General features: G+C 31.5%; 3 protein-coding genes across 3 annotated transcripts in view; all 3 read left to right on the top strand.

Moving 5' to 3' along the window:
• The first annotated feature begins 17595 nt into the window (after positions 1 to 17595).
• On the top strand, positions 17596 to 22581 carry LOC134711510 (aspartate, glycine, lysine and serine-rich protein-like). The gene is made up of 3 exons (XM_063572138.1): positions 17596 to 17633; positions 19404 to 21067; positions 22369 to 22581. The coding sequence occupies exons 2-3, from the start codon at positions 19421 to 19423 to the stop codon at positions 22378 to 22380; spliced, it is 1659 nt and encodes a 552-aa protein (XP_063428208.1). The 5' UTR covers positions 17596 to 17633; positions 19404 to 19420; the 3' UTR covers positions 22381 to 22581.
• A 7703-nt stretch (positions 22582 to 30284) lies between these two features.
• On the top strand, positions 30285 to 33692 carry LOC134709442 (uncharacterized). Its single transcript, XM_063569601.1, has 3 exons — positions 30285 to 30441; positions 31193 to 32846; positions 33430 to 33692. Exons 1-3 carry the CDS (start codon positions 30428 to 30430, stop codon positions 33439 to 33441), a joined length of 1680 nt encoding a protein of 559 aa, XP_063425671.1. The 5' UTR covers positions 30285 to 30427; the 3' UTR covers positions 33442 to 33692.
• A 10692-nt stretch (positions 33693 to 44384) lies between these two features.
• LOC134711508 (acid phosphatase type 7-like) overlaps positions 44385 to 62886 on the top strand; it is a 20472-nt gene continuing 1970 nt past the window's right edge. Inside the window, exons 1-11 of the mRNA XM_063572137.1 lie at positions 44385 to 44595; positions 45314 to 45508; positions 46528 to 46710; positions 47988 to 48013; positions 49380 to 49477; positions 51139 to 51207; positions 51899 to 52013; positions 57209 to 57322; positions 57871 to 57999; positions 61946 to 62017; positions 62695 to 62835. Coding sequence (XP_063428207.1) covers positions 44457 to 44595; positions 45314 to 45508; positions 46528 to 46710; positions 47988 to 48013; positions 49380 to 49477; positions 51139 to 51207; positions 51899 to 52013; positions 57209 to 57322; positions 57871 to 57999; positions 61946 to 62017; positions 62695 to 62835 — 1281 coding nt within the window. The 5' untranslated portion in view covers positions 44385 to 44456. The remainder of the gene's footprint in view (positions 44596 to 45313; positions 45509 to 46527; positions 46711 to 47987; positions 48014 to 49379; positions 49478 to 51138; positions 51208 to 51898; positions 52014 to 57208; positions 57323 to 57870; positions 58000 to 61945; positions 62018 to 62694; positions 62836 to 62886) is intronic.

Below are 62886 nucleotides of genomic sequence, written 5' to 3'. Positions count from 1 at the left end.
AATGCTTTATGTAAGAAAGTTTCTGTCAGTCTTATTTTCTTGGTTAAAAAACTATTTATTAATAATTTGTCATGAGATTTTCTCACTTATTACTGTGGATTCATTTTTATTCGTGGTATACCAATTTTCGTGGGTTTTGCTGATCACAGCAAACCACGAATTTAAGAATTCAACGAAGAATAATCCCGATAAATGTGAATGGTGTCAGATGTTTATTTCCGGTTATGTTATGCAGTTCTAGTATAGTGATGACTAGCGTTAAACATTGTAACATAACACGTGGTTTTTTTATCGAAAGAATTTTAATTAAATCAATAATAAATATATCGAATATCCGTGATAATTTACTTTTTAAAATTGATTAAAACTGTTCATGGAAAATAACTGCAAGTTGTTAATTACCGTGTCATAGTTTGGTTTACTAGTGATTAAAAATCAAAAGGATTAAGTACGGGGATATTGCCCCGTAGCCGAAGGTAATATTGTTTATGACAGGAACATTTATTTTCACACCTTTTACTTATATGACTGTTTATTATATCGTGATTTGGGAAATGAGCTTTCAATCATAAAGTTTTGATTGTCTTTATAGAATTCCAACAAGCATTTATAAATAGTAAAACAAACAAATAATTAGTTGTCTTTGTCCATTATTGTAATAGAAGTTTTTAATGAACACTTTAACCTAAAATGACCAAGCGAGGATTTTGACAATTCAAAACTTTTTCAATGAATTCCTTCTTTTCTTGTTTGTTTTATTATTGATCAAACCAAGGTGGTTATTTAATCTCCTAAATCAAAAAAAAATCCACGAATTACGTATCTGAACTTTTTTTTGTAATCAGCGATCCACGAAATTATGTATACCACGAAACATCTTTTTTCTATATCCACGAAAATTGATATCCACGAAAATAAATGAATCCACAGTACATGTTATAGGATATATGTATATTTGGTATAAGGGTTGCTTGCAAGGTCTACACGTCCTTCAGACAGGGTTCATCTGACCTCTACTTCATTTCATTGACCATTGATTAATTATAGGATTTTGTGGTCAAGTTGTAAGATCAACCATATTTGATGTATGGAATGATTGTAAGGTTTACTGGTTATACAAACAGGTAACGCCAGGTATCATCTGACCTTGACCTCAATGGCATTTTTCATAAATCAATAGACAGGGTTCGCCAAAGAATGAGAATCAAGGGAATAGGAGGTATCAATGATTCCTAAAAGAGGGACAAAAGATAACAAGAGGGACAGTCAATTCATCAATCTAAAATAAACTGACAACGCCATGGCTAAAAATGAAAAAGACAATCAGACAAACAATAGTACGCATGACACAACATAGAATCCGGATTTTATGTGAATTGGGAACTAGAACAAGTGCAATCAAGAGGTTTAGATTTGAAGTCGTCAATATTGAGGCGCTGCAAAATATATTTGTAATTGGAAAATTTTACTTGCAATAGGTTTGGTATAGGTATAAGAAATGATTGTTAAAGACTGCTACCATAAGTGATACTGTGCCCTTTGAACAATAGGTCTACTGTATTTAGTGTTTGGAATGATTTTTCAGTGTACTTGTCTGTCTGTCAGATTTGATGTGATCTTGACCTTTTTTTTATGGCTCGTTGGTCAATAAACTCCTCATAGATTTACGAAGGACCAATTAGTGATGCTCGAATAAACAAGTTTTGAGAGCTCAACTAAAGAACGAAGTTGAAGAGCTTTGAGGATCCAAATTTCTGGAAGATTTGCCAAATACAGTGAATATTAAGTTTTTGTAAATTTGTCAATGTTAAGTTTTTTTTATTATACCCCACGCAACGAGTCCACGCAACGAGTTGCGGAGGGTATAATGTGTTTGACCCGTCCGTCCGTCTGTCAGTCCGTCCGTCCGTCAGTCCGTCCGTCCGTCCGTCAGTCCTGTTTCTTGTCATCGCAACTCCTCTCAAACCACACAACAGAATTTTGCGAAACCTTTTCAGATAGTAAGGACATACTGTGTAGTAGTGCATATCGACGGGAAATTGCGATTCAAATTTTTTTCTAGGAGTTACGCCCCTTTTAACTTATTTACTATAATGTACTACTGCAACAGTTTGTCATCGCAACTCCTCTCAAACCACACAACAGAATTTCACGAAACCTTTTCAAATAGTAAGGACATACTATGTAGTTGTGCATATCGACGGGAAATTGCGATTCAATTTTTTTTCTAGGAGTTACACCCCTTTAAACTTATTTGCTTCAATGTACTTCTGCAACAGTTTGTCATCTCAACTCCTCTGAAACCACACAACAGAGTTTCATGAAATTTTGTAGATAATAAGGACATACTATTTAGATGTGCATATTGGCAGGAAATTAATTTTTCTTATACAATTTTTTTTTCTTTCACTTATTTAATTTCTCCAATGACAATGTGGGGACGTGGGGTATGTGAGCGTGCTCACTTAGGTTCTTTAATTTGGTCTGTTATCAATTGGTATAATATTTTGTCAGTTTATCAGATTCTATGACTAATAGGTGAACTATGTTTGGTGTATGAATGATTGGAAGGTGTTCTCGTCTGTTTTGCATGGTTCAACTGACTATGACCTTATATACATGGATCATTGATAATGTTGAGTGTATGTGATATTTGTAGTAAATAAAAGCAACAATAGTATATTGGTGTTCAAATGTCATAAATGGATTGAGAAAAAAACAAATCCGGTTTACAAACAAAAACCGAAGGAAATACATCAAATATAAGAGGAAAGCAAAGGAACAACAGGAACACCGAAGTGCAACAAAATACAAACGCCAACACACATAGAAACGAACCATTTGATTATAACTGCAATATTTCTGACATGGTACAGGACATTTAAAGAAAAACACGAGTGGGTTGAAAATAGTTTAATGGCATGCCTAACTGCCCGCTTTATGACAATGTTAAAAAATATTGCTATAACCCTTCTTGACAGAAATACAACACAAACAAGAACATTTTTATAACAGAGAAACGCACAAACAAACAATATGATAGTAGTCGATACAACATGCATAACAACTTACATAATCCATCAAAGACCACAAGATATCAAAAACATTAATGTGCTTACGTAATTCACATTAATATTTTAGACATTCAATATGATTTCAATCATAAGTAAAGCTGGCAAGACATTTCAGCATGTGCACTTTTCTTTCAAATACTATAAGAAACGGTTCTATTAAATAACGTTAACGGATCAATTGTACCGGTATATGTCCGTCTGTTATATTTCATCTAACATTGACTTCTTTTTCATCATTCAGATCATTGGTTGAGTTTTCCAGTTAAAATCTGTTTCTCAGATACGAAAAGTAATAGGTGAACTATACAAGGTGTATGGAATGATTAAAATTTGTGATTGTCTGCCCATGCGCGTCTGGCGTATAACATTATAATTTTTTTTTTTTTTTTTTATCCGACCTCATTTTCATGTTCAAAGATCAATGTTACATTTTCGTGGTGAGGTCTGATTTTTTTAAAAACTATACGCACTTTGTTAATTATATTTAAGTTATGAAATGATTGTAAGGTGTACATGTATGTCTGTCAGGGCTCATCTGACCCTAACCTCATTTACACGGATTATTGATAATGGTAATTTTTATATTATATTTGTAGTGTAACATTTCCTTTTTAATTTCAACATCAATTTAATCTGATCACTAAAGCAGGCAAGATATTTCAGTATGTGCACTCCTGTTTTTCTTGTCTAATCTTTTTGTTTTTGACTTCTAATATATGCACAAAGACGACTAAATGAATTTGCATTTACATAATTTGCATTTACATAAAGACTGCACGCACCAATAACATAACTCAAAGTATGAATGAGACCACGATGACACATATCTTATCTCCATAAAGTATGTACATATGTACTCTTGAGTTTTGAGGCAAATTAAAATGATCCCGAAATATATTGCCTTTTTGTCAGGAGGGGAACACTTCTATCTTTTTGTGGTAGGAATGAACAGCCCAATCACCATTTACTAGTACTCCAGACTTTTCATATATTTTGAATAATAAAAATTTATCTACCCCATCATATATTATTTGCCAAAATAAACTTACAACTAACATGATTACGTTATATCATGGAAAGATAATAATCATGAAATACATATACAAAATGTAATATCTAAAAATTAGAAAAAAAGTATACAAATATGCATTAATATTTTTCTTTGAATATATAGAAAATCTATTATAATCATGTCTTTAATTTCACTGAAATTCAAACAAACAATATATGTCATATATTTATATTGTCATAGAAAGATGATGATAATGAAATCCTATAACTTCTAGAAAGTAGAAAAAAGTATACACATATGCATTATAATTAAATTTTCTATGTTATGTCTTTCTTTGAATATATAAGAAAATGTATACTAATGATGTCTTTAATTTCACTGAAATTTTAAACAAACAATTTATAATATAAATATTTAACTTATAAAAAAAATCCAAAGGGGATGTTTTCATAAAATAAGAATGTATCTGTGTTAACACCTGTTACAATTGTCAAATATAGTTCCGTGCTTTAAAAGACATCCCATTTAGGTCAATGTGAATCATTAATAATTAACCTAGCTGTCAAAATATGTTTGACAGGATACAACTGTACATAGTTGTATACATGTATTTGGAATATTTGAAGTTGGTTGCAATGGGTTCTACATTATTTACGTTTAGCAGGATTTAAATGAAATCTGTATATATTTTTTAGCCTCTTGCTTGCTAATATTGTTAGAACTAATGACTTTACGGAATGAAATTTAATTGCGAATAAAGAATATCATAATTGTTGACAAAAATATGTTGATTATTGAGTTAAATTGTGTTTTATAGAATACCATTTAGTATATTAAAACAGAGATCTATATACGAATGTTCCATTTTTAATTTGTTAGTGACCGTTAGTACGAAAAATAAAAATAAACATTGTCAATATTGATACTGAAGATTTTTTTACCCCAAAAATAGCTTAGATGAGTCGTAATTTGCAAAACCTTCGTACTTGATATCAGGGTCATGGGTCAAATAAAAACTGTTAAGAACTTTAGAAAAGTTGTATCGTGTAACATTTTTACTATCAGGCTATTTATCATTCTTCGCATGCTTATACGAGATTTTTGTCAAGTTTAGGCATCGAGTATAAAGACGAAAGATTTGCATTTTTCTTTTTTATGTTGATACCAAAGGAGAGAAGCGCAGATTTTGTGATATATCAAATTAAACTTTTTAATAATGTGATATGCACTGTTTGACAGGACAAACATTTATAAAGTTATATAATTGAAATGTTATGAAAGGTGTATGCGATGTAGTATATACTAGTAATTACTTTTGGGGCAGTGGTTTAAATTTCGACGATTGAAATGAACGTTACACCATTTTTTACTTTTTTTGCAAAATTTAGTAGAATTCATGAGAATTTTGTGCAATTTTGATATTGGGATAGTAAGTTCGAGAATCTTATCAATAACAAAAAACATTGCAGCTTTATAAAAAAAATGTGTTTTCGGTGCACTTACCTGGACGAGACTCATTTTGTCAAATTTGTTTGATTTTGATCAATTCTATTTTTTATCGTTTTTTGTAGGAATCCAATATTAAGCTGATGATCGACCAAGGACTTGACCATCTTTAATAGTATCCACAATAATCTTCACAGCATCAAGGCAATATGGGATTATAGGTTATAATGAGGTTTAAATTATTTTAACATTAACGCGAACAAGTACAAGGTTTATATGAAAACAACATTTTATAGATTTGATGTGTACGAAGCTCTTTTCTAGTTTGATAAGGAACGTTCAAACCTAAAGATTTCTTATCACTACACAACAAACTTGAGTAAAATTAGTCAAAATTGAGTATGGTGTTTACTTTCAAAGACGAGGTTCATTTCTCATTATCAATTTGTTCGTATAACTAAATCTGAAAATAATGGTGTTGCCAATGAATAGTTTATTTGGCTTTAAAACTATTTTGATCTTAGCGTCACTGATGAGTCTTATGTATACGAAACATGCGTCTGGCGTATAAAATTATAAACCTGGGACCTTTGATAACCAATTAAATAGACATTTTTCGTAGAACGATATTTGACTTCGGAGTTAATATTTTTTTCGACAGAAAAAACCTAGTTTTTGGAAGGACATCCTGGTCAAGTGAGAGTAAGAAGTAAATTCAAGCTTTCTATGGGTTCAATGTACAGGAAATGTAACTGTCTTATACACGACAACATAATCGAGAAACAGTAAATACGATTCGTCTCCGAGGGTATCATCAACCTAGAAGTCAACACTTCGGTGTTGACATGAATATCAATAATTTGGTCATCTTTATTTATCTTGTTTACAAAACTTTGAATTTTTCGAAAAAACTAAGGATTTTCTTATCCCAGGCATAGATAACCTTAGACGTATTTGGCACAACGTTTTGAAATTTTGAATCCTCAATGCTCTTCAATTTTGTACTTGTTTGGCTTTATGAATATTTTGATAAGTGCGTCACCGAGGAGTCTTATGTAGACGAATCGCGCGTCTGACGTACTAAATTATAATCCTGGTACCTTTGATAATTATTTACACCACTTGGTTGATGCCACTGCTGGTGGACCTTTCGTCCCCGAGGGTATCACCAGCCCAGAAGTCAAAACTTCGTCGTTGACATGAATATCAATAATGCGGTAATTTTTATAAATTTCCGGTTAACAAATTTTTGAATTTTTCGAAAAACTAAGGATTTTCTTATCCCAGGCATAGTTACCTTAGGCGTATTTGCCACAACAATTTGAAATTTTGGATCTTCAATGCTCTTTAACTTTGTACTTGTTTGGCTTTATAAATATTTTGATATGAGCGTCACTGATGGGTCTTATTTAGTCGAAACGCCAGACGTTCTAAATTATAATTCTGGTACCTTTAATAACTATTTACATGCACGCAAAATCCAGAATATTGGTGGCAATAATAAAATGATCAAATAATTAGATTCAATATGACTTAAATATTTATAAAATGCACACTTATAAAACAGTTTGAAAAAGTACAAAACTATTCGTCAGAATCTAAGTTTTTTTAATGTATTACAGAAGAAGTCTATGTTCTTATGACTTTGGTTTCACAGAATTGATCTAACAAGCAACCCCTTCTTGATGTGGTTTACTACGTTTGGTCTCAAGCAGACGTTTTTATAAATAGATATATCTTGTATCGGTAAAGTCTGTCTTAAAATTGTCAAATATAGTTCAGTGCAAATTAAACACACGTCAATAAGGTCACTGTGAATCATTCATTCATAACATAGCTATCATAATCTGTTAGACAGGATGACATCTTCAAAATTATAGAATTGGAATTTTTCAAGTTGATTACAATTTACAATAGTCTCTATTTCCTCTTTCGTCAGAGGTTTCCATTCAATTATTTAAAGGAATCTTCGATTGCCTTCTTCCCTGGGTCCAATTTAAAATATTGATAAAACAAATCACGGTATACTTAAAAAAAAAGACAGCTGTCAATAAAAAGAACATACTTGTGATAAATGAACTCGTCATAGATACAAAGATAAGTTTTGCACACAGTCAAACGTTTTGTCTACAAAGGGTCATGCCCATTAATTTGCTAATAAGTATTGCGTTGAGGTATTGAGTGTCTACAGTCACAGATAACTAAGGATTTCTTTAATTGATTCAAGTAATAAAATTAGTAACAAATTTCATTATAGTTATCAAAGGTACCAGGCTTATAATGTAATACACCAGAAGCGCGTTTCGTCTACATAAGACTCACTAGTGACTCTCAGATATGAAAAGTTATAAAGCCAAACAAGTATAAAATTGAAGAGCATTGATGACCCAAAATTCCAAAAAGTTATGTCAAATACGGCTAAGGTTATCTATGCCTGGGATAATAAATCCTTAGAATTTCGAATAAAACTAAAAATACAAGACTAGAAATTTTGTTACATGGAAGCACGCATTAGTTAAGGAATGATATACCAAAGAGAAATAAACAAACGTACCGACATACACAAAAACATACAAGGGATTAAGTTTGAAAACTCATGAGCTTCTTATACTTTGGCTTTATATATTCCGCTTTGTTTGGTCCCGGTGACGTCTAACTTTTACTTTTTAACTTATTGTTAGAGTTGAATGTACTTTACCAAATGAAGTTATTAACAATCTATCAATACCGGTTTCCATTTTGATGATATTTGTTTTGTGAGTCCGGTAAACAAGGGTTATATTAAAGTGCATCATTATAATTTCAAATTTTAACTAATTTTAATCCTTATGAATTCGAAAACGTCAAGTTTATTGAGGCTAACTAGTGAAACAATCTACTGATGAGAAAATGGATCATATACAGATTGTCAAGTGCATTGATGAATAAGGACATATCCTGTGGACGTAAGGAAAAAAACAAAGTTCAAAAAAATAATAGTAATATAATGCAAAATAACAAAAGCAACATAAACTGTTTTTACTTTTACTATTTAATTTTTTGAGAAATTTATTCGGCGCCATATCATTCGTCCACATCCCAGTGACAACAGATGCAGCTTGCAAAAGGTAGAGATACATTGATGTTAATAATATAGAAAAAAAAACACATCACAAAAACATAAAGCTTACAAACGATCCATCAGTATTTCTTTAATGTATAGTAATGCATTTTTTTAATCATTCGATTGCCAAGTTTCGAACGGTTTTACTAGTACAGATTGATTATTATATTAAAAATATGTTACCATATAATTAATACATTTCTAACATTGACATATAAACGAGAGGTTTGGCAAGCCGAAAACATGTCTCAACCCACCATTTTTTCATAAAATATCCTGTACCAAATCAGGGTTATGACAATTGTTATCAAATAGTGCGTTTCTATATATGTTGAAGTGGGTTTTTATGCAATTCAGTGATTCTGTTGTTTTCTTCTTATAGTTGATGTTTTTCCGTCGGTTTTAGTTTGTAACCCAGATTTTTTTTCTCTTATTCGATTCATGACTTTTGAACAGCGATATACTACTGTTGCCTCTTTTATTGACCCAAATGAAATGCTTATTGGTACAAATGCAAAACAGAGACAGGGTCACTATGCGCGGATGTACAGTTAAAACATCATCAATTTATTATTTTATTAATCAGATCACTATAAAGCCAAATTAGAGAAGTGATTCAGTGATACTACATTTTTCCGTCTCAAAATTTGTGCGTTCAAATTATCCGGAATCTACAAATTCGTAACATTGTCGAACAATATGGTACAATTTCTCTTGAAGCACACAATTTTAAAAATTTCCAACAAATCAGGTATCATAATTTTGTTAAGGCAAATGTGAAAACGTCGAAAATTTCAGTAAACTTTCTTTGTTGTTCTACATCATTCTATTCAAATTTGACATTGTTTATCATTTGCAATACGTGTCAAAGTGTCTATTTCGTCTATGTTTGTTTTTAACCTTTACTGTTTAGTCCATATTCAAAATATGTCCTTTTAGTGTGTCTCCATATTTAAACTTCTCGCTATTACTTATCGCACTATCGTCATTTTTCATATTTTTGTTTTTCATTTTTGCTTATGTGCTATGTCTTCATAGTGTCTGCTTGGAATTATGATATTCTTTGTAGGTAAAGTTGTTTGTTTTTATTGTGATTAAAATTTTAACAGAATTTTGACTGCTGACCCCAAGTTTTGATAGTTTAACTTATTATGTCTGCTTGTTTAGCTCATTCATTGTTGTTTATAAAGTAGACTTCATTTGACTTTTGTACAAGTGAAAAATTAAAGCTATAAACCCAGGTTTATTCCACCATTTTGAGCATACGGAAATGCCTGTTCAAAGCCGGGAATATGACATTTGTTTACATTTGTTTGATGTGTATGAGCTTTTGTTATTTCATTTTGGTAAGGAACGTTTTTTTTAGGGGAACCAAAGAATGCCTAATTTTCGTAAAAATCATATATATGTATATATATATATTCATGTTTATAGAATGGTAAAAGTCAATGTTCAGTCGTACGCAATGAATATATATACAAGTATATAAATTAATAATATTAATGTTATAAATCAATTGTCATGTTCCATATCTAATGTATTATCTTGTACTGTCAATCAAAATAACTGAAAAGGCAATAACTCTGAGTATTCATTTGTCAAAATCAAATGATTTCTCTGTGTGGTCACACTTTTTTGTGAACCTTATCATCTGTATATGTTTTTACATCATAAAAATCTTGTATATAATGTAAGACGTCATTTTATTGCATAATAATTAGTTTCGATACATAAATGTAAAAATGTGATAAGGTATTAATTGTTATTTTTTTATATATGAAAATCCTATGTTTTAATTGCTGCTTATTACATGAATGAAAAAAGTACACAAATTTAACGCACCTGCAAAATAATATTGGCCATCAGTCTAAAAGGTGGTTTAGAGAAGTAGAATCAAAAGTAGTATCCCCAGCTTAATTAACTATTAGAAACATACGTTACAGACCTTTTGTCTAATACTAGTACATTCCTGTGCAAGCTTTGTTTACTAGTCTCTTTAAGCATTTACTTAAAATACCAATTCAGGTATATGACAATTGTTATGTTTTGTCCGTTTCTATGTTTTTTGGCGTCACATTTTGTTGAAGTTCAGTGTTTCTGTTATTCCGTTGTTTTCTTCTTATAGTTGATGTGTTTCCCTTGGTTTAAGTTTGTTACCCGGATTTGTTTCTGATGACCATTGAATAGCTGAACACTACTGTTGACTTTATTAATGTTGTGAATAACGACGAATTGTCAGTGAGATAACAAACCAAAATGACACATGAATGGCTTCAACCTAAAACGTTTCAACAAGAGACATGTGCCTATACAACATGTAACAATTCAAATTTCACTCAAACAGATAAAAACCAAAGATCTGTAATTGATACCATTTTCTCCAAATAACAAATAAAAATGAGATATGCACAACATTCTATCTCTAAGTTTCCATTTTGACAGTTCTTATATCAAGCCTTGACATTTTGGACTTCCAACTTTACACAGCTTAGTTTCAAATTGAACAAACACTTTCATCATGTTGAATATTTCTCATTTCCAAGTTTACTTCTTTCAGTTCTAAATTGAAAATGAGAAACATTATTTAAAACTCGTGTTCCAAAATCTTGTCTGTATTATGTACTTTTATCGTGATTTTTTACACTGCCATGCTTATATCAGATGTTGGTTGTTCCTGAAATCCATGAATACAAGTACCTTTTCTGTTGGTTATAAAACCAGGCTTAATCCATCATTTTATACATCAGAAAATGCATGTGCCAAGACAGGTATATAACAGTTGTTATCCATTCGTTTGAGCTTTTGATTTTGTCATTTGATTAGGGACTTTCCGTTTGGAATTTTCCCCTGAATTATTATTTTTTTCTTTTCATCAATAAAAATTGTTTGCTTTAAACAAAATACTAAAGCTCATATTAGATATAAGAAGATGTGATAAAAGTGCCAATGAGACAACTCTCCATCCAGGTCAGAATTTGCAAAAGTAAACCATTGTAGGTCAAAGTACGGTCGTCAACACGGAGCCATGGCTCACACCAAACATCAAGCTAAAACGGAGACCAAAAATGACTAGTGCAAAACCATTCTAACGGGAAAACAAACGGTCTTATCTATCTATAAAACAATCGAGAAACACTTATGAACCTTATCAACAAAAGGCAACTACTGAACATCAGATTCCTGACTTACGACAGGTGCATACAAATAAAGCGGGCAATTATGAAATACTGAGCATATTACTTGTTTATTCAAGTATTATTTGACAATTTGAAGAGCAGTATACAACTTTTGCCTTTATTGGTTTCATTAGTAAGTTTATTGCCTATGCCTCAATTTCCAACACAACACGTTGGTATTAATCTTTCCAATTTGGATCATGCGAGCTAATGTCGTCCCGTCGTTATCGTCGTTTTTGCAGTCCAAAAATAAAATAAACAGTTATAAATATTATATCATAGATAGGGCTTTTCCGAAATTATCGTCAATTTAGAATGATCAAAGTAGAAAATAAAAATTGTAGATAAAAAACTCTGATTCTAAATAAAGCCAAACGTAGAATCATAACTAGAGGCTCTAAAGAGCCTGTGTCGCTCACCTTGGTCTATGTGCATATTAAACAAAGGACACAAATGGATTCATGACAAAATTGTATTTTGGTGATGGTGATGTGTTTGAAGTTCTTACTTTACTGAACGATTTTGCTTCTTACAATTATATCTATCATGAACTTTGCCCATTAGTAACAGAGAACTATATTTGGTAAAAATTTACATAAATTTACCAAATTAATGAAAATTGTTAAAAATTGACTATAAAGGGCAATAACTCCTTAAGGGGTCAATTGACCATTTAGATCATGTTGACTTATTTGTAGATCTTACTTTGCTGAACATTATTGCTGTTTACAGTTTATCGCTATCTATAATAGTATTCAAGATAACCAAAAACGGCAAAATTTCTTTAAAAATTACCAATTGGAGGGCAGCAACCCAACAACCAGTTGTCCAATTCATCTGAAAAATTCAGGGCAGATAGATATTGACTTGATTAACAATTTAACTTCTTGTCAGATTTGCTCTAGATGCTTTGGTTTCATAGTTATAAGCAAAAAACTGCATTTTACCCCTATGTTCTATTTTTAGCCGTGGCGGCCATCTTGGTTGAATGGCCAGGTCATCGGACACATTTTTCAAACTAGATACCCCAAAGATGATTGTGGCCAAGTTTGGATTAATTTGGCCAAGTAGTTTCAGAGGAGAAGATTTTTGTAAAAGATAACATTAATTAACGAAAAATGATTAAAAATTGACTATAAAGGGCAATAACTCCTAAACGGGTCAACTGACCATTTTGGTCATGTTGACTTATTTGTAGATCTTACTTTGTTGAACATTATTGCTGTTTACAGTTTATCTCTAACTATAATAATATTCAAGATAATAACCAAAAACAGCAAAATTTCTTCAAAATTACCAATTCAGGGGCAGCAACCCAACAACCGATTGACCGATTCATCTGAAAATTTCAGGGCAGATAGATCTTGACCTGATAAACATTTTTATGCCTTGTCAGATTTGCTCTAAATGCTTTGGTTTTTTAGTTATAAGCCAAAAACTGCATTTTACCCCTATGTTCTATTTTTAGCCGTGGCTGCCATCTTGGTTGGTTGACCGGGTCACACCACACATTTTTTAAACTAGATACCCCAATGATGATTGTGGCCAAGTTTGGTTTGATTTGGCCCAGTAGTTTCAGAGGAGAAGATTTTTGTAAAAGTTAACGACGACGGACGACGACGACGACGACGGACGACGACGGACGACGGACGCCAAGTGATGAGAAAAGCTCACTTGGCCCTTCGGGCCAGGTGAGCTAAAAATACTGCACTCTGATGAAAATTCAAAACGGAAAGTTCCTAATCAAATGGCAAAATGAAAGCCCAAAACCAACCTAAGTTTAGTTGTGCCCGAGGAAGGTGAAACTTTTATTTTTTAACAATAGCTATATAATAATCAAAATATACTTGTCCACAAAAGAGACTATACAAGGCAATGTATTTGCCATATATATAATGAAATTGTATGCACTGTACCAAGGTAAATAATTGTCCAATTGGTCTGATAGTGTCATGTTCTTATCAAAACTATTGATTTAAGGCAAATACGCAAATGGTTTTTTTCCCAATTTTTTGTTATTTCAAAAACCGTATTTTCACACAAAAACTGAGCTTTGAACTTGAAACTTGAACGTGGTCTGCTAAGAATTTTAATTGCCTTTGCAGAAATTTGAATACTCAATTCTCATTTTTCAAATTGAGTGCGACTTTCGTCATCATTTTCAAAAAAAAGAAAATTTGACCCCTGTGTTCAATAACACAATATTTTCTCACTTTCTTATTTGGTCAGATTTTTTCAATTATATCAATTGCTATGCAAATCAATGTTTTTCATTAGATAATCTAACAGTTTTTCATATTTATCATTTTTCATGATAAATTGGAGTTCAAACTTGTGTACCGTTTTTTTGTTTGTTAAGTATAGTTTGTTATGAATATTGTTAGTACTAAAACACTGCTGAGCTGATGATATCCTAGCGGACTTAGAATAAACAATCAGCAGTATTGACCCATTACTAGAATAAGAAAAAACAACATTAAAAAGATGGTGTGTCCGAAGAATTTTTATGATTTGACAATTTGATCAAAAGATAAACAATTTGACCAGCAACGCACAACTTCCAAATCTTTAAGGCGAATAATGCAAGTAAAAGTTACTATATAATCCTTGTTTAGACTATTTCTTATTAGACAACCGGCCTTTTAATAATGTTTTAATAAACTTTTCTCTTTTTTCGATATAACTTTGGACGCTAATTGATATCTACAAACTATTTCATTGGTCAGTGATGTTATGATGACCGTTTAAGGAATTCATATTAAAATCTATGTTCGGGATTATCAGACACTCAGAAGATTTTATTCTTATCTTTTGAACCTTATTTTTACATGCATTTCAACATATCATATTTCTGACAGATGACCTATAAGGGTTCCTAAAGTACTACAGCTATTTGTTAATAACATTTTTTATCTTATTTATTTTAATATGATGTATACAGAGACATTTAATTACCCACGATTGCACCACACAAGTATAAGAGGAAGCCACACTACAAATGTTTAATTTGAGTTCGATTATGTTAATGTAGGTTAGAAAACAATGTTATTAAATATATAAAACTATTTACTTAAATTAAGTGGTAAGAAACATCCTGTTCAAATACCACAACTGACTTCTATTGTTTCGTTTGACATTTGTTAATTTAATTATCTAATGCAATTTTATTGTTTCTTTGCGCAGTTTATGCAATTTAAGTGTAAAACAATAATTCTTGTGATAATTGATAGATTGCATATTTTATAAAGTATTGTACTCCCCCTATTGTTTCTCATGTCAAGTACATAATAGCTATGATGCATAATAAATTAAACCAGCGCAGAATATGGGGAGAAGGCAGAGTTTTTTTTATAGTAAGTGTATTGATGGAGATTTCAAAGTCATATTTGAAGGAAATGATGAAAAAAAATAATAATTTAAAAAAATACGACTCAACTTACGTGTAATCGTCAGAAATGTGTCATTTCACTTGAAAAGTCCATATTATCGGAAATAATAGCCACGGTTTAATTATCCTATGCAAATTATATAAGAATTAATAAGAAATGAATATGAAAGCTGGAATGATTAATATCACATGCGAAATTCTTCATTCATAATCACTAATTACATTTGATGACTCTTTGGAGTAAGAGGTTAAGCTAAAACACATAGTAGTAAATTTACATATTGAATAATTCTATTTGTACTAAACACTAGTATAAAGATATACTATGTAATCTAAACGCACAACAATACGATGAGCCACAAATATCATCGATAAGTGGATCGCGATATAAAAAACTAAGCACAAAACATATAATTGTTTACGATATATTCCAGACACAATGTACTTATTCTATTAAACAAAAGCACGAAAACAACTACATCACTATAATAGGAAACAATTTTACGAAATAATTATAGTGGAATTTATTCTTCTGATAAATAATTCCGTGCAGTATTGCAGCTTCCATATGTCGTTCATTCGTCTTAGAGGTGGTATTTTCTTCTCAAATAAAGTTTACTTATATGCTCACCAATTATTACAAATACAGTTATACTGTTTTCATATATCTTGAGACTGACAGACAGTTGAATTCTTATGTAGCCCTGTACCAAGTCTGGGAAATGGCCATTGTTATAGTTCGTTTCTGTGTGTTTAACATTTTGATGTTGTGGTTCTGTTGTGTCGTAGTTCTCTTAAATTTGATGTTGGTTTGTAACCCGGATTTGTTTTTTCTCTATCGATTTATGAATATCGAACAGCGGTATACTACTGTTGCCTTTATTTGTCTATTTCAGACCCATCTTCATGTGGTAGTATGCCATGAAAAGGGATAAAAAAGATTGGTTAAAACTACGAAACGGATAGGAGTACAGTTGACATAATGATTATTTTTTTACTTCACAAAACATCATTGTTGTTTTTAGGAACAATTTTAAGCAATCCATACGCGTTACTAATACACGAAAGTAGTCCATTATGTTCAATTTCTGTAAATATAGACAATGCAATTTCCCAAAACATTTTTGAAAGGAAATTCTTTTACGCATGAAACTGTGTCACTTTGCCATTAAGTTTCGTAAATATATATATATATATTCTAGAATGGAAAGTTCCTATGCAATACTATTTTTTTTATCAAAACAAAAACACAGGGCATTTGTATGCCTCGAACTTTAAGAGTTTTAAACGTATACTTAAATACTGTATTACTCCTCCCTTCACTTTGGGAATTTATCATAAATCAATTTTGCCGCTTTCTGTGAGTTTTAATCCTGGTAAAAGTTCCAAGATTTGTCCTTATGAGCTGAAACATAGTGTTCATTTCTGGGAAACAGTAGGTAAACAAATCAAAATAATATATGCATAATATGAAGAGGCATGGTTTGTAAAACAGCTGCATTTATTTCTATAGGATTCCATGGTCGGATCTTAGTATTATCTAGGTCCGTTTTGGTTTAATCAGATCCTCAACGTTTGAAAACGTTTTTAGTTCTTCAAATATTTTGATCGCAAGCATCACGAAAGTGACATTTGATATCGTAATGCGCATCTGTGCAGTAAAACTGGTACTTTTAATTTAAAAATATATCTTTGATAGGTACCTCTGCTGGTGAACTGTTAGTTTCAACCTCACAGTAGCCAGAATTTCAATACTGGCATGAAAATACGGATATCGTTTGATTGCATTATTCTGTTATACAATTTTGAAAATAATTTTAAACTAAGGAATGTATATTCCTCATTAAAAGCTCTGAATTTGTATCCGGGATGGGATATACTGAAGGTCCTCGTATGGTTTAAAAAGCTCTGTAACGTTAGTTTAAGTTTGGGTTCTTCAAATATTTCGAATCTCGAGCATTACTGAAGAGATATCTATTGCTGAAATGCCTATCCGATGCATTACACGTTGTACCGTTAATACTAATATTTTTTTTCACCAAAAAGTAATCGAGCAATATCGTCACAATACAGTAGTAGATTCCACCATTTTTCTGAATGACGATAACACATACTTGATAATTGCACCTAAAAAGTCATTAAATACTTAGGAAGATGACAAAAGTGTTTTAATATGCAAATATGACAAAGCAGCAATTAAATGCTCATCATTTTGCGACACATTTCCTATCAAATAGTAAATTTTTATTTAAAACATTATGCATGTGTATTTAAATCAGGATTTTTGCATATTTGAATGATGAAATTGTAATTAATTCAATTAAAATTTAATATAAAAGCAGAAGTGATTGACAGCCGTCTTTATGAAAAGGAAAGGTATTTAAACAGCAAAAAAATATAATCATCTTACAATTGGTGATATTAACACATAGGAGTAAGTATTCATATCTTGTTATTTAATTATCAATTACGAAAAGAAATTTTGTTAAAAGACCAATTATATTATAAGACATTCCTTTTTGAAATTGTTTCGGATTAATTTTTCCAAAATTATATCTTTTATATCTGGGCGTCACTGTTGATTTTTGTGTGGACAAGGCGCGTTTTTGGCGTATTGAATTTTAAACCTCATGCTTTTTGTTATCTATTAATCATGTTTTTCTTTGTCTAATATGCTCTCCTATTTATTTTGTATTGTAGACCTGTAATATTATGTTGTCATCTCAATGTTATATTTAACTTTGCCATTAAAGTGCAAGGTTTTGCATGCCACAAAACCAGGTTCAACCCACCACTTTTATTCCCCTTTAAAAGTGTCCTGTACCAAGTCAGGAAGATGGCCATTGTTATATTATTGTTCGTTTATGTGTGTGTTGCATTTTAACGTTGAGTCGTTTGTGTTTTCTCTTATTTTTGAGATATTGAGATAAGACGTGGCACGGTACTTGTTTATCCCAAATTCATGTATTTGGTTTTCATGTTATATTTGTTATTCTCGTGGTGTTTTATCTGATGCTTGGTCCGTTTCTGTGTGTGTTACGTTTCGGTGTTATGTCGTTGTTCTCCTCTTATATTTAATGCGTTTCCCTCGGTTTTAGTTTGTTACCCCGATTTTGTTTTTTGTCCATGGATTTATGAATTTTAACCAGCAGTATACTACTGTTGCCTTTATTTATACCTCATTTGAATTTCTACGAAATCAATGGGTATCTGAAATTAATTGATATTTAAGATTAAGAATATCATATAAAATAAATGCGTGATAATCAAATCCAATCAATGATAAACATCCATGGACTATTTTTTTTTAATTTATTTATTCATACTTGGGTATAGGTTTTAAATATTTTATGTGTCTTTAACTGTTTTTAAAGTAGTTCACAGCCTTCTATCGCTGTCTCCACGAAACCTCTTTACAAATAACTGATATACTGTCTATCAGACATATAAAAAAAATCGGCTTTCATTTCACTGATTTCAACCTTGAGCAAAACCCATCCAATATAGTCAGCAGTAAAAATGCAATATATTTGAATAGTTAAGTTGAAGTCTTTTCATGAGACATTCCGCAACGCCACGCCTAGATCTCACGGTGTTCTATCTTTCTTCGACTTATAATGTTCATTTTTTCAATAGTTTATTATTACTTAGTTAGGTATAGAAACATTTAGATAAACTGTTTTAGGTTCACTTTTTTCATTTATTTTTCCACGTTTTTAGATCTCATAAATCATTTGCTTCCAGGGGGTTGGGTATGAGCGTTCCTGAAGAAAGCAACAAAGAAAAGCATTTCAAACGAACAAAACTAATAAAGTGTTATTTCTATTTATCATTAACTCGGTGAGCCATGATATTATGGTGATTTTACTAACAATCGCTAAAATATCATTAGGTTTGTATGACTATTATTAATGTATTAATTGTTAATTTAGTACTTTGGTTTCGTAACAATAGTATTTTTCAACTGTCACAAATCCTGACATTGAAAAGCCAATTTATGTTGACAAAACAAACTGCCGCTCAGTTAAAATGTCATTTAGAATTAGCCGTTAGACAATCTAGGTTCTAAGTAATTATTCTGTGTGGGATTCATGAAGAATAATTAAACAGTCGAAGGGAGGAAACAATTTCGTGACATGACACACTTACCAAAATGAAGGAGATAAATACTTAATGAAGCTAATATAATTTGTTGCCTTTTCAGCACCTCTTCCTTGCAAAATGAGGATGTTCATCGTTATAGTCGGGTGTTGTATGACAGCTGTATATGGCCAACAACAACAAGCCGAACCTTTATATCCACAATATCAAGGACCCGAGTGGGCATTGGTAAATGGGGGTAATCCTATGGAGATGCTTGGAGGTCCAGGAGGTCAAGGTGGTCAAGGAGGCGGACTAGGAGGTCAAGGAGGTCAAGGAGGAGGGAATCTACCCCTCTATGAACAATATCTACCAGTAGGATCACAAGGAGGAGGACCAAACAGTCCTATTCAGGAAATATATCTTCCTGGAGGAGGACAAGGTGGTGCAGGGAATGGTCCACAATTCGAAATAGTAACTGGATTAGGCGGAGGTCAAGGTGGCAATCAAGGAGGAGGCCAAGGTGGCAATCCAGGTTCAGGTCATGGCGGCAATCAAGGAGCCGGTCAAGGAGGTGGAGGCGGAGGACAAGGGATGTCACCATATCCAGAACTAATGAATGGTCCAGGTGGCCAAGGAAATATGGGAGGACTTGATCCTGCTCAGTTCGGACACCTCCCTGCTGACATACAACAATTATTTGGTGGAAATGGTGGTGGAAATGGTGGTGGAAATGGTGGTGGAAATGGTGGCGGAAATGGTGTTGGAAATGCTGGCGGTGGTGGTGGTGGAGCCGGAAATCTTCCTTTTGACATATCTCAATTGTTATCTGGAAATGGAGGACAAGGTAAACAACAAGCCTACCTTATCATTCCTATGGATAAAAATGCAGCATTAGGACAAGGAGGTGGACAACAACAACCAAATGGGCTCGATCCTCTCTTCGCAGATCCACTTGGACAGGCTTCACCGGCTGGTCAAAATCCAGGTCAACCAGGATGCCAAGGACAAGGTTGTGTAGATCCTTTACTAGACCCAATGGGAGGTCAGAGTCTACCCGGACAGGGTCAAGCTCCAGGAGGTTGCCCAGGACCAGATTGTGGTCCTGATCCATTAGCAGATCCTTTGGCGCTTGATCCCTTAGGCGCATCTTTATCACCTGATCCTAATGGCCAATTTGTTGATATTATCGATACAATTCCACTACCAGCTGATAATGCCCCGATGTCACAAGATCCACCAAATACAAAATCTTATAGTAAATCTTATGATAAAAAGTCGTATGGAAAATCTTACGAAAAACCAAAGACTTACGGAAAATCATATGAAAAACCAAAAACCTATGCTAAACCTTACGCCAAACCAAAACCGTATGGAATGAAATATGATAAACCCCGAACGTATGCAAAATCTTTCCAAAAGCAAAACACTTATGCAAAGCCATACGCTCAGCCAACAAAAACATATGGGAAACCAAGTTACGCCAAAAAATCATACGGGGTAGTAACGTACGGAAAGAAGTCATATGGCAAACCAATGACATATGGATTGTCTTATGGAAAACCTAAACCATACGGACAACCTAAACCATATGGACAACCTAAACAATATGGACAACCTAAACCATATGGACAACCACGTACTTACGCTAGAGTATATGCTAAACCAAGAACATATTCTAAACAAACATATGCAAAACCTCAAGCATATGGAAAAACTTATAACAAAAAACCTACCTATGGATATGCCAAACCAAAGTCATACGGAAATAGTTACAAAAAACGAAAGGTAAGTGTATTTTTGAAATACTTTTCTACTCAGGAATAGAGTATCTTAGCTGTATTTGGCAAAACATTTTGTAATTTTTTGTCCTCAAGGATTTTCAGTACTTTATTTGGTATTTTTATTTTTTTTTGGATTCGAGTGTCACTGATGAGGTTTTTGTATACGAAACGCGCGTCTATCGTAATTACAAAATTTAATCCTGGTTTATATGATAAGTTTATTTAGAATAAGATATCTTTTGTTGAAATTGCTTCCTCATGAAACAATAATGCAGTCTTTGTTAGAGCATCTTTCTGTGTCGCTACTGTATACTTACATTGAAATTACAAATGAAAAGGATGGATGATACATGCATAGAACTGAAACACATCAAATTTGGTATACTTAAATTCTTGCGAACTGTAAGTCATTTGAGCTTTTTAATCTTGACACATTAAATGTTGTTGCAATAGTACTATTTGTAAGTTGATCAAGAGTAATGACTAATAGCCTCGTAGTTTATTTTACTCAGAAGTCAAAATGTAAATGTTGATGTAACGTATTGAATTTAAATATTAACTAGGATTTAATTAAGAAATATACTCAGATGATTTCAAAAAAGTTTAACATATGTCCATAAGTATTTAAAAAAATTACACAGGCATTGCTTTGATGTTAAACCATAAGATAAGATAAGCCTATTTTTAAAATTGAGGTAAGTGTATTCTTGAAATACTAAGGCTTTTTTACCCCAGGAATAGATTATCTTAGCTGTATTTGGCAAAACATTTTGAAATGTCATACTTTTGTGCATTAAGGGATCATTCTAACCAAAATGGGATAATTGGTATTTTAAGTAGAAAATATTCTTTCACTCCAAGACACATTGCATCTTTACAGCCTTATAGTATATTATTAAGATTTGATACTGTAAATTCCAATAATGATCGAAAAAGTATCAAAATTACTAAATAAAATAAATAGATTCACTGTAATTTTGCATAACTTCTTAATTTTCATTCCCCCCTCATTCAAAGTTGATCTCTGAGGGTTTCAGCTATCATTGATGCTGAGTTTGGTTTAGATTCCACCAATAAATCTACGCATTTGACCTCCAAAACTTAAAGCAGCAAGGGTTCCTATTAAAAAAACAAAAGAAAAAAAAATACTTCAAATGGTGACAAACGTTTTCGCTGATTAAAATTGAAAACCGTATTGTTCAATAACAGCTTCAATAATATGCTTCTTCCATATATAGGTATTTCTGAAATATAAAGTATGTTTTTTTTTCATATTCTTGCATTTTGAATGTTTTCTGTTTTCAGGGTGGATATTAAAATGAACAAGAGAATACAGATGAATACAGACAATGTGCTTGGTTCCAATTCATGACAGTTTTTGTATTATCATTTTTTTTTATTGTACCTCAGTTTTATTTATACGAATACAATTTTGAATGTTGTATGTACTTTATGTTTGCACGTGTGTAAATGACAGGTTTATATAGGTTTTTACAAATAAATAAATAAATAAAAGTCCTTTGATGTCACCGATATAGTCACCTAGCTAAAAAAAAAGCATTAACAAATATGGACCTCTAGCATAAAATAAAAAAAACCCTTGAAAGTCCATAAAGTATGATTAAATTAAAGGTAAGACTATATCAACCATGAATTGGAACGAATTGAAAACATCAGTTTTTTCTCTGACTTGGTACAAGCAATATCACTTCTGTTGCTCTTCGTATGTTTGTTCTTTAACCATAAAATGGACGAGGGAACTACTTGAGAAAAATGTTCTCTATAATTGACAAATATCAATGAACAGTAAATAAAAACGGATTAAAACATAATTTTTATTTGCACTTTTGAATCGAGTCCGAAGAAGAACAAACAAATTTGGCATGGATTCGAATGGTATATCGACACACGAATAAGGAACACTGTCAGACAAAAGTCAATGAGATATCAACCTATTCTAACACCGTTTGAAAGTACGTTTAACTCTAACAATCAATTAATTGATAATATTCTCAAAGTACATACATAAAATAAAAGGCAGAAACGATACCATTTGAATGTTCATAAGACATGTGTCTGTCAAACATCAGTATTCGAATTTTTAATATGCTCATCAAGGCTTCAAACTTGAAGTTTAGTGACCTGTTGAAATAGTCCCGTTTTGAGATCTTGTTATTTAAATTTAAATATGCACAACATATCTTATTTTGTTGAAACACAATGTGTTAAATGACAATTATGTCAAATATATCAATGACAACATATGTAGGACATCACAGTGTCATCATAGGTGATCGTTCTGCACTAAAATGTCCAGATTATATTAATTTGTTCAATTATCAATAAAATAAATACAATTTTTAAAGGCTTGAGTAACTTACTATATTTTTTTGTAATTTTAGTGGTCATATAACGGCTCTTATTACAACTCCTTCTTTTGATATCCTTTTTCAAGTAGTGTGAAACATGTTGATATGAAGAGGTTACCTCTTAACCAAACATTTATATGAATAGGTCTACCTTTTAACCAACATAGCTCAACACGTACCTTGATAAGTTTCAATATGTTCCATTTGCAAAACGTAGGCAAAATGGAATAGATACAAGTATATTTTTTTTTTATAAAAAACATCGTTAAAATACAATATGAAAAAATATATATCTATATGAGCATGCAGTTGAGGCGATTCACTGAATATCATTAGAACGGTAAATGAAAAAAAGACGGCAATTGTTTCTAATAATGACATAGGTGTTCATGTTGATGACGACGATGATGGTTGAAGTCAGCTACACTTTAAAAAGACACACAGTACTTATTTGACCTTTCAAAATAAAATCTTCAACATATTTGAAAACTCGGAAATTTTGGTTGTTCTAAATTTCAAAGTATTTGCAAGTTTACAATTGTGTGTGTAATACACATTTTTCGAGAAGCTTATAAAGATTATTTAGTTAAGTTTCAGTACAGGTGGTGTAAAAAATTAGCATCTTCAATATATCTACAACACTGATCCAGTTTAGTGTAGCCCTGATTGGGTGTACTTTATCAATTAATGAAGTGGACCAATGTAAAGAATTCAAAATATTTATTTATTACCGCCCATACAGAAGAAAAGGTTGCAATACATTTAACGGTACCAATTTTCCTGCATCAGATGTGTATTTCGACAATACATGTCTCTTCAGCGATGCTCGTGGCCAAAATATTTGAAATCCAAATCTTATATAAAAGATGAAGAGCTATAATCCAAAAGGTCCAAAAAATATAGCCAAATTCGTGAAAGGAATCAGAGCTTTGCATGAGGGAGATACATTCATTAATTTATGATAATTTATAACATTTTGTAACAGCAAATTTTAATAACACAAAAAATTGCAACTTTATTATGAAAGTGTAATTAAATCTTTTGTTTTAGTATCCATTGTTGAATGTTATTGGACAAGTGTTTGTGTGCTAGATCAGTTAGGGAATTTTTTGGCACCCTTATCTTATAAAGAGTTGTTGATTTCCTGTGCGCTTAATTTGTATCGCTATATGACTATTTATTAATAAAGCCTTCCAGCTGTTTTGATTCGAGTACATAAGAAGAGTTTCATGAAGATAAATCGATTGTTAGATGACGTAATAAGTTATAAGATAGGTATCTTTGATTATGTTTTTACCAAAAAAACACACACATTTCTTTAGAATATAATCACTTATACCACTACAAAATGTACTATTTAAAGCTTCAGACTACAATTTAACTTACAATTCAATTTCCTCTTCTAGTCCAACAGTATGTATTAACAATCGCCCTTTACTTATCTTTTTTTAAATTTGAAGCTTGGAAAAATGTCGCAAAAAACGTAAAACTGGAAAACTGTTTTTTTCATCAGAGATTAAAATTTCTCTTATTTTTGTGCCATTTTAAGATATCTTGATCGGTGTGAGAATTATTTTTGTTCTCACCAGTGAAACATCTATTCCTGCATCAGATTGGTTTAAAATTAATTATTACGCAAACAATTGTTTGTTTCTTCGGAATTGTCACATTGTGACGCATGAAATAAAAATACAACTTTGAGGGATACAAATCATTAAGAGAAACAGATTCCACCTTATAACTCATTCATAATTATTTCTTCATCCTTAATTATGAAATTTAATTATTAGAAAACTTGGCAGGTCTTACGCTTTTGATATTAAAATTTAACTTTCTCAAGTGGAGAAATATCGTAACAGGCTTGTTGCAATCTGATGTTTCAGTTTTTCTAACTTACATTATTGCCTGTATTATATCTTGTATATTTCGGTTTATAGAAGTGATATCAAACCCTGTATTTGAATATTGTTTTTTGAAAAAAAAGGCTAATTTCTTTAACTGACAACATACTAGAATTAGGTTTCTTCGGAAGAGTTGTTTTCTAAAAACAAGTAGTCCAATGAAAACTAACTGTTCCAATATTTGAATAAATATGGCAACAGTAATTTACCGATATTCAAATCTATCAAATTCCTTAGGAAGAAAGTCAAACCAATCTATCAATCAAATGTTCAAGGTATGAAACAAAAGAGGGACGAAAGATACAAAAAAGGGACAGTCAAACTCATAAATCGAAAATAAACTGATAACGCCTGGCTTAAAATGAAAGAAGACATACTGTACATATGGTGCTAACGTATAATGTACACTGCGTTCAATAGGAAATATGTGCTTCAAATGATACAGAGATGAGTTTGTAAGAAAAACAATTTATCCATTCGGTCCTCACAAACTATGTCCGAGCTTTTTCATTCCATCCATTGAAATGGTGATTACTTATGTTTTAGATTTTGTTCATTATAAAAAGTCAACTCTTATTCAGGTTTGAATATTATAATGGGAACGGATAATTTTGAAAAGTTACTCGAAAGCGTGATTATGTTCTAAATTGGTCAGACAATAATTGGTCATGTTTTAAGAAGATTTAAGCCCTCGGCTTCGCCGTGGGCATAAATCTTCTTAAAACATGATCACGTATTGTCTAACCTATTATTAAAATTTGTCTTTCTTTTGATTTCTCCTTTTTCTATATCTTATCTTGTTGAAATTTATGCTGAGTTCACACGTAATTTGAATTAGTTTAATTCGCATTCGAAACGGATTACATTCTAACGTCAATTGTAATTCGAATTGCAATGCGCGTCAAATTCGCTAAATACTGTCCAAACGACGTTTACTTGTTATTCGTTTTAACCAACGCGCATTTCTAATGCGAATTGGATAATTCGAATAGCCAATTCGAATCAATTCGAATTAAAAAAGTAGAGCATGTGAACGTGATTATTGAATTCGATTCGCATTCGATTCGAATTCAATTCGGATTAAATGGACATGTGGACAGGGCATAACGTTACTTGAGAAAAACAGCACTATAGAAGTAGAATACCTGGCTTTGTTTTGAGAACTACATGTACGCTACAAACTATAACGACATGTTTGGCTAATTACTCATACACTAATAAAAAAATGCCACAAATCTATCTGATTACTGTCCACCAGTATGATGTGTTTGTTTCGTTTTTAAATGAATGGAATATTGTATAAGAATTCAGTTAAAGGTAGCACAGTTGTATTAGCATTCTAGAATTTAGGTAGTTTTTAGCGTACCTTAGTTAAGTCAATGTATCTGAACAGTGTGATTTGGAAAAAAATACAGTATGAACGGAACATACTACTTTCCCAAACTGAGGGTCGAATCAGTTGTAGAAAAGACTTTGTTGAAATTTTGTATTCACTGCATGATAAAAAACTCCAAAACACTAGTGGGCTTAGGTTTTTAAAGATAGCATAAACGCAAACGGTCATTATACATATTCAGATTCATTTCTGAATAGTATAATGAAAGTACTTCAGTTAACTCTGTATGTAGAATTTTTGTCAGTTAGAAAGTGGTGAAATTTCTAAAAAGGCTACCATTATCACTAATGGGTCAGGAAATACTACCGTACCACCTAAACACGTGTACTCTATAGTTTATATATACGAAAACAAAACGTGAGGATAATTTTTATCATTGTGTACTTCATGTTTATATTTTTGTTTTTCTAATCAATTGCAATTGTTATGAACGTCAATCTGACATGTATTTAAAGATAATGATATGTAATTGGTAGTGTTATATTATGCAAACAAAATAGAAGACTGTTACACCCACACGGACATAAAAACAACAAGAAAATTAATAAGTAATAGTTTATTGCGATTGTTCATTCAATTTACTGGGCTGACCTGACACGGTCCACGATACAAATGATACATTTGTTAGTAAAAAACAAGTTTAAATATTGTGTAATTGAACTTACTCCTGGGTTGCAATTTCCTTAGTTGAATATTAATGAAGGCAACAATAGCATACAACTGTTCGCAAGTCAAAAATCGAGTGAGAGAAAAAACGGGTTACAAACTAAAACAATGCGAAATGCAACACTTATAAGAGGAAAACAACGGAACAACAGAGATAATAAACTGCAACAAAAACAAATGCAACCATAATATACACGGACTATTTGATAGCAACTGCTAAATTCCTAACTTGGTGCAGGACATTTTTTAAACAAATGTGAGTTGATAAAAAAAAAAGATGTGGTATGATTGCAAATGAGACAACTCTTTACAAGAGACCAAAATGACCAAGAAATTAATAACTATAGGTCTCAGTATGTCCTTCAATCATGAGCAAATCCCATAGAACCTGATTTAATGAACAGCCTAACCTCCCGCTTATATATCAAAGTAAACAAATATTGGTAAAATCACAACAAACGCAAGAAAAAGTAAAATCACAAAAATACTATACTCCGAGGAATACTCATACCGAAATCTCCCTAGTCAAATGGCAAAATTTAAAGCTCTAACGAATGGATCACAACTGTAATACTATTGAATTGTTACTGGCATTTTTTTTATGTAGAAAAAAGGTTGGTTGAACCTGGTTTTATAGCTAGCTTAATCTCGTACATGTATGACAATTGCATCAAATTCCATTATATTGACAACGATGCGTGAACAAAACAAACAGACATAATAGGTAAAAATGTTGAAAAAAGGGGTACAGTAGTCATCATTAATCACAATAAAAACAAACACATATTTAAGAAAGAAGCACACAGAGGCATATATAAAATTTATCAACCTCATTCATTGCTTTCTTATTTTTGTATTTTATTCATGTCTGTTAATACCTTCAATGAAGGATTTAAAGATTCTAAGTACTGGGACTGAATGGTTTGATTAACATTAGCTCTGACGTAGAATCGCTCTTTCGACGTCAGAATGTTAAATTCACACATGTAGAGATATGAAATATTTTTTTCATTCAAAGTATGAAAAGAGTATTATATAATCTATAGTTCTGTTTTGCATTCAGCACAGAGACGCGCATAAATAAATAGTATTGTAATATGTTAGTAAAATATAATCAGCTGAATACCATCGAACATCTTTCATAAACAACGACAGCAAAGAACTCCATATGCTCATCAGAATTGGTACATGTGCGTAAATGAAATCATTACTGTTATGCTAATCATCTGTCCATCTCTCTCCTTCTCTTTTCCTATTACATATATTTGGTTTTCCTTTTAATAAGTGATAACTACAAATGGTTATAGAGAAACTTTTAAAATGTATAGTTTGAAAACAAAACTTAACATCGAACAAATCAGTCAAATCCAAAATCGTTTGTCAATTAAAGCACCGAAACAGAAATACGGAGACAAAGGAAAATAAGTTTCTTATATCAACAGTTTTTTTAAATGTTCCTTTCTTCTAAACCATAACTGATCGAAGGTTTTGGTGTTTTCATAAGCACAGTAGCAAATAATTAGGGCTTTATGAAATAACAAAACGAAACTGCAAATACTAACATTAACGGTACAAATTTTGCTATGTTTTATTTCAGATCCAAACTAATGTAACGTCCTTGATCAAAACCTAAAAGGACCTAGTATTCGTCATTAGACAAAACAGCATTTTTTACACGAATACTTATAGCAAAAGCCGTGAAAGGAATCAGAGCTTTGCATAAGGGAGATTCAATCCTAAATCTAAAATATTTTCTAACACTTTGTAACAGCAAAATTTAAAAACAAAACAATCTGTATTGTTTATGTTAGTACGGAAGTGCTGGCTACTGGTCTGATGATAACCTTGGGGACTTACAGTACACCAACAGAGGCATCGACCCAGTAGTATCAATATTTTGTTTATGTTTTTGAGATACTCCTGGTTGCTTTTTTGATAAAAAAAAAATTGTCTTGTAATTAATGTGCCTTGCCTCATGTAGTTGCAGTCAACATGAGAACAGCATATTGGTTTGCTTGTATTATTCATGGTTTTAACAGAGCCGTTTGACATTAAACTTTATTAATCTATCTGGTTCAATATTGTTCATAGTTCATGCGATATGCATTTTTAAATTTTAGATTAGATAATTGCTGCAAACATCAAATTTGACCTGCCAAGCAATTTGACCTTTCCCTTATATATTAATATTTGTCACAAATATGTTCCATTTGTTGTAGTTATTATTCCGTTCTGTTCTTCAGTACTGTGAATATTGATATCTATCTAAAATTGCTGCTATAGAATTTCGAATTCATTTTGAACAAATGAATGATATCCATCTTGCATATCTTTTATTCCTTGTACTGGATTGCCTTTATTTTTATCCATTATGTTGCATAAGCTTTGTATTGAGTTTTGTTATATAAAAAAATGGCCTCGAGCATCATTGATGAGACAGTCATAAGGCGCATCTGGTGCAACACAATTTGTACCGTTAATGTTGTAATAAGTACTTGTTCCTTGATATATCGATAAGATGTAATAAAACACATGTGAAACACGTGACAATATATTGATATACATGTAGTAGAAAAGCATAAAGGAGGAGAAAAAGAAGAAGAAAATGAGAAAAGTATACGATTTAAATTGAAATCTCATTGGTGTGTTTAGGTATAGACAATAAATTATAATTGTTAACTGATGTTATTTCCTAAAGCTCGGAAAGTGATTCACATGCATCCTTTTTAACATAAATGGTTAACATATATCAATTTTATATTAAAAAAATGGTGAGAAAAACAACAAAAATGTATACTACCGGAAAAGGTAGGTGTACATTTTTATTCAAATTATTCTTATTTAAAACTTTAATTTAGATATGATTTGTTTTACATTAAACTAATGTAAACATTTTAAATAGTTGAAGTCAATATATTTGCATATTTTTAGAAAATCCCCTCATAAAAATCGATTTTGATTGATTGCTATTATTATCGTTCGGAAAATATATATAAGCAAAAGGAAAGAGTGAAGTTAATGTTGTTTAATAAATGCAACATTTACGGTAAGACATTACAAAATCATCTTATTTTCATTATGTTTTTATTTGTTAAACCTTTACCCAATATTCCGTAGAAAGTAAGAAAAACACTCACATAATTAAAAAGTAATGTATGTTTTAGGTAGAGTATGCAAAATTTATATATATATTTTAAACTTTTTAGTTTTTTTCTAGATTTTTTAACTAGATAAACTCATATAATATGCCTGTCCCTTTGATCTTCTTGATTCAAGGTAAGAGTATAAATATCTTTATTTAATAGAAACTTTGATCTATATAAAATTGATGTAGTGTGACAGCATTTGAGACAACTTGCAACCTTCAACCAAAAAGAGTCAATTTCAGGAATTAAAAGGACCTCAGTAGTATACTTTGGAATGATTTTTCCCATTTCAGTGTTCCCAAAATATTTTGATAACGTTTTTTGTCAAAGAAATATTCTTTTCATCATAAACGACGACCATTAAAAACTTGAAATGTGACGCCGATATTGCGCATCCTTCCGAGGCATCTGAGACCACACTGGCTTGCTGGTTTGTTTTACTCATTCATTTGTTTTCCATGTTAAATTTTGCAAATTAATGTTTGTCTTTTGGTCTTTTCCTGTTTTTAGCATGGCATTGTCAGGTTTTTTTAAATGTGTCTTTGATATATTTCGTCCCCTTCTTTTGGAAAATGATGCGAACAGTTAGTTACTAGTATTCCTAAAGATCTGGTTAGGTGTCATTTTAATCAATTTATTCTGTTATTTCAGAGCATCATTTACAAACCAAATGTCACGGTTTTTAATTTTATTTATGGTATGGAGCGTGAATGTTGTAGCACAAAAGTATCCTAAATATCTTGGCTCTGTGGGAGGTTCACCAATGTATGAGCCATATCAACCTAATCAACAAATAGCTCTGCCTTCAAATGGTGTTACAGGATCAAGAGGTCGAGGTCCAAGCGGAATGCTCACTAGAAGTGGAATGGCTACTGAAATTTGGCCAACCAGTAGTGGAAATCGCAACCAAGTGATCAATCCTTTACAACGAGGAAATGTTAATAACAATGTTGAAAATTTATTTCAAAATTCAGGTATTAGTGCAGGTTATCCTAATGCGGGATCAAATTATCCATTGGATGTAATCAACACTGCAGGTGTAAGTGGTGGTAGTTTTAGTACAGGTGGAATGCATCGGCAATCTGCACAGACTAATGGAAAGTCGGCGGGCATTGGGTCTGGTGTGGGCGGAATTTCAGTTGATCCAAATATTCCATATGAACAAGTCCCCTACAACAATGGCGTATTATATGATATATATCGTCAATATACTGGACCGGTTGATCATTACGTTAACGTAGCTCCTAAAATTTATGATCCGTCCACCATGTCTACTGCAATAAATGCACCCAATTATTTACCACCTAATATGGCAACGGAACCAGTCAGTGGACAACGCCCTGTATCACCATGGGATCAATTTGCTACCGATATTGGACTGGGACAAAGGGTAGATCTAGCATTTGGTAACGGTAAAACTCCGTTACAAGGCAAAAATGCAAATCCAATTGGAAATGAGAGAATTATAGAAAGAATACACATAGGCGAACAACCTATGGTAAATGCAGGTCAGGGCATAATAAATGACAGAGGATATCCTGGTCCAAACGGTCAAATGATCGGCTTTATACCTGACAATGGTGGTCCAAGAAATATCGAACCATTTAATCATGGAAATATTGATGCTATTGTGCAATCACACTTTCCAGAAAATGGGGTTCAAAATGCATTATTGGTCATTCCAATTAATCTTGATCAGCTATTAGAACAGAATCCAGAAAGTGGTAATCTAATGGGATGCCAAGGTCAAAATTGTAGAAATAGCCCAGGTTTAAGTTTACCTTTATTAGCAGGATCACCTATTGGCCAAGGCAGTGACTCGTTTATAGAACTCGTCGATCAGTTAAGAGATCCTAGATCAACTAATCCAGTTTTGGATCCAGGATTTGTTCCTGCAGTTGCAACTGAATTAATCACAGATCCACTCTATCCGCACATAACGACTCAAATTACGGAAAGTATTGGATATAAAACAAAAAGTAAATACAGCAAACCGACTTACATTACAAGACCATATAGTAAACCAAAGCAAAAATATGTTCCGTATCGTAAAACATATGAACGTCCAATAGCATACAACAAACCAATGTATAGAAGCAAACACAATATGTACAAAAATCCTCAAGCAAAATATGGAAAGCATAAAATGTTTCATAAGAGCTACAATAAACCAACAAAGTATACCAATACAGTAAATTATGGAAAATCGAATTATCAAAAACTGAAGACACGCAGTGAACCGAGGAAATACCGCGCAAAATCATCTTTTAGTAAAAGAAGGTCATACAAAAAGATTAATAAGAAGGTAAACATTTATACTGACAGAAACTTAGAAAGATAAATCTTATATAAAGGAAATAGAAAAAAACACACATCCTCTGAGTTCCAATAAGAAATACTAAGTGAATGATAACATTTGGGACTTTTTAATTCACCTGAACTTGAAATAACAAAAATATCACTTTAATCAAACCATGAATGCATATAACACACGTGGAACGAATAATTCATGGAATTCGTATTGCTCTGTATTTAGTTGTGTTTGTTTCAAGAAATGTTTGTTTTCTGACTGTTCTATTTTTTGGTATAGTATGGCGTTGTTGTTTTTTTGTCTTCTCCTTATGAGTACGAATGTCCCTTTGGTATCAATCGACTATCTAGGGTTGTTAATACGTATTAGGTATTATTAATGTATAATGCAAAAACCTGTTAGTGGCACACCAGTTTTCTCAAATAATCGAAATCCCCCCACCCATTATTTAGTGTTTCATACATATGTAATGTGACATTCGCTTTTACAGTTCCGTGGTTATGAAATCATATTGTTTATAATTCATTGATTAAAATGTTATGAACTGTAATACTTAAACTATGTTTCATACTTTCAGGGAGGATATTAGAATGACCATCCAAGATCGACACTTTTTGGTGAAGATTTAAATTGACTTTGTTATATTTGATTGAAATCTGACGTTCAATTTCAAATGGCAGCAAATGAAAATCCTCAAGATTGATATTCTGTTGGAAATGTGTTCACGTCTAGGTAAAACACTCTTGTTGTCTCTCAGTTATATTTTGAGTTTTAAGAATCCTATATGAAAATATGTTATGATTATGGTTTCATTCTTTCTTATATTGTATAAAATTACTTTGAGTGTATAATTGTCTTCACCTGGTACACTTTGTTCAAAACTGACAAGTTAATTGCAAATAAGGCTTTCTGTCTTATGCTAGAAGGTATAACCCTCAACATTGGTGGTCTTATTGATTGCGTTGTCTTATATATAGGAAGATGTGGTGTGAGTGTCAATGAGACAACTCTCCATCCAAATGACAATTTAAAAAAGGACACCATTATAGGTCAATGTACGGCCTTCAACACGGAGCCTTGGCTCACACCGAACAACAAGCTATAAAGTGCCCCAAAATTACTAGTGTAAAACCCTTTCAAACGGAAAGACCAACGGTCTAATCCATATTAAAAAAACGAGAAACGAGAAACACGTATAAATTACATAAACAAACGACAACTACTGTACATCAGATTCCTGACTTTTGCAGCGGGATTAGATGTTTTAATGGTACCAAACCTTCTCCCTTTTTCTGAAACACCACCATAACATCACAACAAAGAAAAACATACAATAAAATATCAATTGGCAGGCTTAACTCCATGAAAAAACGTAAATTAAAATACTTGTTATTTTAAAGATGGTAGTATATATAGGTTAATAACCCCTGGATGTATTTCGTCATAGCCATTTTTTTTTAGATCCCTCAACTTTACTTTAATTCATGGTAAAACTACCAATTATGTGTACTCATCCATACAATATCATGGTATATTTTATACATATGACTTAATTATAAACGACTGAAAATACCAAAATCAAGATAATTGTTGAAGAAACGGTTTATGATTGTCTTTCGGATACAAATTCATTTGTTGTTGTTAGACGAAAATGTACAAAACATTTCAAACTTGCAATTTTGTATGAGCAGCAGCATGTAGTGTTGAATAATATTATGATTTTATTAAATCATGAAAAATTGTTGTAAAATGTTTCAGGTATGTGAAAAGTAAAATCACAATAATACCTAAAGCCGAGCAAAATTTAAAACAGAAAGTCCCAAATGAAATGGTAAAATTAAAAGCTGATATAGCCTCTGTCTATATCACTAACGGAAAGCTGAATACTAAAATTTATGATAAAAGGGATGATTTTTCATTTCCTATCGTTAATTATCCGTTTTTAGATGGTGACGTTCCCTTGTCACCATCTTACGGTGTTTATATATCTCAACTTGTACGATTCGCTCGTGTTTGTAACAATGTTTTATATTTTAACGAGAGAAATTTATGTATTACTGAAAAATTATTACACCAGGGTTTTCGATATCACAAACTAGTCAAAACTTTTACTAAATTTTATCATCGGTATAAAGACATCATTCGTAAATATAGCTCAACATGCAGACTTTTTATACGTTCAGGTATTTCACATCCAATTTTTTATGGAAATATTCTTTATAAAGCACAAAGGTGTCAGTATTCACCTCAGAAACTTACAAAACCATTAAATAGACTGATTAAGAAGGGATATAATTACGATACTGTTGTCAAGTCATTAAAGATTGCATATTTTGGCGTTAATATTGAGTCACTGATAAGGTCTTTGCGTCGGAACTAAAGACATTTATTCTAAAAACAGTTGTTGGCATGACACGGGTTATGTTCTTCTCATATATGTTATGATGGTATAATACTAAACCCCTAACGGGAAGAATTGTGCCTGAGGTTCATATGATGAAATCATAATCTTTCAGTCAGTTTAATTGAAGTCTGGAGCTGGCATGTCAGTTAACTGCTAGTAGTCTGTTGTTATTTATGTATTATTGTCTTTTTGTTTATTTTCTTTGGTTACATCTTCTGACATCAGACTCAGACTTCTCTTGAACTGAATTTTAATGTGCGTATTGTTATGCGTTTATTTTTCTACATTGGTTAGAGGTATAGGGGAGGGTTGAGATCTCACAAACATGTTTAACCCCGCCGCATTTTTGCGCCTGTCCCAAGTCAGGAGCCTCTGGCCTTTGTTAGTCTTGTATTATTTTTATATTAGTTTCTTGTGTACAATTTGGAAATTAGTATGGCGTTCATTATCACTGAACTAGTATATATTTGTTTAGGGGCCAGCTGAAGGACGCCTCCGGGTGCGGGAATTTCTCGCTACATTGAAGACCTGTTGGTGACCTTCTGCTGTGGTTTTTTATTTTGGTCGGGTTGTTGTCTCTTTGACACATTCCCCATTTCCATTCTCAATTTTATCTTAATATCTAAATTCCGGTAAAATTTTGAAAACTTTTATATTTTAATCCGGGAAAACAGTGATTATCACTTCCTTTTAATTCAGTTTTTCATACGTTTGTATCCGTGCTTGTGAAACATTTGGTTGTCAATGTAATGAGAGAGAACTTCTGTGAAAAGTACAAAAAAAGCTTACACACGTAAGAGTGTTATATACAACAAAATTTCGTCTTTCGGTTCAATTTGTATTTATTTATTTAAAGATGTAGTATATGCACTATCCTGCATGAAATTAAGATGTTGATGTAAAAAAATACAGATTTAATTATATTTGTTCCGTCGAAGCGAGCACGGGATTTAAAAAAAAACCGCTTGTATATTTCTTTACTGTTTAAAGAATTTGCACTACAATCATGATGGTGACTGTCAGAAATATCACCGGTTTATGTCAAAATCAACAAGATTGGCATTAGAGTAATTAATTCTTTAAAAACTCATCAATCATATTAATTATGCATGAAATACCACATGATATGTTAATTTCCTGTTATAAAACATTCACTTCTTACAGTTATCATAGTTCCCGCAATAAATTTAATTATAACACATGTTAGTTCAAATCATTAGGACAAAAATGACTGATAAAGAAAAGTTGATATTTAACTGTTTTTTAGCATAATAATATTGTTGTTAGAATTATGGAAGTCATTAATTTTCTTATGAAAGTTTTTGTTCAGTATAAGACAATAAACTATATAATTACGTTGTAATGTAAGAATATATCTCAGTTGATTGTATTTATGAAAAATTCTTAAGAAGTTATTTAATGCTGTGTTTTCTACTTTTATTATATAAAACATATAGTAATATAAATGTACATCCCCCTAGGAAAGGCAGATTTTATGTCGAAAATGTGTGTTGTCCATAATCAAGAACAATACACGGTTATGATCATGAAGAAGTATGATTGTATGAGGAGTATGGGTTACTTATCAACGGGACATAGTATTACTCTTCGTCCACCGTCGGTCTGTAACGCACAATTATCAAACGACTACTTGCCAACTAGCTCTCACAATTGGTAGGATTATTTGTCTTAATGTATTCACAACTATAGAATTGACAACTGTTGCTGAGGTTTTAAACCGAAATCTTTGATACATATAGGAGTATTTCTTATCATATATAGCTCCTTTGATATATCATGCGACCGCTATAAGGATGTAAAATGTGGAGCTGAAGTAAATAAAGGCAACAGTAGTATGCCGCTGTTCGAAACTCATAAATCGATAGAAAAAAAATCCAGGTTACAAACTAAAACTGAGGGAAACGCATTACATATAAGAGAAAAACACCGACACAAAAATTAAATGTAACACACACAGAAACGAACTAAGCATTAGCCAAATCCGATGAGAATAACAAATATAACAACAAAACTAAATATATGAATTTGGGATAGATAAGTACCGTGACATGTCTTATAGCAATGTGAATTCATACTCAAATATAAGAGGAAACAAATGAAACAACAGAAACACAACGTTAAAATGTAACACACACATGAACAAACTATAATATAACAATGGCCATATTCCTGACTTGGTAAAAGACATTTTTTGTTTTAAATAATTGTGGGTTGAATCTGGTTTTGTGGCATGCCAAACCTCACGCATTAATGGCAATGTCAAATATAACATTAAAATGACAACATAACATAACAGGACTACAATACAAATATATAGGAGAGCATAAGGGACCAATAGTAAAGCAGTTTATATTTTAGACACTTAAAATCTCAAGATAAAGAGCGACAGGGAACAATTTTATTCAGCGTGTTTATTGTGTTTTGACTTGAACAAAACTTTAAAAAACGCAATATATATCATAAGAATTATCCTTCATATTTAAGAAACATCATTTACTGGACAACGCTTTTACGTTCACTCGAATTTCTCAAAGAAAGTACGGTTCAAACTCCCTCAGACAAATTTGACTCTAGAATAATTTGGCTATTTATTTTAATCAAATAGCTCCTGAAGTGTTAAAGTTTCTATATATGCTTTGTTTTCAAATATTTTTGAGATGAAATTGAGCGTTTCGAATGAATATATATATCTAGATAACTAATGAAGGTATATCTAATAAGTGCTTTCGACGCACACTTTCTATAAAGTGTTATTTTTTTTGGTTAACTAACACTGGGTCGGTTGATATTGCTGTGGACTTTTAGTGCCAATCTTTATAAACAGCTCAAAGGTCATTGCTTTGTCACTGGTGTTTTATTCTCTGCTTATATATATAAAAATTGTAAAGAAACTACAGTTTCAAATTCCTTAGACAAATTTGAAGAATTTGCTATACATTTTATGCTCCTTTTGGTAGTATGATTCATCACACTTTTCGTTATTTACCCATCCTTGTCTTCCTTGTGGTTTGGTTTGGGCGTTCCCAACCAAGGTAGATCCAGAAAAGCGCAAGATTTATGCATGTAAATGTCATCTTTGTTAAAAGAATATCAGATAGATATAGGAAGATGTGGTGTGAGTGCCAATGAGACAACTCTCCATCCAAATAACAATTTAAAAATTAAACCATTATAGGTTAAAGTACGGCCTTCAACACGGAGCCTTGGCTCACACCGAACAACAAGCTATAAAGGGCCCCAAAATTACTAGTGTAAAACCATTCAAACGGGAAAACCAACGGTCTAATCTATATAAAAAAAACGAGAAACGAGAAACAGATGTTTACTTATATTATTTCAATATGAATTACTTGTACACTTATTTTTTTATTATGTAATTTGTATTATTTATTTTTATGTATAAAACACAGTGAAACAGTAATGCAAACTTTATTTTGGCCATGGGTTATCTTTCTTCGACTTAAGTTTGTTTGCAGTTTATTCCTTCATTTTGTTGTATCCGATGTATCTTATCCCTTTTTTACTACAACTATGTTTGTTTGTTTTATTAACAAATTGTTGTCAAAATAATGGAACTTTATATGACTAACGTACAAATGAGAGATTTAGCTTATTTAACGAATATGACAGTTGTGTATCGTTCGTTTGATGTGTTTAAGCTGGTTGATTGGACATTTGATAATGGACTTTCCATTTGGATTTTTCCTTGGAGTTCGGTATTTTTGTTATTTTGAGGTATATTGCCTGATAAGTATTACAGCGATATATACTTCACAATCCTTTATCAACAATATACAAACGTCTCAAGCATTGAACTTTATGATTTACAACACATTACCAAATATTGCAATCAACACCAAATTGTGAAAGGTACAAAAGCATTGAGATATTAACAAAAGACAATAAAAAATCTAGACTCGAACCTTATAGCAGACACGCTGTTCAACTATCTTGTTTTTTTATATGTTCTTCCTGCTCGTTATCTCGATTCATATATGATTTTGCATTTATCTTGTTGTTGGGTAATTGTTTAAATTATGCTTGTATGACATAGAATCTCCTTGTAATCATAAGATATACAATATAGGTAAATAAAATAGCCGAATAAAATAAAGGGAAACTTAACTCATGATATACTATACTTGTCATCTGAATATATTTTATTCACCACAGGTTACTTTCAAATATACTCTCTATGGTAGAGAAATTAATCGAAACGAGATGAATAATGTTCAAAAGTAACTAATATTGAAATTGCGACTATTTTTAGTTTTTTAACTGTCACTACTAGAAAGAAGTAAGATAACAAAAATAACAAACTCCGAAAAAAAAATCAAAGCGAAAAGTCCATATTCAAATGTCAAAATCAAAAGTTCAATCATAGCAAACAAATGGATAAAAACTGTCATATTCCTGACTTGGTGGGGACATTGTATAGTGTAGGAAATGGTTGGTAAAACCTTTTTATAGCTAGCTAAACCTCTCACTTATATGACAGTTGCATTAAATTCCATTATAGCAAAAATGAAAGACAAGAATACACATATTTACAATAGCACAATAATGGGATGAATAAGTAGAGAGCTACGGCATATGCATGACAGAAACACAAATAAGACATAGAGATAAAGCACATTCGCAAGGGCATCCTTATATTGCAAATGAGTAATTTATAAGTATTATAATAATCTCTCTGTGAGGTTTATCAGTTGGGTTCATCAAAAGTCAAGTTAGTACCCGTATAAGTTCTTTTTTGCTAGTTTTAATTTGAAGGTTTTAATAAACTAAAATGATTTAATTACTAGTATAATTTTACTGTCACGGATGTATTGAATTATAACATTAACGGTACCAATTTTACTGCATGAGATGAACATGTCGACGACCAATGTATCTTCAGTTATGCTTCAGGCCAAAGTATGTCAACCCCACTACTGATATGACATAATTCTGACCTATTTTTAGCATATTAGAATACATCATAGTATTTCTATCGCGCTAATGTATCTTAAGTTATCATATAATACAGTTTCAGTTTGTTATCTTCGTTTGTTTCTTCCTAATCAATTTGAACATCCGTAAACTACTTTTGCCTTAATTCGATTCAAGGTAGTAATGCAGATATTATCAACTTTAAGACTTACAGTGTTATACTCGTTGTATGGTTCGCACATGTACCAGTAATTGAGGTTGGTTTGTTATATGTTAATTCCGTCTTAAATATGGTATTTTGTCACTTCTTGTATCGATTTTATTTGCTACATTGTTCCTTCGAGAATCGTGCGACTTAAATTTTAAGTATGTAAAATAATCTGTTGAAACATTCTGACATTAATTTTCATGTCTTAGATTAAATAATGTGTTAGTCGAAACACTCGTGAGATGTGCCAGATTATAATTTCGTGCACTAAATACACGTTTCGACAACACAAGTCTCACCAGTATAGCTCGAATAAAATGCAGTTGAAAACTCAATTCAATAACATTAAAAAACAAACGTTTACGAAAGATGGCAAATATTGCTAAACTTATTAAAAACAAGAACTATCTTTAAAAAAGATATCCGACGTATCAAAATTTGAGTATATGTTTAACCCTATCATTTCGATAACCTTCAGAAGCACAATGACTTAATGATGCAGGACCTCTTAAATAAAGTCTGAATAAAACTACAAAAAATTCTTTACTAAGTCTGGTTATATTAAGGCAATGATATATAAGAATATTGTGATGACACCTAAAAAAAATATTTGTCAAAAAATCCAGTGCAAATAACAAGAAACGAATATAGTTACATTTACTGCTGTTTACATTAAACTTAATTCATGGTTAACAAAGCTAGAAACTATTGGTAGTATAAGTAGTATCTTTCGGTTTACATTCAACAAAACCCCGCGGAAATCTCACATGCGTAGGTGCGTTCTAAAAGTCATGGAAAAATTATATAATTGTCCCGAATAAACAGCTGTCATGGATCCACAGAGCTATTGGAGAAACAATTATTTTAATAAAAATATAAATCTTTGTAACATCTAGTTCAAACATTTGTAGTTGTTCACTTGCTTTCCATCACGATATAATTTTCGAGACGTTTTTTCAAACACAACCAAATCACCCGTCATGACAGCATTTTGTCCAATCACAGACAGGGTTTTCGAGCATGCGTATTCTGTTGCCATAGTTGAGCGTCCTTAAGTTCTAAGTGCACAAACCGAAACTATACCGACTAAGTCGGAAAAATTATGCATGAGTGTTGTAAACCTTATTGTTTTGATGATTTCAATATTGTTAACAGTAAATTTACACAAAATGACTGTATCAATGATATTTCACAACAGCACATGAATCATGACTACTGGTTAAGTGATACCCTTAATTATTGTGGGCGAGATGTCAACCAGATTTGTTATTTGCCAAGTGATTATAATATTCATTAATTTTTTTTAGTATAGTATAACCAGCATCAACAGTCATCAATATCGCCCGAATCAAACAGTTGGAAGATGAAATCAATTTCACTGTTGATTTATATTATTGGAAACAAAAAAAAATCAAAATATCTACCAAATCTAGCTACGACCCTATGTCTGACCTTAGAGTGTTTATAATGCATTTAACATGTATCAGCAGAAAATATCAAAGCTATGTTTGGAACTCTTTGATGCAAAGCAAACCGGAAACGGTCTGGTCTGCTATGCTTCTATTATTGTTTTGCTAACAAATATATTATGTATCTATCTTCTCAAACTTTAAGTTTCAGTAATATCAGATGAAGATTATGCAAGAAACAGAGAGGACCCAGTGAAATTGATATCTTTTATAAACGTTATAGCAATTATTTTTATGAACATGTAAGCAAATGACAGGTAACAGTGCAATCCTTGAGGTTAAGTTCGCTAACCATAAAAGAGTCATTTTGTTTTTAACAAAAACATATCTTTACTTGTACCTAACTGGTAAAAGAGAAGATCTAGTTTTAACTGAATAACACGTTTTCCTATTGACACAGAAGATATATTCACATAATAACACAACTTTTAGTATCATAAAACGTTTTGCTATTGCAGAACAGTTGTTAATTTTGGTTTATAAACACACAGTTCCTTTCCTCACTTGAATTAGGATCAATTAACTCGCCACTGTACATATTGTGAAAAATATGATTTCTTCATAATTTTTCAGTTATAGTTAGAAGTTACTAATGGGGTGGCAATACAAACTACAGGTTATGAATATAGAGACCATATCTAAAAAAAACGAAAGAAAACACAACAGGCCATATAACTCTTATAAAACGAAACATAAGAACATGAAGTTAGTAAAAACCATAACATGTTCTAAGGCGCTCCAGAAGGGTAAGCACTTTTTTTAATACTAGAAGTACCCGTCGTGTTGCTAATAAAGATAAACAAAAACTGGTGACATGGTAAAACAAAATATCTACTATACTGAGCTAATTTGAGTCTGAGGGTTTCTGTTAGACTCCTTTGTTTTGTTTGGTACCACTGGATAACATGTAAGTTTCTAAAGGCGACTTTTGATTAAACTCTAGACACTTCAAAATAAATAAATTTGGTGTATTTACTGTCTTCTGATTGGTTAAAATTATTAGTTTTATTTTCAATGTTGTCAATTTTTATGGCGACACGCCCTCTCTGACGTTGTATATGCATACGCCAACTATTGTGTACGTTGTTTTTGTTGATATAAATAATATAAAAAGTTCTTTGAGCCTTATTTTTGATAGAAATTTATTTATAATGAATGGCAATAATTTATTTTTATTTTATTGAACCATAAAACTAATTTTTGACTCTTCACATTTTACATAATCCGCTTCGCGGATTATTCAATGTGAAGAGTCAAAAATTAGTTTTATGGTTCAATAAATTCAAAATAAATAATAACCATTCATTAAATATAAAACTAACCAATCCTCTTGTATTAAAGTAAAGATCTCCACAGCATAAAAAAACCCGGAAACGACTCTATGGATACACCTATGAAATTTGCAAATTCGTAAGTGAAAATTACCAGACATGTCAATGGCAAAAAACAACTATGAAAATTTAAAAAGACTACCAACAGTATACAAAACAAAATATGGAAAACTAATAAAGACTTACCAACACGAATGGATATAACAAAAGAGGCGGGACGAAAGATACCAGAGGAACAGTTAAACTCATAAAACGAAAACAAAACGACAATGTCATGGCTTAAAATGAAAAAGACAAACAGCTGTCATATTCCTGATTTGATACAGACATTGTCTTATGTATATTTGCATGCTGAGTATTTAGTTTCAAGAATTGGATTTTCTAATCCCAGCTTAGCTGGTAGATTGAAATCACCAACCATGATATCAAATGTATTTTTATCGATTGTTCGCTTAAGTTAAGGGTTTCTCGAGCTCTAATTGCCCATTTTAATTGAATGAGCTCAAGTATACAGCTTTGTGTCCAATAAGTTTGCACCTGACAGACAATGCCACAGTCAGTTTATAGTTCAGGGAAGGAAGTTGTCAGTAAAAAAAAGTATCCTTGATAGCAATTAGTACACATCAACCTCCACTACATATGATGTTATTTCCAGGAAGGAATATAAGACAATGTTCTAATTGTGATTAGCTGTTCAAAGTTTTTTTCTATTGTCTGTGAGGTACTGCAATGAAAATTGAAATCAGAATGTTTCGTTTAAAGGAGCAGCTAGTTGATAGTCCTTGATAAAAGAACACTTTTTGTTTTAAATTCATGTGTGTATAAGTATCCCTTTTAGTATAGGTATCTTTTATTTATCTATTCTTTAAATATTTTCGATATTTTTTTTCTATATCATTTAAAAAAAAGAATCATGCATAATTATTGAGGCCCGTCATGGGCTATCAAAATAATCAAATACACAAATTTTTGCCAATATAATCACATAATCATAAGTTATTTAATTTGCAACAAGATAATCAATATTCAAATCAGAGTATAAACGATCGTCGACTATTTGTCTATATTTAATTGAATACCTTCAGTGAACCCCACACTCACCTGTTAGAAATCACCTGATTGTCATGTGATTTAGTTGGATCTTTACTGCGTTTTAAATTCACTATATTTACCTAACCTTTAACAGCAGCGAAACTACTTCATTTCAGATTATTCATAACAAACACAGACGGCAGAAGAATGAAAACTGTTGTATTTATCCAACTTTTTACAGTCCTGTTGACTCTTGTAATTGCCTGGGAAGTTGAAAATGTCTTAGTTTCATCACTACATTCTAAAGATTTCAAGCAGCCTGAACAAATACACATTTCGTTTGGAGGTAAGCATAAATTTTATAAATTATGTAATATTATAATTTACGACTTACATAAATTCATTCATCATTTCATTATGATATTTGAGCATGATATCCTGGCCAAATCTCCTCTTCAAGTCAGTTGCCAGCATTCCACGCTTAATGATATTCAGTGGTTGATCCAGTGGGTGGGGGTCCTGGAGTTTTATCCCCCCTTTTTGGGACGATCAATGCATTTGAATGTAGACATAATCTGACATATAGTTGGAACCCCCCTTTATCATGGATTGGGAACCCCTTTTAAAATGATTGGATCCTCCCCTGATATTTGTATTAGAAATGTTAGATGGAAATATGTATACACCTAGTCCAAATATTTATGACATCTTGAAAGGCTATGGTACTTTTTGCTTTTGATTCAAAACTTTAAAGACGTCATAATTATGTGGACTGATATACACCACATCCGTACCGCTTGACCCCAGAATATGTAGTATGTTCTGTTGAACTTTTGACGTCATACAACAATCAGTTTCCAATGTGACATTAGATATTTTACGGGAACTTTTTGTGTATCAAGCTTGAATATTGTGTCCATTTTTGCCCCAACTTTTCAGGGTTGGACCTACATGTATGCGGGCGTATTCAGGTGCGCTCCCTGCAGTCATTTATTTCTGTTGTATAAATGACTGTGTATTTTTTTAATTTTATTATGTTTACATTTATATATATCTCTTTGTAGATGATCCCACAAAAATGTTAGTAACATGGAGCACCATGAACGTTACCCAGAATGCTACCTGTTTGTATGGAATGCAAACAACAAATATGATTGCCAAAGGTTACACCAGAAAATTTGTTGATGGTGGACCACAACAGCACACACAGTTTATCCACAGGGTTACACTAATAAATCTGAAACCTGGAACTCGATATGGTAATTGTAACTTTTAAGTTCGTCTTTAGGCATAGTTTTTATAGAGATTTGAATTAACTCACACAATGTTGACTGCTGTTTTCCATTTTTTTCCAATTTATCTATTATATCTGTTTGCTCTAATTATATATATAAACAATCATTGTTGTTCTTTATGATGCAATTTTATGTGAATGTGATAAACATCTCACAAGCTGAAAAACCATGTTTAATCCAGGCCATCATTTGCAACATTAGGGTGTGTATGTCCATTTACCAAGTCAATAATATGACACTAGTTTGCCTATAGTTTGATGTGTCAGATCTTTGGATTTTGCCATTTGATTTCCATTTTGAATTTTCTTTTGGGTTGGTATTTGTGTTATTTTTCATGATGAGCTACAAATCATTTAGTGTACAATGTATCTTTTAAATTGTAAATGATATATGATTTAATTTGCTCGTATATTTTTTGCTACATGTGTAAATTAGATTTTCCAGTGGAACAAAAATTTAAGAAAGTGTCACTGTGTCTACTAACCTTAGATGGCATCTTATCAAGTCAAGTGTTACAATCAGGCCTCCTGTTCATTGCTACTTTTCTGAAGGAATTTTGCAATGGCTATATGATATTTTGCAAGACCTGTATTTTGATCATTTGTACATGGTTTTATTTAAGTATCAAGAAGTCTTGCAATGTCCATGTTATACATTATAATATGTACACATGCATATGTATTTGTGTTTCTTTTTTAAATACACAATGATTCAAGGAATATTGCTACATGTATATATTCAAATAATATTTACAACTCGTCTAAACATCAACCCAACAATGTTAGATCTGTAAATTTGCTTAAGAATATTTATACATGTATCTATGGTCGAGTTGTTGTCTCTTTGACACATTCCCCATTTCCATTCTCAATTTTATTGTATTTGTGTGTGTGTTTTTTTTCAAATTTCTAATGAACACTCAAAGTGAAATGATGGACTTAAAAAAAAATTGCATTTCACTTGTAAAAAATGTAATATTTCAGTGTACAGTTGTGGGAATGGTGTACTTATGAGTGAACAGTTGACTTTTGTTTCCATGAAGGATGGATCTGACTGGAGTCCAAGGATAGCTCTGTTTGGTGATCTGGGCTTTGTTAATCCTCAATCTGTACCAAGACTTATTAATGAAACCAAAAAGGGAATGTATGATGCTATTTTCCATGTTGGTGAGTATTGAAGTTTTAATGAGAATGAAAATTTAAAGTTTGTTGAACACTGAAATTGATGGTTCTCATATGCATAAGTCTATTTATCCATCAATACATTGTTCTATACATTGCATCTACAAAACCCATTAAATCAGTTCTCAAAAGAATAATAACAAATCTAAAGTACAGCACTTCTCTTAAACCTCTGGGACTTTTTTTCAAATTTTGCTAAATTATTATTTAAATGTTGGACTGATTTAGTTGTTTTTACACCTGAGTTCTAAGAATTTTTAATCTCATATATAAGTACATTGAGTCATAGGACATTGCTGTGTTGATGTTAGCCTATAATTATAGCAATACATGTAAATGTATCGTTCATGATATGAGACCAACCAAATTTATCAAAAGGAAATTGATTGCAAGTCACAAGTTGTATTGATACATGTAATCATGTATACATCATGTACATAAATACATAGGAAAAAAAGGACAAGTAACAGTGTACTGATATCCTGTTGATGTTACTTTTCAAGGGTTTACCCATTTGTATCTCTTATTAAAGATGTACTTTGATATTAAATGATAACACATCTGTCAAAAATTAGTCATCTTGTGATTTAAATAATACAGATAAACTACAATGTATTCAACAGCAACAAAAAATATATTTTTATTATTATGCCATACGTGTATTTTGCTATCTCATTAGTGATAAATGATGATTATTGGCTATGATAAGTTTTTGCCTGAATTTATGATAATTTTTAATTTTTTTTAATGAAACAATGTTTTCTATACCATGTATATACATAGGTGCATTATGTTTTTAAGTCGGTTTGTCAATCCATCTGTTTGTCTGTCCCACTTCAGATTAAAAACAAATTTGGTCAAGGTAGTTTTGATTATAACCAACTTGAAACTGAACACATTTACCTATGATATGATCTTTCTAATTTTAAAGCCAAATTGGAGTTTTGATCACAATTTCAAGCTCCACTGAACATAGAAAATGATTGTGTGAGTGGGACATTCATGTACCATGGACACATTCTTGTTTTGATTAAAGAATTAGCTATTTTGAAAATGTTAATATTTGATTTATGAAAAACGAAGATTTGGTATGATTCCAATGAGACAACTCTCCACAAGAGACCAAAATGAAACAGAAATTAAAAACTATAGGTTACCGTATGCCCTACAACAAAAAGCAGAGCCCATACAGCAGTCAGCTACATGTATAAAAGGCAACTATTTTGAAAATGTTTATATTTGATTTGATTATTTATTTTCAGGTGACTTCGGATATGACCTTGATGCAGTAAGTAATCAGACTGGTTTCCAATATATGATTAAACAAAACAGGTTCCTGAATATCTAATGTCTCATTCTAAGTGTCTATGTTCCAGACCGTATGAGTATTTGGACCGTACGTATACGGTCTGGACCGTGTGTGTACTTTTTCAAAATACACATAAGATCTGACTAATATTAAAAAGTTGGTCAAGTTTATTAGATACAAATGCATAAAGCAGATCAACATAATTTAACTATCAAATTAACATAAAAAAGTTCAAATGTAATTGAAACAAAAACTTTATATTTTAACTTTTTAATTCACGCTAATTTAATATGTTAATCTCTTGTATTAAGCATGTCGATCAGTAATACATTAATTGTTTTATGAACGCTGAAATTAAAGATATCGGAGGTAAACAAAAAGTGGGAGTTCAATTGTTTTAGAATATTTAGCAACTTTACCAAAAAAATGCAAATGCAAAAGAACATGTATGAACTGCATACATGAAAATGCTAAAAATGTTACGTTACTTGAATTTTGTCACCTCGGGCGAGAGTACCAAAATAGGATTCAGATATACAATTAAACAAATACCTAATTTCAATTGTTCGTTTCTTCATTTTATCTATCTTATTGTAATAAATTATCATTAACAATTTGTAAACTGAAAATAAAGATTGTTTTAATTTAACCAATATGATCAAATAACATGTATGGTCAGCTCGTACTGGACCGTATGCGTATACAGTCCAAATACTCATATGGTCTGGAACATTTACACAAATCCATGGAAAAAAGAATACATCTGAAAACTTTAGAATTCTTCATATGAAGAAAAAATTTTAAAGGTACAATCTGAAATTCTTTCAATACAATGCATTTATAAAAGATGACATTACATAAAATGACCCAAAAAGAGACACTATAAAAACAAAATATAATCTTAATGTGTTAAAATTTAAAATTCATAAACATTAAAAAATCCATGACACAAAATTAGTACATGAACATCAAATAAAAAAAGAAAATATATGGATTTCTAATCCATGACACAAAAATTTTGTGACAAAATTAGTACATGAACAGCAAATAAAAAAAACCCCAGTTCATGGATCTGAAAAGGGCAAACCTTTCTTTAACAATAACTCATTGCTCGAGATATCATATTTCAGTATTGAATGATTTGTAATTACAACAATATATTGAATTTATTCTCAAAAGAAACCAATATTTCAATCAATTGCGTAATTAAAGATTTCTAATTTAAATATTGGTTTTTGATTTAATATTTTATTATAATAAATGAACATGTTATGATGGCATACTAATTTATAATCCAGATATCTTCGATAACTATTATGAACTTATGTTAGTTTCTTTATTGTAGCAAAATGGTCATATTGGTGATGAATTCTTGAATTTAGTGCAACCAATTGCTGGTCAGGTACCATACATGACATGTCCTGGCAATCATGAAAATAAATAGTAAGTAAATGGGGTGCTTTAAAAATAAGCAGAGAAAGTTTAGGATATATATTATACGTACAATTAACAGACTTTGTTTGGCTGACCATAGAAAACAAACATAACATAATGTTTTATATATGCACCATCAAAATTACTTTCTTAGTAATTACTAACTATTCACTAGCATCTATACTGTTAATCTTTTAAAATTTTTTATAATTATTTTGTGATGGTATAACTTTGGGGGTTTTGAAGTGAAGTCAAAATTAGGTTCCCTAATTGATTAAATTCAGGGCTCACACTACCAGGCGACTTGGACGAAGAAGTCCCTTTCCTGATCGTCACTTTGCTTTCCTCGACCCCCAAAAGTGAAAACAAGTTGCCCTGTTCTTGACGATACTCGCTTTCAGTTGCTTCCGTCATCAGACATTTTCAATTTTTATCAAGTTGATGAAACATCAATTTTTTTATTGATAATTAAAGAAATTTAGACATAAACAAGTCATTATCTTAAAAAAAAAGTTGAAGCATTGTCTTTGCAGTGTGTAGCAGGTTATTTGATAAAAAATACAACTTTTCATCACTTTATGCATTTCCGCAAGTTCCGGTGGTGCTTGTTACTCAAAAACGTACATCAACCTAAATTTCGGCGGAAAAATAAGTTTGTTACTTCATTTAAACGTGATAAAAGTTGCCTCCAGTAAATGTTTAATCCATTTATTGCATTAAAAACGTCATGTTCCTTTCCAAATAACTTGTCAAACATCGTTTCTTTTTGTAAATTTTTTTTGATTTCGTCTGCCATTGACCGATTTCTAAACTGCGGATCTGAACCAGACCAGCTATGACCGAAATCAGTACTTATACAATAATTACTACGAACACGGATGGATCAGCTGACAGAAGAATATTGATCCCAAAGGGAAAAATTATGTATTCCACACGCATAAAGAGACTTTTGGTTACATCTAAATGATTGGTGTATATAATTCCCCATATTTTTATGGATTGTTTCAAACTATTAAAGTTGCTTATCTCTGAGACTATTATACTAATATCAATATATTATGGCCCAGCTTAATAACTTTTAATTATTTTTTTATGAAAAACACTGAATTTCGTTTGGTAGTTTTGAATTAAATTGTAATTGATAAATCATAATTTCTTTACATTTGATAAAATGGAAAGAAATTTTTTTTTGTGCTAGATGTTAATTATTTAGTTGGTAGTTTCTCACAAGAACCTTAGTAAAACTTAAACAACTTTTAATTTGAAATGTTACTTTAATTGTATACTCATATATGAATTGAACAATATAAAAAGAACATTATTTACATGTGACCCTTTATACTATAGTAAAATCCAAACATTGTAGAGCACCACACGAATGAGCACTTCTCTTTCAAATCTCACCACTTCTTCCTATCAGTTTCAAAAAGAGAAGTCACTTCTCCCTAAAATTCTGAAGTAGTGTGAGCCCTGAAATTACTTGCAAAGTATTTGAAAGTGTTCAGTTTATTGAAAACTTTAGTTTATAGCATAAAGTATTTTGAGTTAAAACTACAATGATATAAAAAAAAATGATGAAATTTTGAAGAATATACTATACTGTTTTTCATTAAAATGTTCTTTGTAAAGACATTTAGTAGTTAATTATATATTAATTTTTATCTTTTTAGCAATTTTTCCAATTATAAAAACCGATTTACAATGCCAGGTGATGAAGACATGGACAAGATGTTTTACAGGTATAGATATTTACTTATCATCACTCAGGTCTCTAAATCATCACAAGTCTAGAAAGTGATGAATAATTTGATAGAGATTATTAAAATGTGTTATTAAAACAGATAAGACTAGATGAGAAAGAGCAACTAGATATAACAAATGACAACCTATATAAGGCATAACTTAGAAAATAAAAAAAAATGTTTACTTTTCTATAATAAAATTGAGAATTGAAATGAGGAATGTGTCAAAGAGACAATAACCCGACCAAAGAGCAGATAACAACCTTAGGTCACCAGAGGGTCTTCAACACAGCTAGAAAATCCAGCTCTGGAGCCCGAGGCATGATTGTTATGTCTTCATACAAAAGGGGAATAGCACTAGTTCCAGGAAAGTTTGCATTTTAACTCTGTATCAATGAATCTCATTCTATTAAACTTAATATTTTGAATTTGTTGACTTCAAAGATCAAATTGGAATTTTCATGATATCATCAGCAGTAAACTTTCAATAAGATTTATTGAAGTGATCAGCTAAACAATATTTTGGACCACATAATGGCACATATTGTCCATTCAACACAAATATTCTTGTAAATTCCCATCAATTATATACAAAAATACCTGAGGAGGGATATACTCCTTGAAGCCTATAGTTTACAGAACTTTTTTTGTCTATTCTGATTTGCTTAAAATATATGTTCAATTTCAGTTTTAACATTGGACCAGCACATATAATCTCCATATCAACTGAATATTACTTTTACCTGTATTATGGTCTTATGCAAGTACCTAAACAGTATGAATGGCTGGAAAATGATCTCAAGGTATGTACAATTTATTTGTTATAAAAACAATTGCCATCATTTGCATTAACCATTTATACATTTATATTTGTACTGTGGATTCATTATTATTCGTGGGGTATGCATTTTTGTTGATTTCATGGGAATATAGAAAGCAAATCTATACTATTAAATGAGAAGACCTCATTTTGTATGTCGCTTCTCTTCTTTCCACAATAAATCAATCATCATGCCTCTGTGTCCTATAGGTAACATGCATAGTCGCATTTAACATCCATTCTTATGATTATTCAGATTGAGTTATTTTGGGAGAAAAACAACAAAAAAGAAGTCCGGATGTGATTCTGTCATCGGACTGACTTTTAGTCATAGATAAGACTTCCGGTTTGAAAGATGGTCAAGTACAACCAATCGTATGATAGATAACAAAAATGGAAAAAAATAAGCCATTCAGAGCATTCTCCATATCGTGGCGTTTAGATCGCAAAAATCACAACTATTAAATCTCCGACAATTTTTTGTTTGCCTTTCATATCATGGTGTTTAGATCACAAGAACCATAACTATTATACCTCCTTAGAGAAGACAATTATTTTTTGTGTTTATCTACATGTAAACTACGATTATACTACTTTGATATATATTGAGACTCTCTGTATTCTGTCAGGGACTTTCTATGTTAGTATGTTAGTATATGAAAGTGGGCCCTGATTCTGTCTACTGTTTTCTTTGAAGTGTTTAGTATTTAAGGCCTACAGTACGCCCAAGGAGTTTGTAATCCCAAACTCCATACTCCGATATTTTTCCTGGTGTAACACCAGGAAACTCCGACATCCCTCCCAAAATTGTCGGAGAAATTTGGGAGTATTCCCTCCGACTTCCGCGTAAATCTGCTACCTTTTGTTTATTGTATTAGCGACATCTCTCCCAGTCTGGTGTGACGCGGTGTGACACCAGGTAATTAATTGCCCTAATCCGTCTGATCTATGCCGGCACTCGACAGGTATGTGAGATTTCTAATGTAATTAAACAATTGTATTTCCTGTCTATTGATTATCAGGTTATATCTGATTGCTTGAAACAAATGAAAGATTAAAATAAAAAGCAAAACGTTGTTGTTAATTCTTTCAATTACACTGTACATTTTAATCAAGTTTTTAAACAACTATTTTTGATTTTGACTTCCGTTTTTTTATCAGTAAATAAATATTTAATTTACTAAAAGAGATATAATTGTGCAACAATAAACGGAGACTAACGCTGAATAAATGAGGGCAGTTTAAAGAAAAATTACACGTCTCAAAGTTTTTTATACTACAAGTAAAAAAGAAAATATTATTCACTATATGTTATACTAATAATTCTACGCTATTTCCATTTTACGATTACAAAATAAAAGTTTTAAAATCCAAAACGTTGTTGTTAATGGTTTCAATTGTATTAAAGTTTTATAAAAAAAATCTATACTTGATTATGACCTCGTTTTTTATTTATCGGTATTTGATATAACTTACGAAAAGAGACATACTGGCGTGAAAATAAACGGAAACTAACCCTGAAGGTATAAAATGTGAGCAGTGAGTTTAAAGAAAATTACGTGTCTTAAAACTTGTATATGCAAGTAAAAAAGAAAATACTATTCACCATGCATTATGCTTAATAAGTCTACAGCATTTTCTCTTCACGATTAGCATTACTTTAGGATATATATAATACATTTCGGCTACAACAGGAATACTTCTATAGCTGCATCAACTCGTCGTTGCATAATATTCATTTACGCACAATGAATGTAAACTTTTGTGTTGTATTTAGAACAGTGATCTTAAAATATTTTTAAAACAATTAATTGCCCTGCGAAGACGACACGCATCTCAGTGATCAACAGTGCGTGGTTGAACTTGAACTTGACTTCGCTCACAATATTGAATGCTAAAAATAGTGACATCAATTTTGTCCACGAGATTTTTATTTGGCGGGAAATAGTATCATGTAACAGTAAACTCAGGTGACCTTTCTGGATAACCGTGGGAAAATTCATTGAAGGTTTAAACTTGCTTTGTAATGATTGACATTTGTGTGCGTTAAGATTGAGGCTCTAGAAGGTCCTTTTACAATTAACCGGATTCTAAATTTTATTCCTTTTCTGAATAAACGAACATCAGCCTTTTATTTATACGTTTCTCAGTCAACAGAGAACATAAACCTGGACATAATTTATACTTCCATAGTCAACACTATACATTAATGGTAAATGAAAACAGGATGCATGTCGTTCAGTTCCTGATGGGCGTTGGTAGAGATCCTCTGTGAAAATGTGTCGATCGTAAAAATCCGATCCACATTTTTTTTACATAGTTCTTTCTTGTACGATATAATTTCATTTTAATATTCTATAGTATAAATTGTTGAAATACTTCTTTTTATATTTCGCCGAGGACTTTTAACGAGCAGTAAAATACGGATTGCACCAATCCAATTTTATTTTAAATAATAACAGATCATAACAGATAAAAAAAACACATGATTTTATTTCTTCATATAATTAAATAAGGTTGTGATTATTGTGTTGTGTCTGGGCGGGGAATTATCTCAGTATTTATGAATATAGGGCTGCCACATTGCATACAAAACTATTTGTCACTTTACAGTTTCTTTTTTAAATTCAAATATTTCAAGTCGGTAATCTACCGAGGTAGTGAAACATAATATTTTACATTTCAAAATAAATTGAAAGTAACAGAGTTCACTTGTTGGTCCGATAAATTAACTCTAGGGTTTGATTTAGATTGGACAAATAACCGTAAAAACATCATTTTGTTTTAAGCCAGTTGATATTAATTATATAATATTGAACTATTAATGAACTGGATATTGCTCACTGAGTAGGTCATTAAAGGTTCTAATTGTGGTAAAATCATCTTTGTTGAAACTTTGTTGAAAAAACAAAAATTATGAACTGATCGGACTATAATGAAAATACTAAATACTAAGTATTAAAGTGTTTTATTTGTATTTTTATACGTTTTTACGTTTTATTTAATATGACAATGACATGGGTATATACATACAAGAATAATTATCTTATTTTAAATAAAAATGTCACACTTTTATCTGACAATGAATGGACATTTAAATAACGTATTTTAAAGCACACAGGTGCAATCAAGATCGATTAAATGTACAAAGGTAATAAATCTGGCTAATCCGATTATGTTGTCACGCGTCATTAATTTTCAGTTCATCTGATGGACAATAAACCAATTAACAGCCACGCGGTGTTGGGAGAGAATCTTTGGAGGAAATTGGGAGTAGAATCCGTGATTCACTGTGTCACACCGCTACACTCGGAAATCGGTGATAAAAGTTCGCGATTACAAACTCTCTGGGCGTACTGTAGGGGTCATAGCACCTGCATATATATTTAAATTGGTAAAACATGCTCAACTTCATCTAAAACTACCTCGACTAAAAACTTTAACATGAAGCGGGACGGTCGAACGAATGAATGGATGAACAGACTAGGAAACATAATGCTCATAAGTGGGGCTTAAGAATTTATTGTTGAAAGGGAAAATAGTGATTTGGCAAAAATTAAAGTAGGCAGGACCTTTTTAGGGGCGTCGTGATCGGGTGTTTTAAGCTTGGGATTAAGGGATTGATCCTTACAGGATCCGGGAATATATTTTTGGATTTCGGAATATGCATTTGTTTAAATTCTGCATCTAGAAAACATAATGCCCATAAATGGGGCATACAAATTTAGGGTGAAAGGGAAAATAGTGATTTGGCAAAAATAAAAGTAAGGTTGAGATTAGAAGTAGGCAGGACCTTTTTAGGGGCGTTGGGATCGGGTGTTTCATGCTCGGAATTAATGGATTTTATGGGATCGAGGAATATATTTTCTGATTTTGGGATATGCATTTGTTTAAATTCTGCATCTCGGGATTTCATGGTTTTAAGCCTGGGATTTCGGGATCAGGACCCCTACGACTACCCCTCAAATTAGCCTTAGTCATTTATACAAGATCCATATCCTACCATTGGCATGTTAATAAGGCTCTCAAATGAAAAAAAAAACACTGCTGGATTGTCCTAGAAGCATATTTTATTAATGGTCTCATAATGTTCTATATATAAGCAGTTACATTTATAACATGTTTGAACCGGTGCAAATTGTGAATTTTATTTGACTTTTACCCAAATAAACAATGTAGCAAAGGAGAAGAATAACTGTGGTCTGAGGCCAGACACACGAAGATAATTGAATTTAACAGAAAGGAATCAAATATCGGACTTTGGAAAAAGGGAAAAAGCTTTTGATACCTTTTATGAAATTCTCCATTCATTATCATAATATCTTTTACCAAAAAACATCCTACAACAGTCCACAAGCTGTATATGCCCACGATTTTGTGGGTGTGTTCTAGTTATATTAAAAGTTTAACAAAGTGTACAATTTCTATAGGAATTTTATGCATACTTTGGCAAAACAACCAAATCATCCATGAAAATATAAATTTTCCTCAATCCACAGTAAACAATTGTCATCTTTTGCATTTATCTTTATTCAATCTGTATGTGCATTGTATGTGCATGGTCAAAAATCAGCACAAAATTGTAGTAAAGAGATAAAAGAACACACAGTGTTTTTGTTGTTTTGACATCATGACAGTCTTTATGAATTATAAATCTTACACTCCACTCTTGTGATTAATGAAACATATCTAAGATAACACACACAGGTAAATCACTTAATTGTATAGATAAGTGGTTAAGTCTTCCTTTGTGACCAAACAAATGAAATTTTTGTGTTGTTGTGTTTCTGTCTATAGATTATAGGAAGATGTGGTGTGAGTGTATATATCTCAAATCTCCTTTTTGATCAAAATGTTTGAAAACAGGTTCAAAACCTCTCTTTTTGTATACATGTTTCAAAGCGACAACAACCCGACTATAGAGCAGACAACATCCAAAGGCAACCAATAAGTCTTCAATGTAGCGAGAATTCCCGCACCCGTAGGTGTCCTTCAGCTGGCCCCTAAAAGATATGTATACTAGTACAGTGATAATGGACATCATACTTTACTCCGAATTATACACAAGAAATAAAATTAAAAATCATACAAGACTAACAAAGACCAGTGTATAGAATTGCAGCACTTTAACAAATATCAAACTTATCTGTTTATATATGTATATATTACTTGTTGCAGGAAGCTGCAAAACCAGAGAACCGTGCAAAGAGACCTTGGATTATAACAATGGGACACAGACCTATGTACTGCTCTAATAATGATAATGATGACTGTACACATCATGAAAGTCTGGTAATTATCATAGAATAAATCACATTGCACCATGTAGCTCCAGTAGTTTTGACTGAAGTATAACCATATGAACATTTTTTATAGGTTTAACCGTTATATGTAGTTTTGACTCTGCCATTTTAAAATATAATTACTTGTAATACAAACATATTTTGTTCTGGAAACAACATTTCCTGAATCACTTCACTCATTAGGGTTACAGTCATTTAACAAAAACTCCTTATGTAATTGTGTAGTAATAAGTTGCGTTGGCCATAGAAATAAAAGGGAGATAGTCAATTATTGGGATACAATACAAAATGTTTTTTTTAATATACAATCTGCATTTTATGGCCTAAGAGGTTAAAAAATCATCGACAAAATGAGATGATTTAAGAACGAAGCAGTTATCATAAAGACTTTATAAACTTTAAACATTGTTAAATGTCAATTCTTAAATTGAAATCTTTTCTGCAAATTTAAACATGTGTAATAAATAAAGATGCTTCTTTGTTGGAGTACCATTGAATCAAGTGAAAGGATGAATTATATTTTATTTTTGCTTTCAGATAAGAGTTGGTGTGCCATATTTACATTTCTTTGGATTGGAGAAATTATTTCATCAATATGGTGTTGATGTTATGGTGTGGGCACATGAACATTCCTATGAAAGATTATGGCCAGTTTATGATAGAAAGGTAAGTCAGGATTTAATGACACTATTAGCATATTATTCACCACAAGTTATGTCTATGAAAGCAAAATATCTCATATTTATATATTTGTTTTATGCTTGAATGGACTGAATATTAATTCCTCACTTTGAAATATCCTTTTTTTTACAAGAAAAAATAAAGTCTTGTCATTTTTCTACTTCAAAATCTTCATGATTATTCACAAGTTTTGACAAACCTTATTGTTTCCACTTGCACATCCCTATCAATTTGAGAAACGAAATATTATTTTGATATCAGTTGGAGCTGCAAGTATCACATAATTTGCACTTTCTTCATTAATGGATTTAATTGTTCAAATAGATTTTAAGTTTATCATAACTTTTTTGATGATGCTGGTAATGGAAATATATTTAGATTAATAAATTATGAATAAGGTTAGATAGTTACCATGATTGACATATTTAAAAATATGTTAAATAACAGAATTAAAATATGAGTTATCTCCCTTGGTATATATTCTTAACGGTTTCAATTAGGAGATACAGTACTCTTCAAAAATGTCGATTCGATAACTTTTTTCTCCGATTTCCGTGTTTCTCGGAATAACACCGTGTACCGCGGATTTCACTCCCAAAATCCTCCAAAGATTCTCTCCCAACACCGCGTGGCTGTTAATTGGTTTATTGCCCATCGGATGTACTTCAAATTAACGACGCGTGACAACATAATTGGATTACCCAGATAATTTACCTTTGAACATTTAATCGATCTTGGTTGCTTATGTGTGCTTTAAATTCCCGGTATTATAAATTGAACAAATGTTTTCCTTTCTTTGACAGATAAAGATGTTACAATATGATTTAGAATAAGATAATTATTATCTTTTATATTTGTGTCTTATGCCGAGAAAGTATGAAGGAAATTGTTATTTTGTGTTTCTATTACAGTCCGGTCAGGTCATACATTGTGTTCTTTCAGCAAGGACGATTTTGCCACAATTAGTTTCTTTTATAACTTATTCAATAAGCAATATCAGCGCATTAATTGTTCATTATTAAAAAATCAACTGGCTAATAAAATCATGTTGTTTTTTCGGTAACCCGATTCATCGGATCATCAAGTAAACTTAATTTATTGAGCAATGTAAAATATGATGTTTCACCACCTCGGTACATTTATACAGACTTTAATTATTCAAATTACGAACAGAAACTGTTAAATGGCAACTCTGTTGACAAAGGAAATAATTTCAAGTGATATTGATAGTGCTCGTCATTTTCGCATTTTACGGAACGGTTTTCAAATTGACGAAAGTATTTATATCAATTTCGTCATTTGAATTTGGAAAGTGAAAAATATTTTCAAATTAATTATATAATAAATGTACTATAATTCTACCGGTGTTTGACAAGTTTATGACGCTCAATCATTTTACGTTTACAAAAGATGTTTAAAGTTGTGATGATAAGTAATCCGCTTATCGCTATCCGATAGGTCACTAATCCTTTAATTATTAATAAAATTTATCAAACCTCATAATTGCCCATCATAATATTATATTCCAGTTAAATCAGTCATCATTTTATTTTCAAAATTTCCCAACCGCCTACAATTGGCATTTCTTTATCGTATTATCATGATTATTGTCATTTGAATACAATCAATCACCCCGGACAATTTCCATCATAATTTCAATTAATACATCACCAACTGTAAATCTATGTTATTGACCATGGACATATAACTGATGTACTTTCTTTTTTGAAAGATAAAACATTAAAATTCAAATAGTTAAAAATGTGTTCACGTTTATTCGGGTATAAGAATTATATTTTCCCGATAAATCAATTGTAAAAGGACCTTCTGGAGCCTCAATACGATTGCACAAAAATGTCGTTCTGCAACTTTATAAACCTTGAATGGACTTTCCCACGGTCGGCGAGAAAGGTCACCTGAGTTTACTAGTACGCGATATTTTTTCCCGCCCTTTAAAAAAACTCGTGCTGTGGATAACATTGATTGTAACTATTTTTAGCATTTAACATTGTTAAATAAGTCAAGTTCAAGTTCAACCCAAACTGTTGATAACTGAGATGTGTATCGTGGAATTGTCTTCGCACGGCAAATAATTGTTTTTAAAATCTTTTGTTGAAAATACACAAATTTACATTCATTGTGCGAAAGTTAATATTAAACAAAGACGAATGAAAGCAGCTGGAAGTATTCCTGTTGTAACGGAAATGTATTATTATTCTGCTGCACTGCCAACAAATCGTAAAACGAAAATGCCGTAATTGTGAATGGTGAATAATATTTTCCTTTTTACTTGAATATACAAAACTTTCAAACACGTAATTTTATTTAACTGCTCAGATTAATTTAGCGAAAGTTTCCGGTTATTTTTACACAAGTATGCTCATTTCGTAAATAAAATATTAATTTACTGGTGAAGACATCGAGGTCAAAATTAAGTAGTTTTCATTTTTTTATAAAACTTAAATACAATTGAAAGAATTAACAACAACATTTTGCTTTTAAAATCTTTTATTCATTCCAGCAATTAAATAATCGTAAAAAGAAAATGCCGTAGATTTACACAATTATTACGGGGCAATTATTTTGTCTAATGAATGGTGAATAAATTTTCCTTTTAACTTGCATATATAAAACTTTTAGACTTATAATTTTTAAATAAAGACTTTAACTTTGAAGAAGAATATTTTGTTTTTCACATATTCCGCTATATTTTATAATCGGTTTTTTTAAAGCAAGTACATTAAGGTTAAGATATTTTTAGATGGGCTAACAAAAAATACGAAAATATTTTGACTTTAGTTTTTATTACCACAAATGAAATTTAATTAGTATAAAAAGACATTTAAAATTATACACCTGTTTGACACTTAAACTGGTACAGTAGACCGGAAATATAATTCTTTATTACTTCAACCGTTACCTGTCAGGTAATCCAATTACCCATTCAGTCTTGTGTCGGTATAGATCAAAGTAGGATAAGGGCAATTAATTCCTCGGTGTAGAGAGTGAGCTCGTTATCACAATAAACATTTACCTGATTTTGGGAGAGATTACTCCCAAATTCCTCCCAACATTTTGGGAGGAATATCGGAGTTTTTCGGAGTGGCTCCGACATTTTCCTCGGTGTAGGGTGTGGGAGAGTTGGTACTCTTGAAGGGTACTGTAACTGTATTGTATTTTAAGCTCAGACGGCATCAATTGGGGATTTGATGGTCGCAAATTAAGTTTACTGGCAATGCGTTAGCGGAGACAGTAAACAGGTATTTGCGACCATCAAATACCAAATTGATGCCGTCGGAGCTTAAAATACAATATTGTTATCTCCATTCTAATGAAACTGACAGAAAACAACTTTTAAACATATATATAAAATCTGTAATATGCTGTCTAAGCTTGCGCGTACGTCCCATAACATCAATTGTCAATTGATGCCATGTAATAAAGTGACGTTATCCAATCAAAATGAACGTTTCAAACGTTGTTGCATTAGAATTTCACTTTATGTGTTTTAGACTACATTTTTGTGATAGTTTGAAATATACTTTGTTTTTGAATTAATTATATGACGTTGGGCACACAAGTCATCCTGCCTTTTGTTGAAGACTGGTTTTGATCCAATTGTATAAAGGCATATTTGACATATGCATTTTAGTAGTTGATCTGTAATATATTATATTTAGAGAGTTGGAAGTCTATAAATATGTTAAATATTACATATATATTATACATAAGTCTATGCTTTGATAACGTAGATAAAACTGTTTGCATTATATGCATTATCTAATAAAATTCTTCAGGTTTTGTAGTTGAATCTGTTAATATATATAACTATGAATTTGTTCATGACAGGATAGGGAAACTAACCAGCAACTTATCAGTTCTGTGTTGGTCATAATTTATTTGTTATTAAATAAAATTTATTTTATTGTAGGTTATGAATGGTAGTAGAGATGAACCTTACACAAATCCTAAAGCTCCAGTTCATTTTGTCACTGGATCTGCTGTAAGTTTAATAACGAGGAGATAAGTTGAAACAGGATAAGCTGTAGCCTTATGTTGACTTTGCACAATAGTTATCAAATGTATCAGGCCTATAATTGATATGCCAGACACACGTTTTGTCTATATAAGACTCATCAGTGACACTCAGATCAAAATAGTTAGAGGGCCAAAAAAGTGTAAAGTTGAAGAGCGTTGAGGATCCAAATTTCAACAACCAAGAAAAATATACAGGGTGAACACAGCAACATACAGTTTTCTGCAAAAACATTTTCAACATTCTTCGCAAGACCACACATTTTTTTCTTATTTGAATGCTTTATTGTGGAGTCCCATTTTTGGGTGACTTTTATAATTTTTATTGTTGAAGACTGTATGTTGCCCTGTTGGTGTCTTTTGATTATATTTATTGGTATGTTAGTGCCTGATTGATGTTAACACCACATCTGAAATTATTCATATCTAAAGCAACAAGATTTGACACACATTTTATAAAATCAGGAGATGTGGTTAAATTGCCAATGAGACAACTATCAACCAAACCAAAGACATTGATGTAAGCTATATGTCATTGTAGGGCCTCTACAATAACCAAAGCATGAATCTAGATATGAAAAAGACATTTTATGTTTGAAGCAGGTATATTGCTTATTAATTAAGATGCTATTATTTACTACACAGGGATGTCAGGAAAGACATGATCCTTTTAAGAATCAAACAATTCCAGAATGGTCAGCCCTCAGGAGTTTAGATTATGGATATTCTAGAATGCAGATAATGAACAGTTCTCATCTGTACTGGGAACAAGTTTCTGATGACAAGGTGAGAAAGAAATTGATTTAATATGCACAGATTTTTTTTATTGAGTAACAA

Source organism: Mytilus trossulus, chromosome 3, assembly GCF_036588685.1.
Source record: "Mytilus trossulus isolate FHL-02 chromosome 3, PNRI_Mtr1.1.1.hap1, whole genome shotgun sequence".
In the NCBI taxonomy this organism is placed as follows: domain Eukaryota; kingdom Metazoa; phylum Mollusca; class Bivalvia; order Mytilida; family Mytilidae; genus Mytilus; species Mytilus trossulus.
This window is presented reverse-complemented; position numbering and strand designations above follow the sequence as displayed.

What these genes read in the sequence shown, in the direction of transcription:
- LOC134711510 (XM_063572138.1), top strand. Translation starts at nt 19,421, where the DNA reads ATGAGGATGTTCATCGTTATAGTCGGGTGTTGTATGACAGCTGTATAT.